The sequence below is a fragment of the Panicum virgatum genome, chromosome 6N (assembly GCF_016808335.1).
Source record: "Panicum virgatum strain AP13 chromosome 6N, P.virgatum_v5, whole genome shotgun sequence".
NCBI lineage: Eukaryota > Viridiplantae > Streptophyta > Magnoliopsida > Poales > Poaceae > Panicum > Panicum virgatum.
Window position 1 is genome coordinate 45,938,092 of NC_053150.1, and position 69,507 is coordinate 46,007,598.

Sequence of the window (69,507 nt, forward strand, 5' to 3'; positions counted from 1 at the left end):
TTATTATTGCAACACGGTGAGGTACAACTTCATGGGTACACAATTATTAGGGCAAAGGTTCTAGCTTGGGGCTACTCCTATCATGGGGACTCTTCCTCGATCCTAAGAGAACGCTTCTTCAGTGGGAGGTACTGATCCATCATGTCATCTTCAGTCTGAGTTCCTTTGTCCCAGTGAGTTTCTTCGGGTTCTTCTTCCTCGGTCTGAGTACCAACATCCCAATGGGTTTCCATGGGTTCTTCTTCTTCGTCTTCCTCTATCCATCCACCTATTCCCCAGCGAGCCTCGTACCTCCGCATCCGAGCTTGGAGAGCGGCTAGTGAGTCCTCGGCGCGTGTGGCTCTCGCCTTTTGCTCTTCCAATTCTTCCTCTTTTTCATCCATTTGGACTTGGAGGGCGGCTAGGGAATACTCGGCATGTACGGTCCTCGACCGTTGTTCATCCAGCTCCTGGGTTGCCTTTTCTGCTCTGCAGACTTGTTGCTTCAGTTGTGCTGCTTGCTCGCGGTAGAGCTCATCCAGGCCGGTGAGATAGATGGACAGGTGAGATACTGTGTCTTCCAGATCTTCTTCTTCCCTCCCGAGTCCTCTCATCCGGGCGATCCAGGTGCGTCCTCTTCCTTCAGTCGGCGGGAAAAATCCCATAGGAGTCCTCTGAAGATGGTGCTTGTAGATCACATGTAACTGTCGCAGAGTTTTACGGGCGGCTTTTCGATAGGTGTCCGGGAAACGGAATCCAGTGGTGGAGATGAACCAAGGGTCCACATCAGGGTAGCGGGTGCTTCTTGCTATGAAGATCATCAGGTCACACCGAAGAGTGCCCTTGGAGTCGTACTCTCGATAAAGAAACTCTGGCGAATCCACAACTCCAATGCATTCCAGGCTGAGTATCAATAACTTAGGAAGGCCGGGCTCTGCGAAACAGATTCCGCCGATCCATCCATTGTCAGCCATCTGGAACAGGGCAAGAACCAAAGGTAAGTGTTTGTGTGAGGGAAGGATTAAAGATAGAAAAGTCCTAAGGTGAAAGGTCCTGAAAACGGGTTTCGCTCCTAGGGTCACGTCCTACGGCCAACCTACGGCTCTGATACCACCTGAAGCGTCCCCTCATAAGAGAGAACTTAAATGTGAAACAAAGCACCAGTCCCAGGAGGCTGATGCCACATTTATTACATCAGATGGTTCAAAACCGTACAAACCTTGGGGGACACTCGATACAGATGATAATAATTATTAACCAAGCTACAACGTAACACCAGACCGCGAACCACATAGGGTCTATCACGGGCTCGGAGTACAACGACAGCGGAGGCATCTTGACAAGGCCGGTACCACAGGCAAGGTTGGGTGTAGAACGGTAACCCTACTCGGCGTCGTCTGGAACGAAGTCTGGGTCTTCTTCTGTAAAAAGTAAGAGTGGGGTGAGTACAAACGTACTCAGCAAGTCCATCCACACCCACGGAGGGGGGTTATAACAGAATAATATGCATAGGTAAATCAAGGTTAAGGTTACGGTTTAATTTGCAGCAAGACGACATTATATGCAGGGGTTTATTTTACGGAAAACCTTTTAGAAATCAGTTTTTTTTTGCAGAAGCACAAAATTCAGGTTTTAAAACTGCTACCGGACTCCCCGTCCGTCGTAGCACACGGCACAACTGCCGGACACATTTTCAAAACAACTCACACCAGCCCATCCCAAAGAAACACTAGTTATGTGACCACACCGTAACTCGCCCAATACCGTGGGCACAGACTATTCGAATAGATTCTTAACTCTGCAGAGGTGTGCAACTTTACCCACAAGTAGGATGCCACAACTCGAGCACCGTCGTGTCGGTGTAGATCCCAACATAGCCATTACCCACCATAGCTAAGCCTGACTAGCCATCACGGGATGCACCAAGGGGTCATTGACCGTTCACTTAGGTATAACCGGGCATAAGTCACTCGGGGCTTATCCCTTTTCCTTAGTCACCCGTTGCTCTCAGCTCTCCTGATGGCTAGCACACCAACTAGTGGGATTTATGCTAAGCCGTTGCCCATACAACGGTCGAGTGGTTTGCACGAAAGTGGAGTTAGGTGAGATGACACACCAACTCGGTCCTTAGACACGACAAGATGGATATCTCCCTCCTTGCTCTGCCACACAGGCACAAGCACACCAATCGGCAAATCACACAAAAATGCCATCCATCTCGTCCATACTCATCTTTCGAAATCCACATTTTATCCCTTCCCACATGCACATATTTTCTTTATCAAATAAATCATATTAAGAGTAAAGTCCTAAGCGTTCTAACATCGATTAACGTCCAAGCAAAATCAGACATTAATCTAGGTGGTCAAGGAATGGTCATCACAAATCAAGGGGTGGCTATCCAACCGTGTTTTCATGCAAGTAAAACATATGCGACTTTATAAAACAGGCCATTGGGTTGCGTTTATAAAAACTAGGACGGAAACATGCATCAAAGGATGGGATTGAACTTGCCGTCTTCGTAGCCTTCGGGAAAGTCCTGTCCTTCGGGCTCGGGGTCGTGGAACTGATCCTCGTTCCCTTACTCGCAGTACTGCTCGCTAGCGGGCTCTCCTTCGTTCACACCATGGTCTACAGCACACACAAACAAGCATTCAATCAATACAAAGATCTATCGTTGAGCTCGAAATGGAAGCACATAAAATATGGAGATAGAAGTAACATCTTTGAGTGGTTTGCTAAAGGTACAGCCCAAAATTATATTATAATTGGTATGGTAAAGTTTGGGGTCGATCGAAGTTGTTTTGGCGCATGAAATAATAGGTTTTATAAAGGTTCATGGGTCGGTTAAGGGGCCAGGGGCCTGGTTGTAAATAATCCGGAGGAGGTAGGGGCCTGGTTGTAATTTTTGAAAACATATGGACTATTCTGAAGGGTTAAGGATACATTTAGAATCATGCTTGTATGTGAAAAAGGGTTTATTTTGAAATAGGGTAAAGGGCAGGGTTTCTTTTGCAAAATGGCAAAGAGTGGGGGGTTTCTTTACTAAATAAAGAGGAGGGGAGGGGGTTATGGGCAAAACGCCCTGTCTCCTTCCTCCCCACGTGCTGGAGAACAGGGGAGGGAGGGGGCTCGCCGGCGGCGGCCTTGGGCCGGTGGTTCAGGGCGCTAGGGTGGCCGGGATTGTGGGGAAAATGGAGGTGGAGGCTTGGGGGTTTGATTCCCCTCTCCAATTTCGGGGCATGGGTCCTGCAGGGGTGGGCGCGGCGGCCATGGTCGCGGCGGAGGTCTGCGGCTATGGGCGGCGCGAGCGGGGGCGGCTCGGGGTGAGCAGGCATGGGGCAAAGGGAGAGAGAGGAGGAAGGGACCCGGTGCGCCCCCTACCTCGGGCCGGGGCGAGACGAGGAGGTGGGGCGACGGGAGCGGTGGCGGCGTGCTGCAGTGCGTGCGTGCGGCGGCGCTACGGGCTAGGAGAGACGAGCTGGAGGCGGCGGAGGCGGTCGGGAGGTGAAAGAGCGGTGCCGGGGTCGCTTTATAGCGGTGGAAAGGCGGTGGGGAGGTCGAGCGCGGTGGTGGCGGGTAGGTGCGTCCGGCGAGCGGCGCGGCGGGCCTTAATGGCACTCGGCCGCGCTCGCGTGTCGTGGAGCGGCGCACGGGCAGCGAGGTTGCACAGGGATGACGGGACGTGAGCGGCAACGGTGAGCACAGGGCGGCGCTGTGCGGCGTGCGCACGTGAGCGTGGGTCGGGGTAGCGGCGAGCGGGACCGGGCGGCCGGCGGGTGGCGCGGCCACGCGTGCGCGTGCACGCCGAGGCGGCGAGCAGCTCAGGGAGAGGTGGCGCTGGCACGGCCGGCGGGTGGCGCGGGCACGCGGGCGTGGCAGCGGCGGGCGTCACGGCAGCGCTCCGGGCACGCGGTCCGCGCGCGCGGACGGGCTCGGCGGGGCGCGCGGCGTGTCGTGGCGCGGGCGGGGTGGTGCGCGAGCGGGCGGCCGTGTCGTGGCGGCGTCGCGGGCAGGAGCGGTGCGCGGGCTGGGAGCGCGCGCGGGCGTTCGGTGGCAGGCCGGGCGGGGCAGGGCGGTGCGGCGTGTGGGGCAGCGGCCGGGAGCGGGGTCCAGGGGGCGTGCGGCCGCGCTCGCGCGTCGAGCGGGGAAGGGAGTCGGCCTGGCGGGGCTCGGGGCGAGCGGGAGCGAGGCAGAGGAGGGAGAAATGGAGAAGGGGGGAAGAGAAAATAGAAAAGAAAAAGAGAAAATGGAAAAGAGAAAAGAAAGAAAAAGGAGGGGAAAAAAAGGAGGGCGGGATTCGCGGCGTCACCGACGCTCGGTCGGCCACGCGCGGCGCCTGGGCGCGCGAGTGCGGCGCGCGGGTCGAGGAAGAAACAGGGTGCTAGGTACGGTGTCGGGTCAGATTCTCCGGGGATCGGGGGATCGGAACAGGAGGGTTTCCGGGAAGTTAGGGTTAAGGTTATTTTCAAGGGGAGTCGAGCTCAACGACGAAAAACAACTTTAGCGCACGATTTATTTTAGTGAATTTTCGGGATGTTACATTATTGAACCAACTTCTCCTAATTGGGCAAGATACTAACTAATATGCTCAAAAGTACTCCTAGTATCTTCCCCACTAAATTTAACAAACTCAAGCAACCTAACACCAGGAGGGTATGCAACCGAATCAAATGAAGTAGGATACGACTTTTGGTATGTGCGGGTTTTGCTTCTAACATCCACTTCAAAACTTTCTCTAAGCAGATTAGCCAAATCATTCTTATAATCAGTAAGCATTTTATCAAAATTACTCGAAGAATTTGGCTGTGTGGATGTAGATACCTCTCACTGGTTTGAAACAAACTGACCGGATGGACCGGTCGGTACGACCGGTCGGACCGGTGGGGGGAGGAGGGAGCCGGTCTGACCGGACTGGTATACCAGTCTGACCAGTCTCTGCCGGTTTTGTCAACGCTGCACATATCGGTCGAACATCTCGTCGGAGATAGGACCGATGTGTGGCACTGAGTTCCTGGAGATTTCTGGTGGTGTGAACTGAACAATCTCGTTTGTTCGGCTAATGTTGGCCGAACCAGGAATACTCATAATGGGGTCAGTGTATGTAGGTGTCACAGTTTGACCACTGAAATAATTTATCGGCATCCCATATTGAGGTTTACTCGTTGGAGATGTTGCCGATGATTGAGGAACATAAAACTCAGAAGTAGAAACAGATGGAGGTTCATCGGCTGTTTCTGGTTTCTTACCAGCCGATTCCCTTTCCTTAGAGCTAAGCCAACTAATCCAATAAGCATCATGCTCAGTTAGTAATTTCTGAATTTGTTCCATAGTAACACCAGAAGATGGAGCAGTTGCAGCAGGTGTTACCTCAGTAGATGCATCTGTGGAGGTAGAAGCGAAGTCAATCTCCTTGATCTTGGTGACTTTGCCGCGTCGATCGACCTTGATGCTTGTAAGTGCCGCCAGTAGATCTTCTTCGTCACGCTTCTTCTTGCGCTCCTCCAGTATCAGGTGGACATCCTCAGGAAGATGCTTGTACGTTGTAGGGATGACGTTGTCCGGGTCGATTTCAGCAGTAGAGCCCATCTTCTTCGGGGTAGATTAGATCGGTTTTGCTAACCAAGATATTTTTTCCCCAGCGGAGTCGCCAAAAAGTATGTTGATGTCTTTTACGGATCAACACACGAACGCACTAGATCGTGCGGCGCAAAAAAGAGCTCGATGCGGCTCTTCCTGCGTGGAGCGGTCAGACCGGTCGCCGGTGAGAATCGGCGACGGCCGACGAACGCTAACCCGGGAGGGACCCCGTTAGGGTAGGCGCATGTAGGGTTGTTCTAGGATCGGCAGGCCACCTAGAACGCCTTCAAACGTCGCGGAGACGAAGGAAGAACAGCAGATGAGGGTTGGAAAAGCTAGAGTTTGAGAAGAAGATAAAAAATAGTAATTGTTTTGTATTTTGATCGATTGGATACCCTCAATCGGCCGTGACCTTTTATATTTATAGGGTGGGGTGGACTTATCCCGCAAGGAATTCTTTTACAGATCTAAATCTAAAAAACTCTAATTGTACTTGGACTCCTCCTAGACCGGTCGGACCTACCGGTCAGACCGGTCGGTCCCTGTCGGACAGGCCACAGTGCCTCGACCGGTCAGACCGGTTGGTGCTAATTTTGGCTGTCAACAGAATGCAATGATTGTTTTTTACTATTGGTCTATTGAGCGACTGTATATTTCCATGTGCACTTTGCAGAGTTTTGGCCACCTATTGGTTTATTAATAGTTTTAACAATGTACAATAGCCGCCAGCATACTTTAAGGCTGGTCTCACCGGATTCTCAAAAAATACAATGCATTCTGGAAAAAGAAATCGTAGAAGGGGGGATGCATGAATCAAATGCCATATAGGATTCCTCTGCAAACAAATGAAAGATATACAAGCATTTCCCTGGTTGATTATTATATGATGAGAACACAACTGCAAACTTAGAAAGTGAACCTATATTAATATATGGAGTTAAAGCCAATTTGGCGTTGAGGGGATTTTTGCAACAAATAAACTATCTATAAACTTATGTTATAGATATGCGCTGATGAATGAGATGAGACCTGTGCATATGTACTTCTTGAAATGCAGGGTGGAGTATGGTGTGTTTAGATCACTTTACATTTTGCATTTTTAGAAGAAAATCTTTAATATTTGAAGTATTAAATGTAGAGTAATCACAAAACTAATTATAGATCTCGTCTGTAAACTACGAGACGAATCTAATGAGCCTAATTAATTCATCATTAGAGCATGTTTACTGTAGTAATTTAGTGTCTAATCACATCATAATTAGGATTATTAGATCCGTCTTGCGATTTAAAGTCTATTTGTGTAATATAATTTATTTTTTGACTAAATTTAGTACATCATGCAAGTGATTTATAAAAATTTTGTATTTTGCGTTTTGGGATCTAAACAAGGCCTACATGACTTTTACCCATGCTTGGATTACTCACTGAAAGTGAACAAAACGTAAAGGTTCGTTTAGTGCTAAACAGTCCCTGCCATGTGTTGCACACAAGCTTTTGACTCAAATTCGAGATTGACGTTGAGTTTAAACCCGAGCCCAGCCCGCTTCAGCAATGAAAACCATCATCTTTGTTTCCTCGAGAGTTGGAAAACCCTAAACTACCCCCCTTTCTCATCACTACTTGGTCAACATGTGAGTCATCCTCCCCCAGGAAATGGCCACGGGAGAATCAAATCTGTCTCCACCTCTGGTCGCAGTCCCTGGCTCCCTGCCACGTCTGCTGTGCAACACGTGCTAGAGAGAGAATCCGTGTGTGCGTACTCCCTCCTCGCGAACATGTTGTTCAATAATTTTAAGTTTGATTATATTTATATAAAAATATTTCAAAAAAATATATTTATATAAAAAATTAATAACATTTATATCTTCAAATAGATTTAGTTTACAACAAATATATTATATAATTAATCTAATAATACTTATTTTGTAATAAAAATATTAATTTATTATATATAAATTTGATCAAATTTGAAATTATTTGATTCATCCGAAAGCAGACGGAGGGAGTAAGCTGCACTATCACTTCTTTATGGGGGGAGAGATGATGGTCTTGTTCAGTGCTTGCCGAGAAGGTACCAGCATTGGATTTGAATGCAAGCGCAGAGGCCAGCGGCCAGAGAGCAGCATGATGTAGCGCAGGCTGCAGTTTGGACGGGTCTACCGCCCCCATCTCCCCCGGGAGCACGGATTTCCAGGCAAAACAAGGCCATGCTGGCTCTGCCCCTCTCACTACTGCTACTGGTATCCAGGTTTTGAAATTTCGGCGAAATTCCGGCGAAATTTTTCGTTTCCGCTCGGTACCGGGAAAAAATATTTCGGTATTTTCGGAAAATTTCGTTTTGAAAATTCAAAATTCAAAAAAATCGGCCGAAATTCGCCGAAATTCACCGAAATTCCGGAACGGAATTCCGTTTCCGCCGATCACCGGGATTTCACCGGAAAACGAAATGGTTAACCCTGCTGGTATCTTGTGTCCTCTTCCGGTCTACCGCTGCCTGCGACCGCGAGATCTCCTAACGCGCGTCGCTGGTGTTTGCCCTAGAAAGACCTGCTCGGTGTCCCAATGGTAGTTTAGGGTTTTACTTACCCAACGGCATGGCATTGCACTAGCCATGTGTTTGGTTGCGGGATCAATGGGCTGGGTTGGATCCAACCCGGATTTTGAGGACGGAGTCGACCCATTTATTATTTGGTTGCACTTCTGATTTTGGGGACGGAGTGAACATATTTCATGTTTGGTTGAAGGAATTGGGAATACGGGTTGGATGACATGATAACACCGTTAATGAGGGGTCCCACTTGCCACCAATGAACCTCACCTGTCAACCTCTCACATTTTTCTCTTCTTTTCTCTCTCTCCTTTTTCTTTTCTTTTCTCTCTCTCCCTTATCTTCTTCCTCAGCCCGAGGGGGGGGGGGCTGCCGCGCAGCTCGTCGCCCCCCCCCCGCCGGACCCTGTCGCCGGCCGGGCTGCGCGGCCCCCGCCGGACCCTTTCTTCTTCCTCGATTCCTCTCCTCCTTGCGCGCCCAGATCCGGTGACCCTTGGCAGCCGGCCGGCGGTGCGCGGGCTTGGCAGGCGATGGCGGTCCGGGCGGCCGCGAGCTAGAGCGGCTCCTCCCATCCCGGCCGCGAGCGACGAACGGAGGCGCGCGCGAGCTGGGTTCGCTTAGTCCGCCACTTTTCGGAGAACGGAGTCAACTCGCATCTGGGCGGAATATTCTTTTCTGGAGCCAACCCAACCCTCCTGTCTTCCATCTAAACAGCCACGAGGACGGGTCCGCTCTGACCCCGGCTCGCTTCGCTCTCCAACCAAACACACGGTAGTATTGCATTGCAGATTCGCATCAGTAGCAGTAGTTTAGTACTGCTCCATTGGCTAAGCTTAGGGTGCCGTAAAGTAAACAGTGGGGAGGCACCACCCCAGAGCACATAAAACAAGGGCCTAATCGGTCAGATGACGGGCATTATTTATCCAATGGCCCCAACCCTACCTTTCCACGCACTGTTCCAGATGAGAATCACAACTGCATCAAGATTCGAAACACAGGGGGTGAGTCATTCGCGGTGAAGCTTGATTTGCAAACAGTTGTTGATCTTCAGAATTGGACGGACAGGATGGTTCTTCCTGGGGCGTGAAGCCACAGCTTTGGCCTAGCTGCATTTGGGCTCTACTGTTGGTGGGTAGATTTTGGCCTTTCCCTGCTTGCTTGCCTCCGTCCATTGGGAATGGTGCTGGTCTTCTCAGCGCGTGACACTGCCCTAGCAGGAACAGGAGAGTGTAGCTTCACATTTCCTTGGCACCTTTTGATGCCACATATTTTTTCTGATAATATTTTAAGGGGGCTGGATGGTGGTCATCTCAAGAGACCTTGAACTGAAGCTGTACTTTGCGTGACATGAATGGGCCTCCACCCTTCACTTGCTCCTACTCCTAGGACAGGGGACGGTCACAGTCGCCCGCAGGAGGATAGTTACGCCCATCCCATTCCAAATCCAGCTCCAGCCTCCAAGCTCTCCTGCCATTTTTATGTTCTTGAAGCATCAGGGAAAACACCGTCGGCTTTGATGTGGCTGGATTCTTGAAGGCTGCATTTGTCTCGGTAAGTTTCCCCCCTTTGACCTGTTTCTTGAAGATTCAGTTTCCTTTGCACATTTTTTTGATTTCTTAGTCAATAGCAGTATCCGCAGATTGCTGCAGATTATTGCTATATTCTTTCGTGGTAGCTTTCTGAATGAGATGCAGTATATTCTTGGTTTTCTTGATTTGATGTTTTTTTTTGTTCTAATGAAACCCTGTTATTTTCTTCCCCTTCTGCGCAATCTTTGATAGGGAAATGAGGTGCGCCAGATCGTGCGGCTCTTTCCAGCAAGCTTCCAGAGCTTTGTGATTTGGTAGCCATGGAGGACGAGCAAAAAGCTGCGAGCTTCCTTGATGTGCCCGAGGATATCCCCATTGCCACCAAGTCCCTCACCATCCGGACCAGCGCCGCCGGATGCGGCGGCGGCTCCGACCGGTCCTGCCCCATCTCGCCGGCCATCTCCATCACGCCGCACCTCTACTCGCCGTCACCGCCGTCGTCCGCGTTCGTGTCCGCGCTGCAGTCCCCGTACATCTCGCCTCGAGTTCTTGAGCCGCCGGCGCCGGCGCCGGCGCCTCAGCCGCGCCAAGAAACCAAGGCCGCCGGCGCCAGTGTTGCCACCACCGCGGCGCCGTCACCGGCGTCATGCTCCAATGGGTCCCACTCGGAGGATATCGACGCGCCTAACGCGCCCAGTGCGCCGCGCACGCCACCGTCGGAGCGCTACGACTCCAGCGGCATCGACGCGGCCAAGATTTCCGACGGCGGCGGCGGGGCCCTTCCCCCACGCGTATCGTTCTCGTTCCCCGTGCCGCGGGTCTCCTTCACCAGGGGCTCCGTGGCATCGCCGTCCTCCAACGCCAAGCTCCGGAGCTGCGACGTGTACATTGGCTACCACGGCAACGGCGGTCTCGGCAGGTTCTGCAAGTGGCTCAAATCAGAACTTGAGCTGCAGGGCATTGCCTCTTTCGTTGCTGACCGTGCAAAGTACTCGGACTCGCAGAACCATGAGGTTGCAGACCGGATTATTTGCTCGGTTGCATTTGGTGTTGTGGTTGTCACCATGTCAAGTTTCCTCAATCCATTTAGCCTTGAGGAGATCAGATTCTTTGCTCAGAAGAAGAACCTGGTGCCTATATTGTTCGATACTGACCCGTCAGAGATTGCGGGGCTTTTTGATGGTAAATTGGAGGATAAGGAGGGGAAGGAAGCATTTGAAGGACTGATGCGGTGCCATGAATTCAAACTCGAGGCGAATGAGAGCAATTCAAGAAGCTGCGTGTTGAGGACAGTTACTCTGCTGCGGTCCAAGCTTGGCCGGAAGAATATAGCTGAAAAGGAGAATGAAGCATCTGAAGGCCTGCCTTTTCCACGCAACCGACATTTTGTTGGAAGGGAGAAGGAACTGAGCGAAATCGAAGGCATGCTCTTTGGGTCGACTGTGGATATCCAAGAAGATTGCCCTAGGGCTTCCAGTACAAATGAGAGATCAAGTGGTGTATCTGATGGATTTGCTGACGAGGATAGTGATACTGCGAGGAAATCTAATGACAGGTACATCAGTCTGGAGATGCGCAAGTGCAAGGAACCAACATTAGAGGCTTGGATTGACCCAGTGATTGAGTTGTCAGCAGGCAAAAGCAGAAGCCTCCAAAAGCAAAGATCAAAGCACAGGAGGTCAAGGTTTCGGTGCAACAGCAAGGGCTATAACATTTCCAATGTAATCTGTATCAATGGTTCTTCAGGCATCGGCAAGACTGAACTGGCGTTGGAGTTTGCTTACAGGTACTCACAGCGGTACAAGATGGTATTGTGGATTGGAGGTGAAGCTCGGTATTTGAGGCAGAATATACTCAATTTATCCATGAATTTGGGATTGGATATTAGTGCTGAGGCTGAGAAGGATAGGGGTAGGATTAGAAGCTTTGAGGAGCAAGAATTTGATGCTTTCCAGCGGGTGAAGCGGGAGCTTTTCCGTGATGTGCCCTATTTGCTTGTAATCGACAACCTTGAGAGTGAAAGGGATTGGTGGGAAGGCAAAGATCTACATGATTTCATCCCAAGGAATACTGGAGCAACGCATGTGATTGTGACCACACGTTTGCCACGTGTGATGAACCTTGAGCCAATGCAGCTACCACAGCTATCGTACATTGATGCAATGGCCTTGATACAGGGGAAGAGGAAGAAGGACTACCCGCCTGAGGAAACTGAAGTTCTCAGGAAGTTTGATGAGCGTTTAGGCAGGCTGAGCTTTGGCCTGTGGGTTGTCGGTTCACTGCTCTCTGAGCTTATGATTGCTCCTTCCACCCTATTTGAGGCTGTTGAGAGAATATCGCTCAGCGAGAATTTGTTCCCCATTGGTGCCAATGACGATGGCTTCTGCCGTAATAATTCTTTCTTGATAAAGGTCTTGGTCTTCTGTTTCGCATTGATGGACCGAGCGAAAGGAGGAAGCCTTACCTCAAGGATGGTAATTGCTGGTTCTTGGTTAGCTCCTGCTCCTGTATCATCCACACTATTAGCTGCAACAGCGAGCAAGGTACCAATGAAAGGCAGTGGTGTGCACCTGTTTGGGGAGTCCCTCAAGACTGCATTTCTATGTGGCACACATTGCTTCCTAGCTCCAAATGGGCGGAAGGCTGAGGTGGAGTCGGCGCTCTTACTTGTTAATCTTGGGTTGGCAAGAAAGGCAAATCGACATCCTGGTTGCTGGATCCAATTCCATCCAATCACACAACTCTTTGGCAAGATCAGGGGAGGTTTGGCGCCTACAACTGCAGCAGTGAATGGAGTGATGAGAGCTGGAAACCCCTCAGTATACTCTGACCACCTGTGGGCTAGTGCATTCCTTGTGTTTGGTTTCAAGTCTGAGCCTCCGGCCGTTCAGCTCAAAGCAGTCGACATGGTCCTCTTCATCAAGAAGACGGCACTGCCCCTGGCAATCGATTCCTTCATGTCATTCTCACGGTGTGGTTCAGCTCTAGAGCTGCTCAAGGTCTGCACCAACGTTCTCGAGGAGGTGGAGAAGTCCTATGCGACGCGGATGCAGGACTGGAACCGCGGGTCGCTGTGCTGGAGGAAGAAGCTGCAGCCGAACCACCGCGTCGACGAGTTTGTCTGGCAGGAGGTGACGCTGCTCAAGGCAACACTGCTGGAGACGAGGGCGAAGCTGCTTCTCCGAGGCGGGCTGTTCGACACCGGCGAGGAGCTGTGCAGGACCTGCATCAGCATCCGGACCGTCATGCTCGGCCACAGCCATGCCCAGACGCTAGCTGCCCAGGAGACACTGGCGAAGCTGGTCAGATACAGGAGTAAGATATGAGATGCTGTCCAAGACACTTGTAAGCTCCTTGTAATGTGACATTCCTCTGTTGTATTATAAAGGGTTCAGAATTTTTTCACGTCCCAGTATTTCTGAATCTGTGACACCAGCTACAATTTTGTTAGCCATCATCCGTATAATAGTCAAGCTCCATGATGCCATGTGTAACTTATTTTAGCGCAGGTGCCATATGTAAGTGGAGGCGTTCTGTACAGTACAGTCCATTTGCTATTTGGTATTTTGGTAGGACTTCATTTTCATCTCATCAGTTACCACTGAGCTTCCCAGTTGACACTTTCAGAACTGAAGATGGCTTTCTTTTTATCATCTTGAAGTACAGTTTTGGTGAACAAAGTGTTTCGTCATACCATGAAGTTGCTGGAAAGTGAATACTTTCTCCCAAGAACTAGCATTTGTGAGCAAATCTGTATGTTAAACAGCGAAATCTCTGTCTTTCTGCAAGATTTTCTTTGTAACTGCACCATCTGATCCGTCCTTGTTATCTGTTGCCTGATGCAAGCTTTTTTGTGTTAACAAGCTCAGCTTTTGAGGCAAGGTTTGTCGGGGAAAATGGCGACGTCTGATCGCGCAACGCCGAGAAGACATTTCACCCAACAATTCTTCCGCCGAAAGCAAATACGAAGGGGAAAGAAAAAGGCGACGGCTTTGACTGAGAAAGCAGAAGCTCTTAGCAACAGGCAATCCTCTTTTGTTCGTCGTCCAAAGGATCTTTCCATGCCTACTGCTTTGCGAGCTTCGACTATAGGGACAAGACGACGTGCCTGCTCTTCACGCACTTCGGCAGTGACGACGACAATGGCTTGTTGCCGTATGCTACGTTGAATTGGCCATCGGCCACTGCGATTCTGACATGTCCTGATTCTGAATTCCATTCTGAATCCCAATCGCATGTGCTGAATGCTAGTGCCTGTCGCTGTATACTCCCAAATCCTAGTGGGCTGTGGTGGAGACCTGCCCAACTAGGGTCAATGGGCCTGTGCGCCTTGTCGGCCCAACCCAACCGGCGACCAGAGCCAGAACCACACAACCGAGGAGGGACATGTATTTGGGAATACGAACATACACGGGGGCCAATCTGCAAAACACGCGCGCACCCAAACATTGCTTTCCTTGTCCGCTTCCTAGTTCCTACCGCTCGCCCACCTCCCCCCCGCCCCGCTCCGCGTCCCTCCCGCCGCCCATCGCCAACCGCCGACGAGATCCGGCGCGGGAAGATACCCCTCAGATCCGCCGCGAGATCGCGGGCTCGGGAGGCCCCGAACCCAGTCTGATGCGATCCCGTTAGCCCGGGCCTCCTCCCCCACCGGGTCCTGTCGCCATGGCGGGGAGCGACCTGGAGCCGCTGCGCGCCGGCGCGGCCGCGCTGCCGTCGTCGTCGGACCCGGACTCGCCCGCGACCCCGCGGCGGAGCCGCATGCGGGACCTCCTGCGGAACCTGGACCGCCGGCTCTCGAACCGGAGCCGCGGCGGCGAGGGCGCCGCGGCCCCGGGGCACAGCGGCGCGGAGGCGGGGGCTTCGCCGAGGAGGGGCGAGGAGGACAGCGACGAGCTTGGGGACGGCGCGCCGCCCGAGTGGGCGCTGCTGCTCGTCGGGTGCCTCCTCGGGCTCGCCACCGGCATCTGCGTCGCGGTGTTCAATCGTGGGGTGAGTACGAGATCCCCATGTGGAATTGCCTTGTTTTTCTTATACGAAATCATCTGGTGCCATACGGGAATTGCCTTTTTTTTACGGTTATAGTATCACGTGGTGCCAATTTTAAGTGAGATATATGAGTATATAAGAAATCCTACTGGTATGGTGTCACTTGTCAGTTAGTTTGCCAGCAGGGTTCGTGAGAATTCGTTATTTATGTGCTGTTTAGGGTGCTTTATTAGAAACTTCAGTGTAGTTTTGTGTCTTCTGAATGTGAAAATTTGATACTATGGGATGGTAGCCTGCTTTTTCAAAATTTTGATCTCTTGGTGAGTGGTGCATTGCTGCATGACCTCTGATGCTAAGAGTTTGCAGGCAGACTTGCATTCTATTTTGGTCTGATGAGTGATTGTTTTGAGCTACTGACTACCTTGTGTCTTCTTGCTGCTGATTTTGGTGAACGGCTTGTGTTTCCTGTGTACTGTCCTTTGCTGTGATGGATCAGATAGATCTTAGTTTTACTGGGTTGATTAGGTGATGCCTGGTTGAAATTAAGCTAACGTTATGGAAAGGTGCCTTGTTATGTTGTTTTATTTACTAGTGAGTGCTACCAGTGTCTTAGTCAACATGATTCTCATTTCTGGGGTCACTTTGTTATTTGGGGTGTTATCTTGATGATACCATTCCATTTTGTGTTGCTTTATTATTTTACAAAAAAAAGGTCATTCTACTCAGTTGTTCACTCTCTTGCTGTGATCTTTGAGCCACTGACAGCCAGCAATTGATTTTCACATCAGCTGCGCTGTGTGTTTTATTTAACTATATCCAAATCAAAAGGGAAATAGTTATTGCATTGCAAGAGCGCATAGTCATTATTGAGAGGAATTAGATCTAGTTTGCCTGTGGATTTTTTAATTAATCCAAAGTTCTTATTTGAACCATTCTGAATGCCTGCCACTCTGTCTCAGAAGTGCCTGCTTGACCTTTTCAGGTACATGTTATACATGAATGGGCATGGGCAGGCACACCCACAGAGGGTGCTGCTTGGCTCCGTCTTCAGAGGCTGGCCGATACTTGGCATAGGATTTTGTTGATTCCAGTGACTGGTGGAGTAGTTGTTGGGATGATGCATGGATTATTGGAGATCTTTGAGCAGATAAAGCAATCATTATCATCTCAAAGGGAAGGTATTGATCCTATGGCCGCAATCTTTCCCACAATCAAGGCCATCCAAGCTGCCATTACTTTAGGAACGGGGTGTTCACTGGGGCCAGAAGGGCCTAGTGTTGATATTGGCAAATCTTGTGCAAATGGATGTGCTGAAATGATGGAGAACAACAGGGAACGGAGGATTGCTCTTGTTGCAGCTGGATCGGCTGCTGGAATTGCTTCAGGTATTTTGATTAATTATCTATTCAATTCGCAATACACATTTGATGAATTGAAAATTGAATGGATGAGTTTTCAGTTTTAGCTCGCGAAGATATTGCCCGATTTATCTGTCAAGAAACATGAAATATTCTTTATGATATTAAATTTTTTCTGTAATGCAGAATAGAACCATAATTTTTGTAACCGTCTGAGTTTCCTGTCTTATATCCTCCCCTGACTTCTGTTACTATGTCTTCCTTTAGGTTTCAATGCAGCAGTTGCTGGATGCTTTTTTGCTATCGAAACAGTATTGAGACCTCTTCGAGCAGAGAACTCACCACCATTTACTACTGCCATGATTATATTGGCATCAGTTATATCATCAACTGTGTCCAATGTTTTGCTAGGGGAAAAGGCAGCGTTTATTGTCCCGACGTATGAACTAAAATCTGCTGCTGGTATTTTACCTTATTCTGATCATTTTTGGTGTTAATAAGGTAGTTGCTTTTTAGTTACTTCCAAAATTTAGGGAAGCATGCTTTGCATTCTGGTTTCACTTGACTTTTTGTTATAATTTCCATCTATATTTTTTGTGATGCACAGCACATACTTCTATGTGTCGCTTTTTTGCTATTTTTTATGAACTCCACCCAAACATACAAAATTTGTTAGTTCTGTCAGTCCATCTGACTGATCTCACATTCAACTCACACCATTGAATAAAAAAAACTCACACTTTTAAGTTTTTTCACAGCTCACAGCTCAACCAAACACACTCTTAGCACACACTCTTAGTTGGAGGTTGCGGACGGGAAGAGGTGAGCGGAGGTGAGCTGTGAGGCTGCAGCACTTGATGGGTACAGTGGTGTCGCCGTGGTTGGGGTCTTGGGGACGAGGGTGTGAAAGGGCTCGAATGCCGGTGGGTGGTGGAGTGGTCGCGGCCTGGCGGGCAGGTAGGATCGGTACCGGTGAAAAAACAATCAGTTTAGGGCAGAAACATCCCCCAACATGTGATTTCTATGTGTCCACACCTCCTCCCACCTCCCTCAACCCTGACAGGTGGGCCCGGCGTGAGGGGTACGGTGGACCCGATTTGAGTAACAAATGTTTACAATTGTTTTCGATCTTTATAGTAATAGATAGATTTCCTTTGTTTAAACTTTAAAGCTGACTAAGACTATATTCTGCAGAGTTGCCACTCTACCTTATTCTAGGCATGCTTTGTGGAGTTGTGAGTGTGGCATTCAGGCAGTTGGTTGTTTGGTTCACCAAGACTTTTGACTTGATAAGGAAAAAGTTTGGCCTTCCTGCTGTAGTATGTCCTGCTTTAGGTGGTCTTGGAGCAGGTTTAATAGCACTAAGGTACCCTGGGATATTATATTGGGGTTTCACTAATGTTGATGAGATTTTACATACTGGTAAAAGTGCTTCTGCCCCTGGAATCTGGCTTTTAGCTCAATTAGCTGCTGCAAAAGTTGTTGCAACTGCACTTTGCAAAGGTTCTGGTCTTGTTGGTGGCCTTTATGCTCCAAGTTTGATGATTGGCGCTGCTGTTGGTGCTGTTTTTGGAGGCTCAGCAGCAGAATTAATAAACTCTGCCATTCCGGGTAACACTGCTGTCGCACATCCTCAAGCTTATGCGCTAGTAAGTTTCCTATTTTTGCCAGACACTTTAAAGTTTGTTAATTCCAAGGGTGTACTAACTTTCAACTCGATTTAGGTGGGAATGGCTGCTACGCTGGCTTCAGTCTGTTCTGTCCCATTGACATCTGTGCTACTGCTCTTTGAATTGACCAAGGATTACAGAATTCTACTTCCTCTGATGGTAGCATCCAATGCATTTTCTTTTTTATATATTGCATATATTTTAATTAACATGTCAATGTAATTGTTGCATTGATTGACAGGGAGCTGTTGGTTTAGCAATATGGGTCCCCTCTGTTGTAAATCAATCTGGTAGCAAAGATAGTGAGGCAACATCTCCTCGACATGGTTACTCTTCACTATTACCTCCTGCTGATAGGAACGAGACAGATTGGAGGCGACAAGATAGGGATGATGTTGAACTTGCAATTCTTGATGTTGATCCCTACAACTATGGTAGTAACAATGAGGAGATGCTTCTAGATGACTTAAAGGTTGATGGTAGTTGAAGTTATTTTTTTTCATGAAAGTTGTTTGTAGAAAGTTAAATGATTAATACATCTGCGATACTCGCAATTTGTTTTTACTGATAATCATCACTCTTCCAGGTATCGCAAGCAATGTCAAAGCATTATGTGAAGGTCACGCCTACATTCACCATCAAGGAGACAACAAGGCTGATGCAAGAGAAGCAGCAAAGTTGTGTTCTTGTTGTAGATAATGAAGATTTTCTGGAGGGAATTGTAACATTAGGTGATATTCGTCGTAAAGGATATGAACCAAGTGAAAATTCTCATAGTACAGGGGAAAATTCATCTACCTTGGATGTATGTACTCTGCTCATATCAAGTCTACAGTCTGAGTCCTACCTGCTATTACTCTCTAAGTTGGTAATATATGCATTTACTTGGCAACTTTGCAGGAAAATTCTTCTCCTGTCTCATCATGCCTCACACGAGGTTTTCAGTTCCATGGCAATGAAAGAGGACTAGTAACCTGCTTTCCTGATACAGACCTGAGCACTGCTAAGGTTCTAATGGAAGTGAAAGGAATTAAGCAACTTCCAGTGGTCAAACGGGGTGCTGGTCGAAGAAATGATGGAAGGCGTAAGGTCCTTGGTCTTCTTCATTATGATTCAATAGGATGGTGCTTGAGGTGAGCCTTTTCCCTACTTATATGTTTCTTCTGAGTACCTGAGTTGCTTCTGTGATGACATCTTCCTTTGAGATCTTATAAGATCTGATTCTTTGGAGAGTTTAGCTAATATGAGTAACTTAACTGCTTTAGGACAATTCCCACAAGAGTACTGTGAGTCCTTTTTCATCTAATACCATCCAGTAACTCACATAGCTCAGATGCCGCCAATACGAGTGCAACGATTTACTTCTCTCAATACTGTTGCACAACATATCGTTATCCATAAAGTGATGATATGGGTCCTTGATACTGTTGCATCATGTTCTTTAGGACATTGTATTTATAGTTCTAATGTGACATTGTATTTATAACCCTAATGTAACTGCTGGTTCAAATCACTTATCACTAGATGCACCAAAATTCTTAGAAATTCTTGCAGTTTGTACTCTTCAAATGCAAAACTTGGATTGAAACTTGACATACAGAAGTTTGAGTTGCTCACGCTCAGTTTTCTATACCCCAAAAGTTCTTAGAAGTCGAGTGTTAACAGTTATCTCGAGCTCTCAAGAGCCTAATTGTAGAAATATTTGACTGTAAATGATGGCTTCTGTCAGAGAGGCGGAACTGAATTTATTGGCATTCTTCCTACCACTGAAGAAAATAGTCTGATGCAAATGTTTGGGCTGTTATCCATTTTCAGGGAAGAGCTTGAGCGGTGGAAGGCAATATACCAGAGAGAGAATTTCCAGCAGACAACAGTGAATGGGCACTGAGCACGTGGAACTGAAGTTTTGATTGTACCTTGTAGCTAAGAAAATACGATACATAATGTGACATTCCAACAAAACTAGGTTTTAACTTAGAAACACTTCCATTACGGAGTCCCCTCGTCAAGTGTAAAGTCTCATGGAGTCTGCCAAGGACATGCTTCTTGTATCAAACACATATAAGAGGCTAAAAGGCGACTCGACATATATATAAGAGGTGGTGTGTGCGGTCTGCTGTTTTCAGCTTGCGTTGTGTGGTGCTGAAGTTCTGACATGTACCGGAACCGCTTTGGTTGTGGTTGCGTTGGAAGAGAACTAGCTAATACCCTTTGTCATGTATATTTTTCTTATATAGCTGCAATTTATTGTGGTTGCACGCGGGTAGCCCCGTGAAATCTATAAAGCCGAAACGGCAAGAAAGCGTGCTGAAGAGCTGTGCGTTCTGAGACATGCCGAGGACCCTGACAGCAAAGAAAGTTGGTATTGCTTGTGCCAGTTAAGAAAGTAGTCAGGGTTTAGAAAATAAAAGAAAATTCCGAGCGTAACACAAACCAAATCAATGTAACAATCGAGCAGTATCTGATGACCTTATTAGACTGTCCTTGAGCTGCCACATTTATAGCAAAAACCTGCACAGTTTAATCTGCCACACTAGCAATTGCTCAGCACTGAACTAAATGGACCTTCATATCACATTCTAGCTAGTTCTATTCATGTCACGGTCGATGGAGAACTTCTCGAGCTAATTCGCATTATAGTCGCATATAAAAGCATGAAACAAGGTGCGATCGCACAAGAGCATAGTCATAGCATAACATTGCGGTTTAAGTCACTGAAATTAAGCTTGATCCAAGTCACGCCGTGGTGATCGAGTCCACAGTGCTCCACCAATGCACGGACAGCTAGGTAAACATATATAATTTAGGGTTGCAACAACACTCCATGCCATGAACAGAAATGAGGATGCTAAGTTAATCTAAGGCACCCAAACACTTGTCACCATCACAGAGCATGCCACATCCCTGCCAAAACATGCCATCATATATAGCATAACTTCAGTCCAGCATTGCTACCTAAACCTGGATCAAACGAGAATTTGGCAGATTATATTAGTACACCTGCATGCATGTTCTGGAAAGGGTACAAGGTAGATAGAGCAACTGGAAATCTGGAATCAAGTATGTGTGGAGAGATGGTCTCACCTAGGGGATTAAACAGGTGCAGAGGGCAAACCTTCAGCTCTCATCCTATGAATGTCTGTCTGGTGTTACCAACCAAGTGGTAATCCCCGGGCATTGGCCAGAATGGTGGTGCTTCAGTTGGTTCAGACAAGCTGATGTCAGTCAACCAATTCCCCGGATCTTCAAGGAAAACCAACCAATGATTGTCAGAACACAGCACAAGCCATTTTGCAGATGTGGATTTCTTGTGCCTCAATCATGATGCTCAGTCATTATATGAATACCCATAATTAACTACACTATGCAAGATATATCTAACTGCTAGCAACATAAAACAAACAAGAGCAAATGTGTAGATGTATTGGCTGTCTAATTAACTAGGATGTTAACTCATATAAGTGAGAATTAAACTTTACTATACTTACATATAAAGCACAATAACATTGCGCATATTCTACACTAACCAAGTCTCAACTTGTATGAGACCATGAAATTAGTCTAGATCAAACATGTGTAGGAACAAGCATTGGCCGTCCAGCTCTATCAGATAATACATACCAATAAGATTTAAAGATTTTAATCACATAGAAAGCACACTGCAAAAGTATGAATATCCTACAAAGTACAAACAATAAATCTCAGCTTGTGGTAAATATCAACAGTAGTATGCTACTCTAACAGCACACCCCAGTGGAGAAAATATACTACTCAGCATCAAAATTTTCAAAAAGAATATGCCACCGATCTGCGTGGGCTCGGGGAGAGCTCTATCACCGACGCGCGCGTCGTGAAGAAGTTCCTCCGGGTTGTGCCGTCACGGTACAATCAAGTCGCTGTCGCGATCGAGATGTTCAGCGACACGAAGACCATGTCGATCGAGGAGCTCGTGGGTCGTCTTCGGGCGGCCGAAAATCGTTTCGAGTCCTCGGTGGAGCAGGTCACCGACCAGGCGGGTCGGCTGCTATTGACGGAGGAGGACTGGGTGGCGAGGAACAAGAGCCGGATGGTGTCAGAGTCGTCATCATCGTCCGGCAACAAGGGTCCTGGCCAGTCTGGGAAGAAGGAGAAGCCGGGTGCACGCAGCGACGCGCTTGACTCTGGGGCTAGGCTCACGTCAATGGGCACGCCGCGCCGGAAGGGGAAGTGCCGCAAGTGTGGCATCAACGGCCACTGGGCCAAGGAGTGCAAGAGGGCTCCGAAAGAAGGGCGGCAGGAGGCGGCTCACCACGTCAACACCGACGTTCAGCAGCCGGCGCTAATGCTGGCTCAGGTCTGCAATGTTGTGCAGACCACGAGCGCCAGGACGCAGCGCGTGTTCCTCAACGAGGAACGCGTGTTCCCGGCCGCCTACAACGAAGATACCTGGGTGCTGGACACCGGAGCAACAAACCACATGACGGGGTGCCGCTCGTCGCTGGCATCACTGGACGAGTCGGTGCGCGGCTTGGTACGCTTCGGTGACGGCTCCAGGGTGGAGATCTGCGGGATCGGCGCAGTGACGATCACCGGGAAGAACCAGGACCATAAGGTACTGTCCGAGGTATACTACATTCCCTCACTGAAATGCAATATCGTCAGTCTTGGTCAGCTGAAAGAAGGAGGCTGTAGGGTTGAGATCGACGATGGCGTGATGCAAGTGTTCGAGCGTCGTCAGGGTCAGAACCAGCCCCGAGTAGTCCTCATCAGGGCTGAAAGAAGGAATCGCCTGTACACGATGAAGGTGAACCTGATGAAGCCGGTGTGTCTGCTGACAAAGATGGAGGAAGAAGCATGGCTCTGGCACGCTCGGTATGGGCATCTGAATTTCAGGTCTCTGCGTGAGCTCGGTGCAAAGGAGATGGTGGAGGGGATGCCGTTGATCCGTCGTGCAGAGCAGGTGTGCGATGGCTGTGCTCTGGGCAAGCAGCATTGCGCACCATTCCCATGAGCCTCGGCGTACAGGGCTGAGAACAGCCTGGAGCTGGTGCATGGTGATCTCTGTGGGCACATCACGCCACCCACGCCAGGAGGGGAATCATTCTTCCTTCTGGTGGTGGATGACTGCAGCCGCTACATGTGGCTCGAGCTGCTAGCGTCCAAGAGTGAGGTGCTGCAGTACTTCAGGAAGATCAAGATGGCTGCCGAAGTGGAGCCGGGACATCGTCTCAAAGCGTTCAGGTCCGACCATGGTGGGGAGTTCAACTCAGGTGCGTTCATTGAATTCTGTGATGAGCACGGGATCAAGCACAACACCACAACTCCATACTCTCCACAGCATAATGGTGTTGTGGAGAGAAGAAACCAGACTGTCGTAGAAATGGCTCGCTGCTTGTTAAAGAGTATGCAGGTGCCTGGCAAGTACTGGGGAGAAGCAGTCAAGGCGGCGGTGTACATCTTGAACCGATCGCCCACCAAGAGTCTGAATGGGAAGACACCATTTGAAGCCTGGTTTGGGAAGAAGCCAGGAGTGAAGCACCTGAGAACCTTTGGTTGCTTGGCTTATGTAAAAAAGGTTGGGCCAGGTGTAACAAAACTATCAGATAGGTCAGTCCCAGGTGTGTTTTTCGGCTATGAGCCGGGAACAAAGGGGTACAGGGTGTATGATCCAGTCAACAACAAGTTAATGGTGACAAGAGATGTGGTATTTGATGAGAAGAGGGGATGGAATTGGGTGGAGAGTAGCAGCAGTCAAGCTAGTGAGCCAGCTCCATTTACTTTCACACTTCAGTATTCAGATGTTGAACTTGAACAAAATCCGACAATAGGCAATGCAGATCTCACTGGTGATTCAGACTCTGAACCCGGTTCTCCTGCTGCAGCAATTCCATCACCAGCCATTGAGGAGGGATCAACACCACCTGCAGCACAAATTCAGTGGGCTACACCACCATCTGGGGCATCTGCAGATTCAGATGAAGCACCAAGGAGGTATAGGACCATAACTAATCTCCTTGACACCACAGAAGAAGTACAAGATTTTGAGTACAGTGGCTTCTGTCTGTCTGCTGTTGGAGAACCAAGGTCTGTAGAAGAAGCCATGACTGAATTGTGCTGGAGACATGCCATGCAGGCAGAGATGCAGGCCATTGAGAATAATAAGACCTGGGATGTAGCAGATTTGCCAGCAAAGCAAAAGGCTATATGTCTGAAATGGGTTTTCAAAGTAAAGAAAGATCCAGAAGGCAACATTGTGAAGCACAAAGCTAGATTAGTAGCAAAGGGTTATGCTCAGCGCCAAGGAGTGGACTTTGATGAAGTATTTGCTCCTGTTGTAAGAATAGAAACAGTGAGGGTGTTGTTGGCTCTAGCAGCACAAGGTGGATGGGAGGTACACCATATGGATGTAAAGTCTGCATTCTTGAATGGTGACTTAACTGAAATTGTATTTGTACAGCAGCCTCCAGGTTTCATTGTTGGCAATGGAGACAAGGTGCTTAAGTTGAGAAAGGCACTATATGGGCTGAAGCAGGCACCTAGGGCCTGGAATTCTAAGCTTGACAAAGAATTGGTTGCACTGGGTTTTGTGAGAAGTAAACTTGAACATGCTGTATACAAGAGAAGCAACAAGAACTCTTTCCTGATTGTGGGGGTGTATGTTGATGATTTGATCATCTCTGGGCCAAATGCTGTTGATATCACTCAGTTCAAGCAAGAGATGAGAAAGAAATTCAGCATGAGTGACCTTGGTCTCTTGAGCTATTACCTGGGAATTGAGGTGAAGCAAGGAGATAGTGGGATCACATTGTGTCAGTCTGCATATGTAGCCAAGATACTGGAGTCTGTTGGGATGAATACTTGCAATCCTTGTGCAACACTCGTGGAGGCTCGACTCAAACTCAGCAAGGGGAAGGGAGATGCTGTTGTGGATCCTTCAGCATATAGAAGTGTGATTGGGAGTCTTAGGTACTTGGTCAATACCAGACCAGACTTAGCCTATTCAGTAGGTGTGGTCAGCCATTACATGGAGACACCAACTAGTGAGCATTGGGCTGCTGTGAAACACATTCTGAGGTACTTGAAAGGCACAATTGAGTTTGGTTGTAAATATGGAAGAAGCACTGAACTGAAAACCTACACTACTCGGGTACAGTGACAGTGACTTTGCAGGTGATTCAGAGGATAGAAAGAGCACCACCGGTGTTGCATACTTCCTTGGCAATAATCTATCACCTGGGCATCACAGAAACAAAAGATTGTGACACTTTTGTCGTGTGAGGCAGAGTATGTTGCAGCAGCTGCAGCTGCCTGTCAAGGGATTTGGCTGAGCCGACTAATTGGAGATCTGATGGGAACAAAAGAGGCGTCAGTGAAGCTGTTCGTGGACAACATGTCTGCAATTTCCCTAAGCAAGAACCCGGTGCATCATGATCGCAGTAAGAACATAGATACCAAGTATCATTTCATCCGTGAGTGCATCGAGGAAGGAAAGGTGGAGGTTGAACACGTTGGCACAGCAAGTCAGCTTGCTGGCATCTTCACCAAGGCGCTAGGGCGGCTGAAGTTCTTGGAACAGAGGGAAGCTCTCGGCGTCATCAAGGTGCAACAAGTTTAGGGGGTGATTTGTTGAGTTAAATTGTTGCACGTTTTGTAATCGTTATTTCAGACTCTGCATTAGCTAGGCTAGGGGAGACGCGTGTCCAGAGGCGTGCTTGGTCACGACGTCGCCCGGGTCATTCGGTGTGTGTGAGCGCCATGGCGGGCATTGCGGCACGCAGCGCACATCGCGGAGAAATGGCGTAGCGCTCGGTGTACGGCATGGCGCGGGGCTCGGCCTGGAGTCCGGGCATGTATCCATGCATTGCATAAGAATAGGTAATCACAACCGAAAAGGCCGCGCCCATTGCAGTGGATATCCTCGTGTTCTCTTTCTCGTGCCTGTGTTCCACCGTGTTCGCGTGCGTTCCGATCGCCGGGCATCGCCGGCGTTCACGTTCCGAGCTGAGCTTTCCAGCTTGGTTCCAACAGCGCGGTCGCTGCCGATGATGGGCAGGAGCTCGGAGACGACGTAGCGGCGGCCGCCGCCGGGGCAGGCGAGGACGCCGAGGAGCGCCTGGTGCTCGACCGGCTCGTCGGGCCCCGGGTCCGGGAGGCGGAGCGCGGACCCCGTGGCGGCGTCCAGGACGAAGTACCGCGGGTCCGAGTCGGCCCAGCGGAGCGACCCGCGGTCGGGGCTCTCGACGCGGGTGAGCGGGGCGTCGAGGATGGCCGAGAGGAGGAGGAGCCCCGAGGCGTCCGCGGCGAGGACGAACGGGAAGTTCCGCGGCGTGGGGCGGTCCGGGAACACCCGCGGGGAGACGGCCAGGCGCGAGACGCGCGGGGGCGCGGCGAGCGCCAGCGACACGTCGCCGGCGCCGCCCTGCGCGACGCGCGGGATGCTACCGAGGATGACCCACGGCGACGTCCGCGGGGTGGTGCTGTGGCGGCGCGTGGGGAGAAAGAGGGCTTTGCTCGGGCTAGCGGTGAGCGCACCTGCAGCGGCGGCGGCGGCGAGGGTTTTGCTGGCGCCTCCGCTGGAGGCAGCGGCATGCCAGCTCCGGCAAGCCGCGGGGAGCGCCATCGAAGCTCCTTGGCGTGGCTGGGGTTCGGTCTGGTTTCGCCAGGGTGCCTGCGGGTTTGGGGGGCTTTGGGGGCCTGGGGCTCCCAGGCTCCCCTCCCCTGGTGGGGGTGGCGGCCAGGTGCGTGGCTTCTCTGCTAGTCACTGATGTGTGGGGTCGGGCCCATGCGTCAGGGACCCAACCGCGGTGGCCTGGTGTGCGTGCTGGGGGCCGCCTGGCCGGTGCCCCCGGTGGGCGCTCTGGCCTCCCCTCCGAGGCTCCGACCTCCGTACAGGTTTGAATTCTTTCCTCTCCCCGTTTGTCGCGCACCGACCGGCTGCTCCCCGTCCTCCGCACCGGCTGCCGTCTGAGCCGGTTCGGCCAGCCTTGGAAGCGTGTCCTCAAATCCTCTCTCGGTCTCTCCTTCCTCCGGCCGGTCTCGTGCGGTGGAGTGGAGGCGCGTGCGCGGACGGCAATGGCCAATGGTTGCAGCTCGCCGGGCGGTGCAGTGTTGGTGAATGGTGATAGCCTATTAGCCTTTGGCCTCCCTGATCACGAGCGGTGCAGTGCTGGTGAATGGTGTTGGCCTCACCTGCGGATCGAAATGCCCATGCACGAGATCGATTCCATTTTGTTTGTTGGAATTGCTTTTGTATACGTGATCTCCAAAGTTTTACTAGCCTGTCGTCGACTTAGTCGGCATACTCTCACAATGTAGCAGCGGCCAGCGGATCAGTAATTCAGTACACACGTTACTACGTTGTCTAGTGTGGAGATTCACATATAACAAGTGACCTATATATACTATACACACACGCATAGTAAGATGTTATGAGGAGATTCACATGTAACAAAGAGACCAATGTTGTCTAGTGTTGAAAGTCTAAAATGGTAACCTACCTCAGTCAATTTTCGTGACATGATATATATTTGAATTGTTACACAATGTTGGTCGATCTTAAGGGGGACAAAAATTAAGATCCTAGCTAGAAAGTCTGCCTTCCCAACAATGGAGCGAAAAGTTGCTTATTTTCTTGATCAGATCAGCGAATAAAATCAATTCTAGTGGTTACCACTTTTTGTTGTACCCCTGGTCTTATCAAGGAGAGGACTCGCTAGATCTTCCGAGGAAAGAGGCAAGTCAGTCTAATCTAATGAGACTTAATTGATTTATCTCGACAATTAACCTCTATTTATGCAACTGATTTTGTAATTAGCCTAATTCTTATCTAAACATTGGATGTGACGAATTAAATCCCACCCTGTTGTAGGGGCTAAAGTTCTTTAATGTGGTCGTGCAAAGATCTTCAATTCCCGATCATTTACTTTTAGTGGGGTAGCAATAAATAAAGGGTACCTCTTGTCAAAGACACTTTTTATTTGTTTCCCTCATTTTATTCCATTCTACAAAACAATCTCGCATGCATAGTATATTAAATGAAGTCTATTTATAAAATCTTTTTAGAAATGAGTGTAATTTTTTGCGACGAATCTAATGACGGTAATTATTCGATGATTTGCTACAGTAACCATCCTCTAATCGCGCGGTCAAAGTCCTCATTAGATTCTTCAGGGTCATTAGCGCGGGGGTTCTGAAGTTGGTTTTGTAAACTAACTTTGTTTGACACCGTAATTAGCGGTCAAAATATCACTATTCACTAGCACAACATAAACTAAACGGAGCCTAGCTCGCTTGCTGCAACTATGCTTGATGGGGGTACAAACCCAGGACCCCTGACGGGTCCGACTCGTGCAACGGGAAGCCTGGCAGATTCGCCGGGCCGAGAACAGGACGGCCTACTAGCCGGTGCAGGAAGCTACCTTCGCTCCTAAGCCAACAAGTCCGGGAGCCCGACCTCCCGGGACACGTGGCGGCCCCTCGACCTGGCGCCCCGGGTCAGAGCCATGTCGATGACCTGGGACTTACGCTCCAAGAACGCCGCGTCCCCTGACAGGCGTGCCGGCCAAGACAGACCCTGCACAGGCTCCCCGACGCCGGCTCTCCTTATCTTGCGGCGAGGGCTTGGGCTACAACGCCCTCTGACAAGGGGACAACGCCACTCGCACGGGCCCCGCGACACAACGGGAGGGGGCGTCAACAGACACTGCCTCCCCCGCCGTAATGATGGTAGCCTCTGCGTACCATCTCATTACGCCAGCGAGCTTGACCGGACGCCCCGGGTCAGACCTCGGTAAGACACCCCTCACCGGGTGTGCCGTCCGGTGACAGGGGCTATGCAAGAGAGGCACGCAATAGTCCCACAGACAAGGAACATAGACTCTGGTGGACAAGACCGGAGGTGACCCCCGAGCGATCATCCAAGTGGCCGCGCCGCCTCGACTGAGCCAAGATGGGACAGCACCAGGGGAACACACTGCCCAAGAAAATCGCCAGGATCGAGCTTGCCCACTCCCGACCGACCGAGTGGGCCCCGACGACTGACAAGGACGAAGCGCACCCCGACGGTGCCAAGACACAGCGCTAGATATTTATAAATGAGGGGCCTACCTTGGATTATAAAAGGGAAAGCCCCCACGTAAGAAAGGGTTGGATTCCCACGGATTCGACACTGCTTGACCAACTTGTAAGCTCCCCTCTGAACTTTGAGCACCCGGGCTCGAGAGCAATAGAACAAAAACACCACCCCCATACTGGACGTAGGGCATATTCGGCCTGAACCAGTCTAAATCATCGAGTCTTTGCGTGCTAGACCATATCCGATCAAGCGCACAACAAACGAGCAATCAAGTAGTTTATTAGTCGCCTATTTCCCGCAGCGACAATACTGCAAAGTGCGACTTTGTATGGACTTATGTACCTTTGTTCCCAATACATAACCATGTTTGCAATTTTATGAATTTAATAGAATTAAACTTAAATCCCTGAACATAATCAAGTGCAAAGGGTAACATCGACATTCTGCAGGTGCGCAGGCCCGAGCCCGGCCAGCACCAGGCTCCCTGCAACACAGAGCCTGTTTGGCTTGAGTAGCATGAGTAACTGTAGCAAACTTTGATCATTAATTAAGGATATTAAATAAAGTTAGTTTGCAAAACTAACTTTAAAATTTCTGAACTACTTCGCGAGACGAGTCTAATGAAGTCTTTGATCTGCACGATTAGAAGATGATTACAGTAGTATTACTGTAGCAAATTATGAATTAATTATCATTATTAAATTCGTCGCGTAAATTTATAAATAAATTTTATTTAACACTTTATGGATGTAAGATTTTTTTTTAACATGAGTAATCAATCAAACAGGGCCGGCGAGGCGCGGCCATTGGCCATTGGGATCTCCGGATCATTTGCCCGGCCGCGCCGCAACGGACCCACCCCACCAGCACTCGAGGAAGGAGAGCAGACCAGAGGCCCCGTTTGGCTCTTTGTTCTGGCGCAGCTCTCCGACCGACGCGTGCCCACCCGTGGCCCGTGGGTGCACGACAGCACGAGCAGACCGCCCGGCCCCCGGTGGACGCTGCCGCGAACCGGCAACAACGGTTCGGAGACTGGCACCTGGCGGTATAGTTGGCCATGCAGCCCGTGACCCGGTGGCCCGCCCGGAAGCCCGTTTTTTTTGGCCCGGCCCAAACCCGGCCCGGCCCGGTCCATTTCGTGCCCGGGCTGGCACGGCCCGTTTCTCGTGCCCGTGCTTGGGCCGGCACCCCCGCCCGTGGGCCGGCACGGCCCGGCACGGAGTTACCAGGCCGGCCCGGTAGTGGCCCGGTAACTCCAGCCGGCGTCCGGCCGGCCCAGCCCAGCTGGCCAGGGGAGGGGGCACCGGGGCAGGGAGTATATTACTCACCCGCCCGCGGCTCCCCCCGCCCGTAACCCTAGCCCCCATCCCCAATTCCCCATTCCATTCCCTCGCGGCCTCGCCTCGCGCCCCAGTCGCCTGGATCCCGCCGCCGCTCCGCTCCCCGCCCGTAACCCTAGCCCCCATTCCGGCCGGCGAGCGGCGACCCGCACGGCCGCACCCGCTTCCCCCGCCGGCTTCTCGTCTTCCCTTCCGTCTCCTGTGAGTAGATCTCTGGTTCCGTCGCTCCGGTGAGCAGATCTCGCGCTCCTACGCACCTAGCTGGCTCGCTCCAATACTGGCCGGAGTTCGCAGTAGTCTTTGCCGTCTAGCCGTCGTTGTCTCTCCTCTCTACGGCTCCGGGCTCCGGCTGCGCAGGTACTCCGTAACCCTAACCCTAACCCTCGTTTTCCATCTCCATTCTTTTCCCTACCCCTAACCCTCATCTTTCATCTCTGTCTTGTCTCTTGTGCAGGTCTCGTGCACTCGGGGCCGCCGGCCGTTGAGGAACGGAGCCGCCGAGGGTTGATGCGAAGTTGGGCTGCACCCTGAGGTCGTCGTGATGGACGACATGGAGGAGTACACCATCAACGATGACCTCAGGGCGTGTGGCCTGCCCGCGGACAACGACGACGACCTGACTGCCGGCGCTGAGGCATTGTTCGGTAGCAGTGTTGCTCCGATCAATGTCGATGCCCCTGATGCCGGCGCTGGTGCTGGAGGTGATGGCGTCGGCGCGTCGGCGACTCAGACGCCGTCCTCGACGCCTACTGCTTCTACTGCCAACAACATCGTGCTGAAGCGTGCCAGGTCTGGTGCCTGGAACGACTTCGAGCCGATCTTTGAGACCTTGCCCTCTGGCAAGCAGGTACGAATCGCTGCCAAGTGCCGCCACTGTAATCATGTTTTGTCTGCTCGATCTTCTTCTGGTACTGGACATCTGCTCCGTCACCAGACGCAATGCGTCAAGAAAGCTAAGCATGCTGCTTTAGTGCTGTCCCGCATCCAATTCAATGGTGATGGTTCAGTCACTGGTTGGCAATACAAACCTGATGTTGCTCAGAGAGAGCTGTGCCGGTTGATTTCTAGACTTGATTTGCCTCTTGGTTTTGGTTATGAAGAAGCATTTGAGGAGTACATTCGGCGTGCTCACAATCCTTGTTTTTCTAGAGTCTCTAGACAGACCACTACTAGAGATTTGGAAAAATACTTTCTTGAGCGTCGTACTTCTCTAATTGATAGCTTGCGTTCTGTTACATCTGTTTGCCTCACTTCTGACATTTGGTCGGGCAATGCTAAGGAAGACTATCTTAGTGTGGTTGCTCATTTTGTTTCTGCTGATTGGGAGTTAGAGAAGAGAGTCATTGGGCTTAGGCTCATTGATTGCTCACATAATGGTGTTAACATTGCTGAACGTGTTGAATCTGTTGTTCATGAGTTTGGTTTGACATATAAAATATTTGCTGTGACCCTTGATAATGCTTCTTCTAATTCCAGAGCTATGTCAAAGCTCATTCCTAAGTTTGTTGGTTATCTTGGTCCTGATCCTGCACCACTTGACAATGTTAATAGAGAACATGACAATGCATTGCGTGGACTCTTGCACCAGCGATGCGCATGTCACATTATAAATCTCATTGTCAAATCTGGTTTGAAAAGGATCAAGTCTTATCTTGAGGCTTTTAGAACTGCAATATCTTATTTGAACTCTTCTAACCAACGCATTGGTGAATTTCATAACTATTGCATTGTTAAGGGGGTTAAACCTCGCAAGTTTGGTTTGGATATGGATGTGAGATGGAACTCTACCTATCTCATGCTTAAGCATCTCATACCATACAAGGGCACTTTCTCGACCTTTATTGCTGCTAATTATGGTTTGGTTAATGGTGAGCCACTACTCAGTGAAGGTCATTGGGCTGTTGCTGAGAAAATCATGGAGTTTCTTGGAATTTTTTATGAATCAACTGTTGCTTTGTCTGGTGTTTATTATCCAACTAGTCCTCTGATGCTGCATCATATCCTTGAAATTGCTTGTCATTTGCATGCCAGAGAGACTGATCCTTTGCTCATGAGCATTTTGACTCCTATGAAACTGAAGTTCCTCAAGTATTGGCAAAACATCCCTCTTTTGTATTCCTTTGCTTTTGTTTTGGATCCAAGGGCCAAGATGAGAGGATTTCATAATGTTCTCCAGCTTCTTTCTCAGTCTGTTGGTGTTGATTATTCTAATTACTTCACTGAGGTAAGAGCTGAACTGTACAAACTGTATAACAAGTATGAAAACAAGTATGGTGCAGTTAGGTTGCAGAGGCCCTCCAACATAACAGGATCATCTGGTAAGAAAAAAAATGCTTGGGGTAAGATATATGGAGCTGCTGCTGGTACAAGTCCCTCTTCTCCTGCTCTTGCATCTACAACTTCTGCTGCTGTATCTGTACCTCTTGTTTCAGAGTTGGCTTCCTACTTGGACAGCGACACTGTCACATGCTTTGATGATGATTTTGACATATTAATTTGGTGGCATGAGCACAAACTGACATATCCCATTCTGTCCATACTAGCAAAAGATGTTATGTCTGTTCCAGTTTCTACTGTCTCTTCGGAATCTTGCTTTAGTCTCACTGGCAGGGTGATCGAGGAGCGTCGACGACGCTTGGCGCCTCATAATGTGGAGTACTTGACCTGCGTCAAGGACTGGGAAGCTGCTGATGCAAGGACGCAGCATGATGTCGAGAAGTTGACGCAAGATTTGGAGTTAAAGTTTGGCATCAAGGACAATGCTGAAGGGCAGGCTACTGGAAATGAGTAAGTGCTTCACAAATCACAAGTAATCATTGATTATGTACAGTTTCATAAATCAACTTCATTGATTCTTCTCTTGTCTGCCTTTGCTAGGTCTGTCCCTGCCAATGGCTAGTCATGAGAAGGCAACTGGGAAGGCTGGGCCTAGGCAAGAGGCCAGCAGCATCACCAACACCAAGTCAGCAGTGCTAATGATTCACTGTTTTGCAATTTGATCTTCTGTTTGTAATGTGCTAATGAGTCTGCTGAACTTGAACAATGTAATGTAATTTTGAACAATTATAGAGTTGGGCTGTACTCTTTTTCCCTTCCTAGAGTTTCTCACAAGGGTGAGTTTTACCTAGGAAGGTTTTTAATGAGGCAGCAACACTTGATCACATAGATCAAGTGTTAAAACAGCTCTATAATTGTGTTATCACTTACCAGTTAAGTGATATTTTGCTATATGTCTCTGTGTATGCCTAGCTGTGATCTGTGATTTATTTTGAATTAGATTGCTTTAGATTACTTGTTAAATTTGGAGTAGGGTGAGATGTATTTTGAATTATGGGCTTCGGGCGGCCCGGTCGGCACTATAGTGCCGGGTTCCAGCGGGCTGGCCCGGCACGAAACAGGCCCGCGGGCCCGTGCTTGGGCCGCTGGTAGAGCCCGTGGGCTGGCACGGCACGGCCCGACTTGAGATTGGGCCGGGCCAGGCACGGCACGGCTAAGAGCGGGCCAGGCCGGGCTCGTGCTAGGGCCGAGCCGGGCGGCCCGAATGGCCATCTATACCTGGCGGCTGGTGCGGAGCAGCCCGCCCGAGGAATTCGTACCTGCACGGCAGCACGGGCAGACAGCGTCCGCGGCTGACTCCCCTCCCGGAGCCCTGGCGTTTGGGAAGCCCCTCCCCCAACCACCGACCGAAGCGAACGAAACCCGAGGGATCCGATGAGATCCCCCGCTCGCTGCGCTTGGCTCGCCGCCGCTGCCGGAGGCGCGGCGCTCTACTCGTCGTCGGCACCGCTCCCTGCTACAGTGCTACCCGCCCAAAACCCTCTTCCGCGCCACCGCCACCGCCACGGAGCATCCCCAGATGGCGCCCGCCGCCGCCGGCCCCGGCCCCGGCCCCGGCCCCGCCCCCGCCCCGCCGGCGTCGCTGTGGGTAATCCTCGGCAGCATCCCGCGCGTCGCGCTCGCGCAGGGCGGCAAGGCCGACGTGTCCCTGGCGCTCGCCGCGCCGCAGCGCGTGTCGCGCTCAAGGAAAAAAAATTCGAACGGTAAATCCGGTTTACCGGAAAATTTACCGCTACCGGTGGTGTCCGAGAAACGAATTTCGGTGTGATTTCACATTTACCGGTTTTAAATTTGAAAAATTCAAAAAAATAAAATAAAATAGGATAAAAATCTGATAAAAAACTAGACATTTTTATGAGCATTTTGGACTAATATTTTTTTTGAAATGTAACCTCATATGTTGTGTAAAAAAAAAGAAACTGAGCTTTTACTGTTGAAGCACTCACCTTATCCATTCGCACGCCCCGAGCAGCCGGCCATCCTCCCCATTTCTCCTCCTCCAGTCCTCCCACACCCGAGCTGCTCCCTCCTTGTCTCCTGGCGATTTCCGACCGGATCCCATCGGTTTCCGCGCTCGTGGAGGCGGTTTCCGACCGGCAGAAGCGGTTTCCGGGCGAGCGCGGGCGCCGGCGCCCCTGCCAGCCGCTCCCGCCATTTCCCGACCGGAAATCGGGGTGTTTCGGCCGGATTTCGTCGCCGGTCGCGCGTAGCTTCCGCCTGCTCCGGTTTTTGCGGTTTTCCGGACGTTCCGGCCGGTAAACCTCTGATTCCAACCGGTTTTTTCTCCCTCCCGACCGGATCCGGCTGCTGTGGGTAAGGCTTTTTTTTGTTTGAATTTTTTTATGGTAGCAAGTAGTGTAATATAAGTATTAGTAGAAGTATACAATGTTTTTATGGATTCGAAAACGAGAATGTGCATGTATTTGTTATTCATGTTTTGTTATGTATGTGTATGAGACTATGAGTACAAATGTGAAAATTAATATGCATGTGTATGACAAATTGAGAATGTGCATGTATTTTTGGTATGTGAATATGCATGTGTATGTGTATGAATGTTGCACCGTTGCAGGTAAATGGTTGACCCTGTTTGGGAGCATGGAGAAAAAAGGGGAGCGGGTTTCAAGTGCAAGTATTGTGGCACATCAAAGAGCGGTGGAGGGGCAACACGGTTCAAGGACCACTTGGCACATAGAGGTCATGATGTTATTGATTGCCCTTCAGTTCCCCCCGCGGTGAAGAACTTTTTCATTAGCGAGTTGGACAAGATAAAGGCGAAGAAGTATGAAAGACAGCAAGATAGGCGTAGGAGAGATGCTGCAGCTCGAAGTACTCAATATGTTGACTTGGAAGGTGAGGAAGAAGAAGAAGAGCAGGATGATGAGTTGCAGCAAGCTTTGAGACATTCACGGGAAGAGTATGAGTTTAGGCAAAGGGCTGGTCCAAGGTATGAGAGGGGTGGTGGTTCTGGATCAGGCCAGGCACGGGATCCAGGTGGTGGCTCTAGACAAATTGGGAGGTTGTTTTCTAGGAGTCGGTCACATATCCCCGAGCGGGCAAGGGACTATAACCTTGCTACCGCTTCCGGACCGAGGCAGCAGAGGATTGATACGGGGCCTTGGACGTCTAAGGGGAAGACTGCGAGAGAGATGCTGGGTAGGGCGTGGTCAAAGGCTTGCCACTCCGTTGGTATTCCTGGACGGAAGGTAGATGACCCTTACTTTAGGGCGGCCATCATAGAGACACAGAAACAAGGTAAATAATCATTTATTATTGCATGCCAATTTGTATTCTACATCCCGGATCATATGTGATTATTGCATGCAGGTACTGGGGTCACGATCCGAACTGGGAGGGACATTGATGGAAAATATCTTTCAGAGAACGTGGAGGAGATAAAGAAGGAGATCAACAAGTGGAAGCAAGAGTTCCCTGAGTATGGTGCCACTATCATATGTGATTCATGGACCGGTATTTCTCGCAATAGCGTAATCAACTTCTTGGTATATTGCAATGGAATGATGAACTTCTGGAAGTCTACTGATGTAACTGGAAAAATACAAGATCATCAGCTCATACTTAAGGTAACCATTTGTATTTTTCTAATGGATCATGACATTTGCAAGAATTTGTAGTTTTCTAATGGATTTCAACAACTTGCAGGGCTATGTTTGGTTCAGAAACACCACATCTTTAGATAGCAACTAAGCGACTACTCTCTCAATGCGCATCATCAAGTGGATGTGAAAGGAATTGGAGTTCCTTTGCCTTTATTCACACAAAGCTTCGTAACAGGTTAAGCAGCATGAAGCTCCATAATTTGGTATATGTGCACTACAACCTTCGGCTTCGTATTCAGCGTGCAACAGCTACGGTTGAGGCAAGTGAATTCGATCCTGCTACTAGCTTCATGGATCTCTCATTGTATCGGCAGACCAGACCAATTGAAGAATGGATGCAGCATGGTAGATCAAATAGAGCACCAACCTTAGATGAAGATTCTGATTTTGCCGACCCTCCTGTGCCTGCTCAGATCTTGACTGACCTCGCACGTAGGGCGGGTGAGCCAGTAAATGTTGATGATTGGGCCAGAGAGAATATTGGTGACACCCACCTGGGGAAAAGAAAGACCAAAATTCCTCCAAGTCAGTCTAAACGAAAAAAACAAAGAAAGGGTGACGTTGAGGAGGAAAGCATTGGCACTGACGATAGCACACCAGAGCCTAGTGATGATGGACATGGTGTAGTGGTGGTGATGATGATGACGACGACGACGACGACATGATGATGGCAATGAGGGTGGTGATGACAATGACGATGATGATGGGGATGATCGTGGCGGTGCTTCTACTAGTGGTGTTGTTACTGGTGCTATGAGATTTACGGGAGAGACTGCCTTCACCCATGCCACACAAGATCAAGATCATGGAGCACCCAGCTCTCAACATCGCACAAGAAGCAATACTCGTCCATTAGGCCCGTACGACGGTGAGGATGATGGTAGCTCTACCTCTGTCAGTTCCACCTACGGCTACCCGTCGGCACCCTCCTTTGTGTGGCCACCACAACCACATCCGATGGCTGTCCCTCCGCGTCCTCTATATGGATATCCCCATATGTACTATCAAGGATACCTCCCATATGAAAATCCTGACATGTACTATAAGGAATATCCCTCAGAGCAAGATCCCTCCGAATGAGTACTTAAGTATGTAGGTAACACATCTTATTTTCTCACTTGCATTCATTTCTTTTACATCTTCTCATCCATTTTATTTATTCTTTTTTATAGGATTCGACGTTACAATGGGAGTCATCAACAATTTCCGGTCGGTCGTAAGGTTTTCCTATGGAAAAACACCGAAATAAAAATTTTAGAGTATATTTTGTGTTAACTATTTGAGACTTGTATTATTTGAACCTATATTTTATTTGAACCTATAAATTGTGTTAACAAGTTGCACCTATATTTTATTGCATTTGGATTGTGGTTTGTATTGATAATTTGATATACATATGTTTTACGTCAATTCTATTAATATTTGCTTTGTAAGAAAATCATTATGCATATTGAACTATTATATATAACAATTAGATATAATTCTCTGAAAATATTACACTTCTCTTAACACAATTTGTTATTTTCTATCGTGGTCAGCATTTTTCAGTACTTACTCAGAGAATACCACCGAAATTACAACGAAAACCGGTCGAAAAATACGAAATTCGGTGGTTTCAAATTTGAATTGGTTTACCGAACGGTAAATCTAGTAAACCGGCGGTCTTCGGCGTTACCGGTAACGTCCGGTAAATGATTTACCGCCGGTAAGTTTTTCCTTGGTCACGCCTGACCGTCTCCGGGCGCGTCTTCCCGGGGCGCACCACGCCGCAGAGCTTCCCGTTCGTGCTCGCCGCGGACCGCTCCGGCCTGCTCCTCCTCTCGGCCATCCTCGCCACCCCGCTGCGGCGGGTCGTTGTCGACCGCCCGGGCCGGCCGCAGTCGGTCCACTGGGAGGACACCGACCCGCGCTACTACGTCCTCGACGCCGCCACGGGCAACGCGTTCCGCCTCCCGGACCCCAGCCCGGAGGAGCCCATCATGCACCAGGCGCTCGTCGGCTTGATCCCCACCCCAGGAGGCGGCGGAGGCTTCATGGTCGCCGAGCTCCTGCCGATCATCGGCAGCGACACGGCCCACCTCCGATGCTACTCCTCCGACATCGGCGAGTGGGTCGACAAGCGCGTGCGCTACCCGCTCCCGCCGCGGTTCCTGGCGCCGCTCTGCACCATCTCCCACCAGAGCAGACTCTGGTGGGCCGACTACTCCTGGGGCATCATCACCGCCGACCCCTTCGCCGACCACCCCGTGCTCTGCTTCGTCCCGCTCCCCCGGGCCTGCGTGCTCAAGAGCAGGGAGGCCTGGGGCGGTGGGGCCTGCTCGACCAGTTCCGCTACGTCGGGGTCAGCGCCGGCAAGCTGCGCTTCGTCGACACCTACCGCCGCGGACACGCCCCGGACAAGGTCACCGTCTGGACCCTGCCGGACCGCGACGCCCCGGAGTGGACGCTGGAGTACGAGGCCACCTTCGCCGACATCTGGGCCGACGACTCCTACAAGGCCACCGGCCTCCCCAAGAAGGCCCCTGTGCTCGCGCTCATCCACCCCCACAACCCCGCCGTCGTCTACTTCTTCCTGGAGGGCCATCTCTTCGCCGTCGACGTGCCCGCCCGCAAGGTTGTCGAGTGCGACCGCTACCATCTGGTGGCACCTCCCCCCGACTACGGCATCGCCAACCGATTCGTCCGCGCTTGGGAGCTGCCGCCATCGATCTCCTCTGGTACGTATCAGTACCGTGCCAAGTTCATAGCTTGATCGATGCAGTCGTCAGTTGTTGAAGCTTCATGGTTACAATTCAGTTGTCTGAAAAAATTCTCTTTCTATTCATGCGTGTGGAAGTTCAGGTGTGCACTTGATCGTTCTCTAGCCTTGACAGTCTCACTGCTACTGCATTCACTTATGACCTGAGATATATTGTTCTACTGCATGGCTTTATTGATGCCCTCGCCAGTTTCGTTGTAGATGTTTCATACTTACATGTCTTCAAAATCATCTGCTTAAGTATGAACCAATGTGGCTCAAAGTGACGCACATATGATTATCATTGATACCAATTACTCTCTTCGTTCTTAATATGGCGCTAAAATATGATGTTCATTCTTTAGCTAATTAGCTTGTGATAAACGCCATATATCGAAGTACGCAGGTGAACATGTCGATTTGCTGTACTGCCTTGTATGGTTTTTGTGTATAAACTGTGCTGACACATTTTCTTTCAAAATTTGATGCTGAGTAGTATACTTTACTCGGGTGTGCTATTAGAGCACTAGTCCATTACTGATTTACTGTTGATGTTTGCACAAGTTGAGACTGAGACTGGTTGTATGTAGGGTATGCATACTTCAATGTGTACTTTGTATGTGAAAAAAAATGTTTACATCATAGTGGTATAATATATCGTCTGATCAAGTTGGACGGTCAATGCTTGTTCCTTCCTACACATATTTGATCTAGACTAATTTCTGTCGCAAGATGAGACTTGGTTAGTCTAGAATATGTGTATTCTCACTGTGCTTTCTGCTTTGTATGTAAATGTTTTAATGTTTAATTCCTAAATTTAGGAGTTAACATCCTAGTTAATTAGACAGCCAATGCGTCTTCTTATGCACATTTGCTCTGAAGTCTGAACTTATTGTTTGTTGCTAGCAGTTATATATCTTGCACATGCAAAGTAGTTAATCATGCTACCCATTTTGTTTTGAAGAAAAAATCATGGCTATCCATATAGTGATTAACTATTATGATTGACGCACCAGAAACCCAGATCTGTAAAATGAGGCTTGTGTTGTGTACTTGTGTTTTGACAATTATTGCTTGATTTTCCTTGAAGAGCTGGGGCAGATGTCGATTACTCGATTTGTTGTGTTGCCCTGTATTGTGCTGGCATATTTTCTTTCAAAATTTGATGCTTAGTATATTTTCTGCACTGGGGTGTGCGGTGTGCTATATATTAGAGTAGTAGCATATTATTGTTGATCCATGTTTACCATCCCCAAGTTGAGACTAGTTGTTTGTAGGATATGCATACTACTTTCACTGGGTGCTCTGCATGTGAAGAAAATGTTTACATCTTAGTGATTTATATTGTCTGATGAGTGTTGGACAGTCAATACTTGTTCCTACACATATTTGATCTAGACTAATTTCTTGGTCACAAGTTGAGACTTGGTTAGTGTAGAATACATGTACATGTGCTATGTATGTAAATATAATAATGTTTAACACCTGCTTTTTATAAGTTAACATTCTAGTTAATTAGACAGCCAATGCACCTTCCTACACACATTTGCTCTCCTCTAGTCCTCTGGTACGTACCAGTAACATGCCTAATCTCATCTCGAGCTCTCCTGCTTCAGAATTGTTATGGGATGTCCTGCCATGCATACAGCCTCTTCTACTGCATGGCTTGATTGATGCCCTGCCAGTTGTAGAGGTTTCATACTTACATGGATTCAAAATACTCATTCATGTGCATAAGTTCTTGATCTGCCCTGATACTTTGGCAAGATGGTGTCAAAGTGACGCATATGATCATATTTGACACGAATTCTATGTGGATTTTTTTTACATTGTATATCTTGCATGGTTTTTACGGCGGTAAGGCGAGGCGAGGCGACTCGCCCCCTTCCAGACGCCTAGGCGAGTATGGCGTGCGGCGAGGCGACGCCATACACATACCTTAACCTAGATGGAGTGATAGAAACATACCTTGTTGCTGCAAGTTTTGGAGCCCATGTAGCAGACATCCTCCCACTTCCAGTTGCCCTTGTTCCTTGTAACAGCAAGTTAAATATTTTTGTAATATGATTAATTGAATAAATATGGATGTGGATCAACCGAAATACCTTTTTGATGGCCTGAGCCTGACTTCTCTTTTCTTCTTGTCCCAAGCAGCAAGCTACATGAGTTCAAAAAACAGAGCACTGAGCAGAGCACATTGCACTAGCACATAGCAAGCAGCCAGCAGCAAGTAGCATGAACGAAAAGCAAAGAAGGGGGGGAAGACATACCTCTGGCTGACGTGAAGGAAGGGCGTTGGCAGAGAGGCAGAGCAGAGGAAGGAAGCAGCCACGAATCGATGGAGGCGTCAATCTGCAGGTGGAGGCTTCAATCGGCAGCCGGGCGGAGCGCAGGACGGGCTCAGGAGCAGCAGCAGAGGATGGAGAGGCATGGAGTAACAGCAGAGGATGGAGAGGCATGGAGTAACAGCAGAGGATGGTGGCGCGGGAGCCGATCTGCAGCGTCAATCGGCGGAAGGGGCGACGGGCGGAGCAGATCGGGCTCGGGCTTCAATCCGTAGACTGGCGGACGGCCGGAGCAGAGGGGGACGGCCAGAGCAGAGGCGGACGTGCGGACGGCCGGAGCAGAATCGGCGGACGGGCGGACGGCGAGCTGGATGCCGGCGGCACGCCGCCGAATTCCAGGTTCGCCCTGTTCTCTCCCCCTCCCCTCTCTTCTCTCTTTCCTCCGCTCTCTCTCCCTTCCCGCGCTGAAGCGATGTGGCAGCCCGCGCGGGAGTATAGGCACGCGATTTCCCGCGCGCGCCCGCTCTGCTCCTTTTCCCCTGCGCGCGCAAGGCGCCGACGCGTTTTTTTCAACCTTTTTCCCTCGTGCGCAACCGCCTTACCCTCCGTGTGGCGTCCTCCCGACGCCTTAGCGACGCCTTGGCGTGCGAGGCGACGCCATACGAACGACGGGCGTGGCGGAGGAGACGCCCCAATCTGAAGCTCGCCTGGACGCCAAGGCGACGCTTAGGCGACGCCGTGAAAACCATGATATCTTAGTATGGTTTGTGTGTATAATCTGTGCTGGCATATTCTTTTTGAAAATTTTGATGCTGTGTAGTATATTTTCTCTACTGGGGTGTGCTATTATAGTGGCATATAATATAACTGTTGATTTTTGCCGCAAGCTGAGATTAGTTGTTTGTAGGGTATGCATACTTTCGCACTGTGCTTTCTATGTGAATAAAATCTTTACATCTCAGTGGTATGTATTATCTTCCTACACTTGTTTGATCTAGACTAATTTCATGGTCACATACAAGTTAAGACTTGGTTAGTGTAGAATATGTGCAATGTTACTGTGTTTTGTATTACGTATAGTAAAGTTTAATTCTCACTTATATGAGTTAGCATCCTTGTTAATTAGACAGCCAATGCATAGTGTAGAATTTGCTCTGAACTTCTTGTTTTCTGCTTGTAGTAGTTATATATATCTTTCAAAGTGTAGTTAATTATATATGGGTGTTCTTATAATGATTGAGCACTATGATTGACGCACAAGAAATCCACGTCTGCAAAATGGCTCGTGCTGTGTTCTGACAATTGTCGGTCGATTTTCCTTGAAGATCCGGGGAATTGGTCGACTGACATCAGCTCGTCCGAAACTGAAGCACCACCATCCCAGCCAAGGCCTGGGGATGAGAGCTGAGGGGCAAAAGTTTGCCCTTTGCAGCTGTTTAATCCCCTAGGTGAAACCATCTCTCCACACAAAACTTGATTCGAGATTTCCAGTTGCTTTATATATACCCTGTACCCTTTCCAGAACATGCATGCAGGTCTACTAATTCAATCTGTCAAATTCTCGTTTGATCCAGGTTTAGGTAGCAATGCTGGACTCGACTTATGCTATATATGATGGCATGTTTAGGCTGGGATGTGGCATACTCTGTGCTGGTGACATGTGTTTGGGTGCCTCGTTGCAGATTAACCTAGCACATCCTCGTTTCTGCTCATCGCATGGCGTGCTGTTGCAGCCCTAAATTATGTTTACCTAGCTGTATGCCTGTATGGCACCGTCGGTCACTGGACTCGACCACCAGGGCGTGACTTGGATCATGCTTCATTTCAGTGACTTAAACCGCAATGCTATGCTATAATCTAAAAAAAAAACGCAATGCTATGCTATGGATTGTGCTCTTGGTCGATTGCACCTTGTTGTTTCATGTTGTTATATGTTTTTGCGCTAGCTAGAATGTGATACGCGGGTCCATTCATATTCAGTGCTGAGCAATTGCTAGTGTGTGATGATCCATGTGGGAAATGGTGCTTAGTTGTGTTCAGATCCCAAAATTTTACATAAAAAAACATCACATCAAAAAAATTGAAGCTTCACTTGGGCACTTCCTAGTTCCTCCTTAAGGCTAAGAAATTGAACCGGTTGTCTTGCTGGATCCACTTCGTACTATTTTTTCTCTTGGGCGGTAGTGCTGTGATTGTCTGGTGCCTCGTCAACGAATCAAAATTCCTTTGCAATGAATTATGTCGAATTTTTTAAAAAAATGTAATTTCAGAAAAAAAAAACAAAATGAAAAAGTAAAGAAATGGAAGAGGTGGAGAAGTTCATGCGAGTACATCCCGGAGACCCGGACCCAAGGGCCAAGACCAAGAGCCTACTGTAGTTTGTTGGCACGCAGGAGCAGGATGGGTTCGTTTTGCTTTTGCACGATGGCTTCAGAGGCTGCCCTGCCCAGCTGCCCTGAGCTGCAGCCTGGCCCTGCCAACCGGACAGAGTCGCAGAGAGAGGGCAGACGTCTGGGCGACAGGCTGATCCACCGATTGGCACTGTTTGGCCGTGTTTGGATGAATCCATACAAATTTTTGCACTAAAAGACGAATGCCCGCATGCATTATTAAATGAAGTCTATTTGCAAAACCTTTTTAAGAATGGGTGTAACTTTTCGAGACGAATCTAATGAGCCAAGTTCCATCATGATTGGCTACAGTGATGCTACAGTAACCACGCTCAATCATCCTCCGATCGTGCGGTCAAATGCCTCATTAGCTAGAGCAACTGCTACAGTACCATAGTTGTGGAGGTAATTTTGTAATTAGACTGTATTTAATACTCCTAATTAGTGGTCAAAACATCGTTTCTCTCTCATCAAAACATTTTCACTACACATCCAAACATGGCCTTTGGTTTAGTAGCACAAGCTACTCTAAGTATTTATTTAGTTGCAAAATTTTTTAGAATTTTGATAATGTAGCACTTTTGTTTGTATTTAATAATTATTATCCGATCATGTGTTAACTAGATTCAAAAGATTCGTCTCGCAAATTACAAACAAACTGTGTAATTAGTTATTTTATTTAAAACATTTAATACTTCATGTATGCGGTCAAAGATTCGATGTGATGGGAATCTTGTAAAGTTTTAGAATTTTGGATGCAACTAAGCAAGGCCTAAACAACTTTGATCATTAATTAGTAGTATTAAGTATTAATTAAAGGCGGTTTACGAAACTAACCCCACAACCCCTGCGCTACTTCGCGAGACGAATTTATTGAGGTCTTTGACTGCATGATTAGAAAACGGTTACTGTAGCATTACTGTAGCCAATTATGATAAATTAAGCTCATTAGATTCGTCTCGAAAAGTTACATCCATCTGTAAAAAGATTTTACAAATAAATTTCATTTATTACTTCATGCATGCAAGATTCTTTTTGTAGCGCAAGTTGCGCTAGTCATCCAAACAGAGCCGCCGGCGCTAGTCATTTATTACATCATGCATGCAAGATTCCCTCTCCTCCACCGGCGCCGCCGCGTTGGGCCGCTCGCCGAAGAGCCCAAGAGCGCCGCCGCCGCCGGCGAGGCGTGGTGTCTGCCATGGTTTGGGCTTCGTCCCGGATAAAATCATCTAGGCTCCTAATTCGAGTTTTGGTAATTAATGACAACGGTTTGTGGATTAATAATTTTATTTGAGATAATGAGTATAGGTTGATCCACGGATGAAATGGATTTGATTGTGATCGTATGAAGTTTTGGAAATGATGTGCAAAGCTTGGGCTCAAGACAAAGGTATCGAATAGGGCTCTTGCATTTTACCGGACATAAGATGATTAGTGGATGAGAAATGACCAGATTTATTGGATAGATAGCCGTACTATCAAGAGGGGTCGTGTACTCGTGCTTGACGGGTCTTTAGTGCCATTTTGCTTAAAATTTCTAGATGCATGTATGAGGACTAACGACATTTTGAAAAACTTGAAAAAAGAGAACAAGTTTGAGTGCTGACAGCCTAAGGGCGGACAGTCCGGCCCAGAGGGGCGGACAGTCCGCCATACACTTGAAAATTGTATCAGAGAGGTTGTTGGTCTCTGGTGGGCTCGATTTTTATAGGGCGGACAGTCCGGCCCAGGTGGGCAGACGGTCCGCCCCTCTAACTAATTTGTACCAGAGACGTTGCATCTCTGGTTGAGCTGATGGTCTGAACGGCGGACGGTCCGCCCCTGGGACGCGGACGGTCCGCCGGTCATTTAGTATTTGTACCAGAGACATTTTGGTCTCTGGTGGTTTTCAAGGTTGAACGGCGGACGGTTCGCCCATGTGGCGCGGACGGTCCGCCGGTCATTTTCAAAAGTGACCAAAGACGTTTTTCGTCTCTGGTGGTTTGGAACATTTAACCGCGGACAGTCCGCCAGGACTCACCAACAGCTAGTTATGACACACAATCATTACACTCTGACTCACTAGTTTATAAGGGCGGACAATTCGGTTTTTGAACCGCGGACGGTCCGCGATTACGCAGAAAAGAGTGTAACGGCTAGTTTTTGAGGGGATGTCTATATATACCCAATGACTGGCCATTGGGAGGCTCTCTTGGCCATTTGGACTACATTCTTGACACATTAGAGCTAAGCCATCCCTCTTTCATACACACGTGCTTAGAGATTACATTTTTGATAGTGTGAGAGCATCCTAGTGCATTGCATCAAGTGTTTGAACTTTGTGGCACTAGGAAAACTTCAAGTAAGTGTCATCGACTTGTTACTCTTGGGAGTTGCCACTCCCTAGACGGCTTGGAGAAGTGGATTTCGTGGAGCACCTCCAAAGAGATTGTTGAGGAGTCCCGATTTCAGTTGTGAGAGGTCTTGTGCTCACCTCACCGGAGTGGTGAAGAGCAACTCTAGTGGAATCGAGGTGTGGAGTGGTTCCTTGATTCAAGCCGGTTCAAGATTAAGAGAGTTCTTGATAGAGGAGCGGTTGATTCTTGGAATCCACCTCAACGTGGATTAGGGGTGACCGGCAAGTCATCAACACCACGTGATAAATTCTTGTGTCAAGCTCAGTGTAGGGTCGAGATGGCGGACTAGAGGGAGGGTGAATAGTCCTTTCTAAAACTTAAAATGTTGCCGGCTAACCGAACAAGTGCGGAAATAAACTAATCGGTCTAGCAAAGCCTACACTCCTCTATCTATAACTTGTAGCTTACAAAAGGATCCTAATAATAGAGCAACTAAGGTGCGGGCTAAGTAGAGCTCACCTACACAATTCTAGTTTGCAAGGTCACACAAGCCTATGCAACTAGTACTCAAACAACCGGGGAGCTCCTACACATACTAGTATGCAAAGTTTACAAAATCTAAGCACAACTAGTAGTTCTCAAAAGCAAGGCTACACAAGCCAAACTAGAGAGCTCAAAATTACTTAGCTACACAAACTAAGCAAAGTGACTAACAAAACTACTCAAGCCAATTAGTCACACAAGAGTGCTACTTCTATGCCTCACAAGCAAGGAAGGACACTAGCAAGCTAACTAATTAAAAGAGCAACTACACAAGCACAAGATATATATGAATGTAAATGCAAGGCTTGTGATTTGGAGAATGCAAACCACCGAGAAGAGTAGACAAAGTTGACACGATAATTTTTATCCTGAGGTTCACTTGGTTGCCACCAAACTAATCCCTGTTGAGACAAGCTCCAAGGTTGCCGCCGATCCTTTTTGCTAGTGGTGACTCTCAAGTCACACTCTCCCACGTGGAGTGCTCACACCGAGCTCTAACACATGATCCGGCTGGACCACTTGTTGCTCTTCGCGTCTCGCTCAACTAGAGTTGCTCTTCGCGGCTCCCGCGGGGTGAGCACAATACCCCCTCACAATCTCTTCTCCGGAGCACCGCACAATCTTCTTGCGGGCTTCACGACGGAGACACACCACCAAGCCGTCTAGGAGGTGGCAACCTCCAAGAGTAACAAGCACCACCGGCTTGCAACTCGATCACCTAGTGCCAAACTATTGCAATCTCTCAATGCAATGCACTAGAATCACTCTCTCACAATCGGATCACACTCTTTGCAAGCACAAGTGAGTTAGAGGGCTCTCAAGCACTCTCACACAAGGACACCAAGTCCCCAAGGTGCTCAACCTCTCAAATGGCCGGCCACCACCTCTATTTATAGTGGGAGGCCCCAAACTAGCCGTTACACTCAAATCCCATGAAAACAGAGTTTTCGCGGACTGTCCGCCCCACAGGGCCCAGACGGTCCACCATTTCAAATCCAATGGCTATATCCTCAATAAATGCTTCTCGGAGTCGACCGTTACAGCCCGGGCAGACGGTCCGTAGTTCATTTGGACACCTCATACAGAAAGACCAAGTTGCTGCGCCCATTTCCGTTTTTAAAGGCGGACCGTCCGCCCCCATGGACCGGACGGTCCGTAGTTCATTTTGGAACACCATCCAGAGCCAAGAACGGTTCTGTTCGAGCTCAAACGAGACAATGGCGGACTGTCCGCCCCCCAGAAGCGGACCGTCCGCAGGTAAATTTCCAACAGAAACAAACCTCGGTAAAACGGTCATAACTCTTAGCTCCGATGTCCAAATTAGGTGATCTTGGACTCTATGGAAAGCTTATTCAAAGGACTATACAACCCAACTGAATATTTGATCCAAAACACAATGGATCAAAGCAAGATCCAAGATCCAACCAAGTTTCTGTAGAACACCGAAAAACATTTTTTGCTTCTCCAAGTTGATCAACATCAACTCCAACACCTTCTCCTTTGCAAATGTGCCAACAACATCAAGTGAACAACACCATGTGCATGTATGTTAGCATTTTCACAATTATTTTTAAAGGATTTTTACTTGATCTCACCACGCCACTCGATCCTAGCAACATCGCAATGTTAGATCGCTCAAGTGGCACTAGATGATCGATATGCAAACAAATTTGCCTCTCTTGATAGTACAGACATCTATCCTAAATCCGGTCAAGCATTTCTCTACTCAACCTTAGACCGGTGAAATGAAATGTCCTACAAGTCATACATTTGTCTTGCGCATTTCCATTTTATCTTTTCAAATTGTTGATGCCACACAAGCACCAATTTCCATCAAGTCTTTTGATCATCATCATGAGTTAACACTTGACTTGATCTTCCTTGAATGATATGATCCACTCCATATCATCACATGACCTCTTTGGTCCATCGATTTTGACCTTGCTCGGTTTTCACCGTCGCCTCGGTCCATTGGCACCAAGTCTTGCCCAAGCTTCACCGCCTCGCGGTCCCTCGCTTCAATGCCTTGACTTGCCCTTCACCATTGCAACCGGTCCATCAATCCAAGTCTTGTCTTGACCTTCTCCACTTTGGTCACATGACTCCATGTCATGTCTCATATGCAATGAGTTCCTTCATCACACTATATCAGCATAGCTTCAACACTTAGTCATTTCTCCTCCATGGCACATGTTGCTCATACTAGTGTCTTTGTGTGGACTAATCACGTGTGTATCTCAACATAAATATTTATTAGTCCACCTAAGTTGTCACTCAATTATCAAAACCAAACAAGGGCCTTTCACTCGGTTATTTCTCTTGCTTTCTTTAATTCTTGTATTTACTTTGAGCAATTTACTTTACTAGAGCTTGTGTTGTATCTTGTCACCCTAGGTTGCAAATCCAAACTAGAGATAGTAGTAGCATGACATAGGGCTTTCTTTTATTACTAATTAAATTTCACTAGTGTTGGTGTTTTTAGTTTTAAACCGCATATTCACCCCCCTCTAGTCGGTGTTCTTTATCCTACACCAGAAATAATGCAGACATGCACAAGAACAATGCACACCGTCCGCACAATTTCTTTGACGGCTGGTGGCACAGATTGGTGTGGTATCGTGTGCCACAGCCCGCAGATGAGAATTGAGATGGCGTCCTAGCACAAATCGCTTCAGAGTTCAGACAGATTCCTACTGGCCGGCTTTCAGTTCAGTTGATCTAGATATGTGCTAATTGGTTTTTCTCTACCTTTCGTCATCGATATCTAGAACTTATACAGGGCGCATAAAAAGTATTTTTGAAATATGTAACTCTCAACATTCTTTAATTTTTTCTATGTTCAGAGAAAAAGAGGTGTATCTTTTTGCGACTTGGTGATTTCATTCACTGATCAATTTGGATTGCAATCTGAAGCTAGCAGGTGATGTACACAGGTTGCGGCTAACTACCATTCACTCAGCCTATTATCACCTGACACTTGTTTAGCTGTGATGAAGACCATGCTGACATCCTAGTATTATGTTTGTGACCTAAAAAGTTAGTGTACAATCTCAAAACATCTGTATTGCTTGTTGACTAGTTTGAAAAAAAAAAGTTGAGCAAAAAATTTATACAGAAGCTAACCAAACAAATTAGGTTATTCCATGCAGTAAGAAACACCAGCTTTTCACATGACTCCCAAGCCGTGATAGGGATTCAACCTCTGTACGGATAGGCTCAATGTTCCCACTTCCCCGGCCACCACTTCACTGCACGCTCGCTTTCGAGATATTTTTGGCTCTATTCGGCTATTCCCAGCAGCAAAAGCCTCGCCGCGAGCGCCGCGGCTCTCCCCCTCTTTCCACTCGCGGCTAGCCGGCTAGCCCCAACCAAAACCCTCTTCCTCCTCGCGCGACACCACAACACAAGCAGCAGCAGCACCACCGCTGCCGCAGATCGTCCTCAGATGACGTCGGCGCCGAGCTCCTCCACCTCCGAGGGCCCCGCCGCCGATGTCATCGTGGGTCATCCTCGGCAACATCCCGCATGTCGTCTAGGGCGGCGGCGGCGCCGACCTGTCGTTGGCGCTCGCCGCGCCCCCTCGCGTGTCGCGCCTGACCGTCTCCAAGCGCGTCTTCCCGGAGAGCCCCACGTCGCACAACTTCCCGTTCCTCCTCACCACCGACAGCTCGGGCCTGCTCCTCCTCTCCGCCATCCTCGCCGCCCCGCGCACCCACGTCGACATCAACCGCCCGGGCCTCCAGTCCATCAGCTGGCGAGACTCCAACCCGCGCTACTTCGTCCTCGACGCCACCACGGGCTCCGCGTTCCGCCTCCCGGACCCCAGCCCGGAGGAGTCCATCATGCACCAGGCGCTCGTCGGCGTGGTCGCCTCTCCCAGCGGCGGCGGACGCTACATGGTCGCCGAGCTCGTGCCATTCTTCGGCAGCAAGACGGCTGACCTCCGCTGCTTCTCCTCCGACATCGGCGAGTGGGTCATCAAGCGCGTGCACTACCCGCTGCCACCGCGGATCGTGTCGCCGCTCTGCACGCTCGCCCCCCACGGCAGGCTCTGGTGGGCCGACTACTCCTGGGGCATAATCACCGCCGACCCCTTCACCGACGACCCCGTGCTCGGCTTCATCCCGCTGCCCCGGCCTTGCGTGCTCGAGTGGAGGGAGGCCCACGGGGTGCTCGACAAGTTCCGCTAAGTCGGGGTCAGCGCCGGCAGCCTGCGCTTCGTCGACACCTACCGCCGCGGAGGCGCCCCCAACAAGGTGACCGTCTGGACCCTGCCCAACCCCGACGCCACAGAGTGGACGCTGGAGCACGAGGCCACCTTCGTCGACATCTGGGCCGACGACACCTACAAGGCCACTGGCCTCGCCAAGAAGGTCCCCGTGCTCGCGCTCATCCACCCCCACAACCCCGCCGTAGTCTACTTCTTCCTGGAGGACCACCTCTTCGGCGTCGACGTGCGTGCCCGCAAGGTTGTCGAGTGCGACCGCTACCATCTGGTGGCGCCTCCCCGCGCCTACCCCATCGCCAATCGATTCATCCGCGCTTGGGAGCCGCCGCGTGCTGTCTCCTCAGGTACGTGTCACAGTACCATGCCTCAATGCCTCTTCTTATCTGGCTCTGCTGCTTCAGAATTATAACCGGATATCCATGCCCTGCTTAAATGTGTTGGCTTGATTGATATTATCAATCAATAATCTTCAAGTTCATGCATGGATGGATCCTTGCTCTCAGGTAGTTGTAGATGCCATCGTTAGAACTTACATGTCTGCGAAATTCTCTTTTAATTTGTGCTTAGTTCAGTACCTGTTACATGTCAATTATTGTACTGTATGCTTCTCATGGTTGGTGTGTATAGGTTGTGCTGACACATTTTCTTTCAAGAATTGGTGCTGAGATATTGGTATTCCCCTCGCTGTTGTACTATTAGACTAGTTTATCTTGCAGATATTTATTTACAAATGTTGAGACTTGATATTTGTAGGACAAGAATTTTTTTGCTTTGGGCTTCATACAATCATACCTGATTAAAATGTTTACTCCAATGTGATCACATATATTTGGTGCGGTCAAGTTCCACCACCAATGCCTTTTCCTGGACATGTCTTGGGATAACTATAGTTATTTGTAGAATATTTTATCTCACTGTACTCAATTCAGATGTGACTATTGTAATGGTAACTTCTTTCTTATATCATTTAAGTGTGTTGAGTTTTGATTGAACCTCTGCATGCCGCCTTCACTGAGCTGTAGATGTTTCATAAGTATAACCCATATCTGTGAAATTCTCTTTCATGTGCTCTTGTTCAGGATCTGTGCTAATGTCTTGACAGGGATCCGAAAGACTGAAAGTGTTGCACTAGATGGTCGATAATACTCATTATATGTTGGTTTGTTGTACTTTACAACCTGTATGGTTGGAGTATATATGCTGTGGTGACCATTCTTTCAAATATTGATGCTGAGATACTAGAACTCTCCAGTTGGGTGTGCTTTTAGACTAGTTTCATAGTGTTGATGTCTACACAAGCTGAGACAAGTTATTGTTGAACGTGGACTTTTGCTTTGTGCTTCCTATATATGACTAAAATGTTTAATGTTTATAATGGATCATGGTCCTAGTAGTCTCTTCACAATTCAACTTGGCCCTTATATATTTTTAGCTTAAAATTGTATAAGATTAGAACCCGGTCCTTTTAAGGCCGGCTCTTAGATTATGTAGGCTAAATTGTAAGACCCTTTACCATCCCTATTTATACCACAGTCGTATATATGGTCATGGTCAATGGTGTATGCTTTTCCCTAAATATCTTATCTAAACCATGCATGATCTAAACTAATTTCAGGATCACAAGTTGATATCACTAGTTATTTGTAGAATATACTTACACTCACTGTGCTTAATTGGAATGTGATTATTGTAATGTTTAATTCTTACTTGTAGCACTGAGCATCTTAATTAGTGAGGCAGCCATTACATCTTCCTGCACACATTTGCTTTTAACCTTTTCCCTGTCTCCAGCAGATATATACCTTGCACAAATAATAGTTAATCAGGGCTATCCAAATAATGATTTATGAAATATACACACCAGAAATCCAGATTTGCATGATGCAATGTTGTGTCCTGACAAGTAATGACTGATTTTCCTTGAAGGGCTGGGGAATTGGTCGAGTGACATCAGCTCTCCTGAACCAACTGCAGCACCACCTTACCGGCCAATGCCTGGAGATTACCACTTGTTTGGTATTTCCAGTATGATGGCATGCAAAGAATGAGCTGAGGAGCAACCGTATGCAGCTGTTTAATTTCCTAGGTAAACTCATCTCTCCATACATAAGTGATCTCAGTTGCCCTTTGTACCCTCCCACATCATGTATGGAGGAGTACTACTGTACCAACCAATGCCAACTCTCCTGAACCAACTAATATAGTGTTGTTCTTTGATCCAGGTTTAGCTAGCAGTGCTGAACTCAAGTTATGGCATGATGACGTGTTTTGGGGTGGGATATTACAATCTTTTGAAGGACTATATGTTACTTAGCTGTATGGTATGATGGATCGCTGCTATGGACCTATGGTAGAGCGCTGTACTCGATCATCAGGGTGCATGTGAGCTGGATCATGCTTGATTTCAGTGACTTGAACCGCAATGTATGCTATATATATATGCTCTTGACCGACTCACTGGTCCACGGACTATTACTGTTCCATGCTTTTATATTGATCTTGTGGTGTGAGCTAGCTCGAAAAAGTTCATTGTTGATCGTGGCCAGTGAGCCTGATGGAACTAGTTAGAATCTGGGGATGAAGTCCATTCATTTGGGTGTTCGGTGCCGAGCAAACTGTCAGTCTGCAATGATCCATGTGGCGAGTGGTGCTTGGTTTCTTGCTGACAAGATTGATGCTTGCCGGGATTCACCGGTTGTGGTTGGCCATTTGCTGCTCAAAATGAGGACTGGTTGTGTTTGCTGGAGCCTAGCCGTCTGCCTCTTCCAAATATTTACACAAAACACCCTCGATTGAATCGTGATTATTAATCACGATCTGATTATTTGCATAATACCCCTAAAATTGATCGATTATTTGCATAAAACCCCTCTCGTCCTTGTCCTCCTCCTCATCCCCTTGCCGTCAGGCGATGACGACGGCGAGACCTGCCTCTTCCTCGCGCATGGATTGCAGGTCTTCCTCCGCCTTGCCTCTTGATTTTCGCCACGATCCTCCATTCAGTTCCGCCTCCAACTCAAACAGGAGAGCGAGGTCAGTGGGAGGACGACGAGCAGGAAACTAGGAAAGGGATGCGAACTGAACTTCGGCGGCAGGCGGGACGGTGCCGCTGGATACACAGCCTTACCGTCGCCGCCTATCAGTCAGGAGATATTGGATTCGCGGACTCTTCCACGGTCACGGCAGCGGCTGAATTGCGGACGCGCGTCCAATGAATTTTTTTGCAAACATTTAGCTGCTTATACTTGATTTGATCTTCTTTTGCAGAGATGGTTCGCCGTCAGCGTTGATGGAAGCGGCGGAATCGATGCTGGAGCAGCTTTTGGCTTTGTTGCTTGCTCGCGAGTAGAAACTCCAATTAGCAGCTCAAGGTAATTTCGCTCTTGTGTTGATGATTAGAGAGTCTTGACGAAAGTGAATTGTGATAGTTTACTTTTGACTGTTTACTTGTCGCTTGATGAATTAGCAGCTCAAATTGAGATGTCTGTTTGCTGGGAAATGGAAACAACGAAATCATATCTGGTAGTAGAATTAAGATGGCAAGCTTATGTATTCTGAGGTGCCCATGTACCTAGATCTGAGCTCTGAAGTCTGAACTATGAACTAACAAACAAATTCAGGATTCAGAAAAGAAAGGGAAAATCACATAACAGAAATTTTCTTTTCAAAGCTAAAAATAATAAACCTGTCAGAAAAAACTCTGGCCAGAGTCTGGGCTGACCTCAATCTTTGGACAGTTAGTCAGTTACAACACTACCAGAACACAGATATTGTGGACCTGTCTGAATAATTTGATTAATATAACAGCAAGGTTTGCTCACCCAAGTTCAGATGTTGCTTCCTTCCCCCTTTTCCTCTTTGTGCTTACTACTACTATCAGAATCATCACTAAAGGCAAAGCAAATATTCGACAAAAAAAACGCCGAAAGCAAACGAAGGAACTACAAAAGAAGAAACCACAGAACATTCACATCGTCTATGTACAGAAGAAGAAACACACCTATCTCACCATCTTTGTTATTTACATCTGAGGTCCCTGAGGCAATCTGCCCATGAACTGCTGGTAAGCTGCCATGGCATTCCCGTTTGTCACTTGCAATTGGGACTGCTCCTCTGGGTTCACCTTCACCTCACCTCTTGGCAGGACAAGCCCTGCACAACCCTGCATTTTTGGAGGTTGGCCAGGTACAGATGCTGGCATGAAGGTTCTCAGAGATGGTACTGGTACCGCCATGCCAGGCGGGAGCATTCCGAAGGAGAAACCGCCTGAAGCTGCGCTAAGTTGCGATGGGAGACAAAGTGAGCCGTAGGCAGCAGCAGCACTCAACTGTGGGATGCTGGGTTGTGCCGGTTCTGGCCTCTGGTGAAGGTTGCTACCCTGTGGCGCAGCACTGGAACTGGAGTTCGGTTGCCCACTGCTGTTTCTGGCAGCTGGAACTTCATGGTTGTGCTTGCCCTCATAGGTGGTGATCACGGACTTGAGATCATTTGAGGCTCTCTCCACATGCTTGCGCACGGAGCAGCCTGCGTAAGTGCATTTATAGTAGCTCCTGCAGACACATAGATTTCTTTGTTAATGGTGAACTATTGAAAAGCTAAGATCTCCATATTTTTTTGAAAAGTAATTTTTTTCCTTTCAAAGGTTAAGGTTTCCAATCGATTTGGTTTCCTAATAAACTAAGGAAGAGATGGAAATGACACTACATAGCTGACCTCGGGTTTGGATTTCCTTTGACAACTTTCTGCCCATACTTGCGCCAGCGGTAACCATCATCAAGGATGTCAACCTCACTTGTGGTCTGCACAACAATCTGAGGTTCCCGGACAGCTCTTGATGCCATAGTTGCCATGTCAAAGGCATTGGTGGTAGCGTTAGTAGTGGCAGAAACCTCCATCTTCCTGAAAGAAGTTCAAAGGAACACATGAGCATTGGTTTAACGGGATTGCATGCTCATATTATATAGTTGGTCACAAGACCCAACCTTCTTTTAGATTCAGTCTCATCTTCATCCCTACCATAGGTTAAGGGAATGGTACCATGGGTTGCCCTGTCATCTTTTTCATTGGATGAGACTGTTGGTGAGACATCTACAGCTTCTTGGGACTCCATAACACATGTATCAGCAATCTCTGTTGTGGTAAGAGAACCAGACAGATTTCTTTCAAGACCTACACTGTGCACATCTTGGAAGTGGTCATTTGGAGCCATTTCCCGTGAAGTTTCTGTGTTATGACCAGGTTTGGAACGAAAGTTCTCAGAGCCATCAGCTTGCAAATCAATGACGTGTGATGACAGGACACTTGGCCGGCGGTTGGGAGGCGGCAAAGGGTGACTGTGGGAACCTTTGTAGACTATCTCCGTTATATGACCCTCTTGAGAACGCTCCACCTTTTTCTTGACCGGGCAATTTGGGTGAGTGCATTTGTAGTAGCTCCTTGGGTGCTCACTATTCTTCACTTGCTTCTGTCCATATTTTCTCCAGTTATATCCATCCTCATCAGGCGCAATAACTGAAACGGAAGCATCTTCTCCATTTTGGTTTTCCTCACTCTCTACCTGTTCATCAGCAGGGGATGGATGATCGTTGTCTAACATGGAATCACATGTGCTAGGTTTAACAAGATTTTCCTCAGTTTCATCCTTGGTTGCAGTTGTGCTAACCTGGAGACTTAATTCCTGCTGACTATCATTTAAGGACTGGTTTTGGTGAAATGCACCTAAACCCTGGAAAGTGCAAACTTTGTCAGGCCAGTGCGTTACAAACAACTAGATGTGTTTGTACATGTCAAATTTACAAGACAAAGAAAATGCAGTAGTAAGGAAGGGAAGCAGCAGAGTGTAGGTGATGGGGACAATAACATTTCAGCAAGCATACCTTGTCCACAGTTGAAAAACTTGGGGGCTTAGACCTCAAAATAGTCTGGAAGGAAAATGCACAATCATCATGCGACTGATCTTCAACCTTCTTGGGTACCGAGGATATCATTGATTTAAAGTTATTAGGCATCAGAAAAGGCAACTTGCCGGTCGTAGGAGAAGGTTGCGCCTACAGAGATCATAAACAATTACAGGTTCTCATCACAAACAGTATAAGGAAACTAGGAAGAAGGGACCATCCTCTCTATTTTATCCATGTCTTTAAAATTTCACTTGTGCATTAATAATTTCGGAAGTTGTAAAAGAACTTAATGTCCTGGTGGTTAGAAGATAGTCAAAAGATGCTTTGATCTAAAAAAGGGAAATAGTCCTAGAAGTTGAACTTTGTAACTGACTTCACCAAGAGCGACAATCATGTTGATAGGTATTACATAGATACTTACAATGGCATTGGGTAGAAAAACTGGTGACTCCAGAAGCTCCCTTGGACTCACACCTGGTGGTATTGTCACAGGAGACCGAATTGGCGCAGAAGAACTGACATGGGATGTGTCAATTTTCAGGACTCCAAAACCGGCCCTGGCAGCCATCCTCTCTGCAAGACTTCCATGTGAGGTTGATTTCTGATTTGTGCTAAAAAGGTTTGATTCAAGCTGCAGAGGGGCTTTTGTATCTTGAACAGTTTCTTCAACGCTTAGATCAACCAAAGTTTTGGTCTTCTCAATTCCATCCTGTGGTTTGTTACTGCTGTTGTCACCAAAGATGCTGGAGAATGGACCAGAGCTGAATTCTTCGTTCAAGAAGCTTGACATCAGTGTTCTTGGGCTGGGTGAAGGAAGCATCCAATCCTCCATCAATGCTCTGCGGTTGTCGGTCCCGGCCATGCTGGTGGTAATTCTAATTCAGACTGAAACTTTTAAAGCAAAGTAGCAAACCCATTATTTTTAGTTGAAACACTTAACAGTCTTGTTAATAAAATCAAACAGGTGCAATATTTCTTATCAGCTGTGCAAAGGAAAAGCAGATTGCTAGACATGGAACATGATTGCATAGCTGGAAACACAAACATACTCAACTGAAGATCCTAGCACTCATTTAACATATAGAAATATGAACTCAGGATTCGAACAGGTGCAGATATGACTGAGGAAATGGGGCAACTTTTGCACATAAATACTCTACAACAACAGTAAAGACACAATGAAAGAGGAATTCACTGCTTAACCCAGGACATTATAAGATGGTGTGGATTTCATACTCACCATATTACAGAATGCATAGAAACACACTAAAGATCCCATGTAGATGTTCTTTTATGCCTACAGAAGAATTCATAGTCCTAGGTGCAAACAAATGACAACCAAACGAGCTGAACTCGCCGCAAGCATTTGAACTGAATCCAAGCACAACACTGCAAGGACAGTTTGATGAGATGGATAGACTCTAGCAGCCAAATAACCACTAATGCAGAAATCACAGGTCATGCCTTGAATTCTGGCAAAATGACTCACAGGCATAATGTTCTGACACAACCTACAGTCTGCAGGTAATCCCCAGCTGAATTCTGCAAACTACCAACCAAGCCTCAAACTTCATACACAATTACACAAGGACCCACAAAGCCTCTGCTTTGATGAGCAAGGAGCCGCCTTTACCGAAAGAACTCATCAAAACATGGCGAAATTAAACGCAGTAAGGCATTCAAAAAGGCACCTGAAGCGGCCGGGCGGTCGGCAGCAACGATACGCCGCCTCCTTCAGAAAGCAAAGCAGCCTTTCTATGGGCGCCTGAAGGATGTGCAAATGGTCTGCGGCGGAGACGACAAGTTGGTCAAATCCTGCGCCCGTGGGGATAACAACAATCGAGCCTCTGAGGCTCTGACTATGGACAAAAATCTCTGTCTTTCCACGCTCTTCCTTTTTCTTTTTGTTCCTTTTCCTCTCGTAATTCTCTCTCACCGGAACAGGAGCCTATCAACTATGGCGGCAAAAACCTTGCAAGCAGCAGTGGAAATCAGATTCTTGCTCCACGAAGAAGAATCTGTTCCAAGACGACTGAATTGGATTCACCTCTCTCTCTCTCTCTCTCTCTCTCTCTCTCGCTCGCTCGCTCGTTCCTTGATATTTATGGGGGAGCTGGTTTTTGCGAGGTGGTGGAAGAGGGGGAGAGAAGGGCGGTTGGCCGAGAGGAGGGAGGCGAAGGGAACGGCGGCAGAGAAGCTGGAGGCGATTTGATGCAGTTGCAGGCGATATGCTCCTACTAATTTTGAGCACCGAGATGCAGAGCTGTCGCCTTCCCCGCTCACTTTGCCCCCTCTTTTATGGAAGCGGTTGCTCTTTAACCGTCTGACGGTTTTACCTTTAACCATCTTTACATGCATCATTATCTGCACTATTTCATCAAAATGGTGCCCCTTTTTTACAGCAAAGAAAATCATGGTACTTACTATACTATGCACTAGAGTAGTTAAAAGCACAAATTCAGCATCCACTAACATCACATCTATTTTTAGCAGATTTTAAAAACAAAAACCATGTCATGCCAAGTTGGACATGTCAAAGATAATTTACTAGTATTTCTTTGGGACTATTTATTTCGCTGTTCCAAGGATCTTCGTACAGATCAAGGCAGTGTTTGGTTAGGGGGTGTAAAAGTTTTCATGAAAATTTTTCGTCCCTTTGACCACTAATTAGAGGTATTATATGAAGTCTAACAATGATATAATCTTCACAATTATGATACTGTAGTATGTGTTGTAGCTAATAAGGTCTTTGACCGCATGATTAGAGGATGATTTGGAGGTGGTTACTGTAGCATTATTGTAGCCAATCATAGTGGAACTTGGCTCATTAGATTTGTCTCGAAAAGTTACGCCCATCCATGAAAAAATTTCGCAAATAAACTCTGTTTAGTACTCCATACATACATTTGTCTTTTTATGTAAAGTTTTACCAAACACGGGCAAAGTACTCCAGTAAAGAGGACGGAGATGCCGCGAGCATGCAAGTTGCAGCTGAGACTGACTTCAAAAGGAGAAGGCAAATGCATTTTGCCTCTCCACGGTCTACATTGCATTCCCTCTCCTCGAAGGCATCTGCTCCGCCCCGCCGCGAAGCGCGCTGCTCTGCCTCACAGGCTGCGCGTTGCTTCGCCTCGCCGCGTCGCGCGCCACCGGATCTCGCCGCCCGCGGCGACGGAGATGAAGCGCCGCCACCTCCCCCCGGTCCTCGTCCTCCTCGCGCTCTCGCTCCTTGTCCTCCCCTACCGCCGCCTCGGGCGGAGGACGCCCCGGACAGCGGCCATGCCCGGCCGGCAGAGGAGGAGGCGGCAGACCAGAGGAGGAGGAGGCGAGGTGCGGCCGCGGGCAGAGGAGGCCCTCCGCCTCGCCTTGGACGCCGCCGTGCGAGCTCGCCGCAGATCGGCCGCCGCGCGCCGTGCCGTCCGCCGCGCGCCTCCCGCGGCCCAGACCTCGAGCAGCCAAATCGAGGGTCGCGCCGCGTCGCCCCTCTGCCTCCGACGCCGCGCCGCGCGGGCCTCTGCCACCGTGCCCGCGGTCGGCCGCCGTGGCTCGCAGTGGCCGCGCAGGCCTCCTTCGCCGCCGCCGCCGCCGCGAGGGAGGAGGGCCGCGGATCCGGCCGCCGGCGCCGACAGAGCGACGCAGGAGGAGGACGGCGTGGTGGGGAGGAAGTGGCGGGCCGGAGCAGGAAGGGGAAAGGGAGAGGAAGGGGGCGGGGCGGAGCAGGAAGGGGAGAAGGGGCGAGGCGGAGCTCGCTGCGGCGCCGCACCCGCATGCGCGCCATGGCCGCCGCGAGGGAGGGGCGGAGGGCCAGCGCTAGTTGGAGCAGAGCTCCAAGGCCGGCGGCCGCGAGCTCTAGGGGGCCGGGGCGGCCGCGAGCTCCTGCGTCGGATGCGCGGCTGATGGAGGGGAGGGAAGGGGCGGGCGGCGGCTACAGGAGAGGGAAGGGGCATCGCCGGTGGTAGCTTGATTTGCATCCGCTTTGTTGGAGACGAGATTTTTTGATCGCGCGATGCAAATACTGTAGACGAGGCAAAACGTGGATTGCCTCTCCTATTTTGCGTTGTGTTGTTGAAGTCAGCCTGAGCTGACAGCAAGCACCACTCCTTGGGCTCTAGCAGCAAGTGGCGCCGTACTGAAACACTGAACAGAGGTCTTGTGCTGTGACAGTCTGACAAGAGTGGTGAGGTTCATCTTCTCTTCTCAAGCTCGGTGGTCTCATCCCATGGCAAAGCGACGGACCACCAGTTTTGGCACCATGCAAGTGCAACGCATCAGGCTTTCGCGCTCCTTGCCCCATGGGATGGTCCAATGGGTGCTTTTTTTTTTAATAAATGTCCAATGGGTGCTTTCAGGTGGCTCGCCAAGCCCCATGTAAAACAAGCACAGCTGCTATGAACAGAAGCATCTGAATTCTGAATCAGCGAACTGAACTCTGTGTCAGACTAGAACCGGGGGATTTGTGCACTGTTGCCATGAACTAATCAACAGCAACGGCAACTGAATTACTGAACCAGACTGCATAGAACTGTGGGCTGCTTGCTTGAGCACCTGCGGTCAGTGAACGCAGCACAGAACCGACAGGTGCACGCACACATGCACTATGCAACAAGATTGCTGAGATCGTGTGGCTTCAGAGGCTCTGTTTACATCTTTAACTGTAAACTCATAAACGCAAAAAAAACATCACATCAAATATAGATGGGCTGTAAATAGCGAGACGAATCTAATGAGCCTACTTAATCCATGATTTGCAACAATGCTGCTACAGTAATTATCTGCTAATTATGAATTAATCATGGATTAATTAGCATCATTAGATTCATTTCGCGATTTACAACTCATCTGTGCAAAAAAATTTATAAATAGACTTCATTTAATACTTCAAATTAGCAAGATTGCAATGAAAAAAGATTTTACGCTTCATCTAAACACGGCCTCAAATGCAAAGACATTGTGAACTTGTGATCGGTGGAATGGAGCCGATCGTCCGTCAGAGCTGACGTTTTTTTTCGCGACAGTAATTAAGCACGTTTTCATTAAAAGAGAAAAGAAGAAGCCACCGGGTACAGACACTAGTTTTGGAGCACAAGCCCCAAGCTCAAAAATAACTGAAAAAATTACATAGGAACTAAAAAGCAACCAAATGATCTACCGAGGGCGACAACAAAAAAAAATTGAGCTGTGATCAGATAGGCCCCAAGTGACAGTCTCATCCTCAAGGCCCGAGGTGATCTCCAACGCAGACACGTTCTTCTATTGCGCACAAGCCAGATTGTCCACGAGGTGAGGAGAACCAATGAGTGAAGCACTTGCGATCGTCTTTCTGTAGATTTTTCCGTGAGGAAGACCACCAGTCAGAGCCAGAGCTGACGTCTGACTGGAAACATGCTTGTGTGACTCTTCTTATGCAATTCGTACTAACTTTTAGTGACTGATCAAGGAACCGTTATAAACTCTAGGCAAATTTGGTTACTGATCTACAACTTTGAACAGAGATGACCTGCTTGGCACATCGAAAATCAATCAGCAGCGCCTAATAACATGATTGTCTTCTTAAACCATGTTTCTTACTGAACTAGATAACCTGCATGGTCGGTCCAACTATGGATCTCCGCGTGGCGATGATAACGGGAGAAAAAAAAAGCTTACAAACCTTATTTCCAAAAAAAATGAAAAAAAGACTAACATTGCAACATGATTGAACGATGCGATTCAGTTGCAACTTGTACGACAGTTTTCAGTTCTACAACAGTTAGAGCTGCTTGCAACCTCGGAGCAAATCCATAAACAGCATGACCGGCATCCTCACCTTTGTGACAGAATCGCCAAGTTAAACGGCTTAATTAAGTGTAATCTGACAGTCTGTTTTCAACCCACAGGCCGATCGAAGCATCACCAGTAGTCTCGCACGACAGCGAGCGCAGACGGTACCAGCATGATAAAATTTTACAAAGTAGATAACAACATAAATATTTATCAAAAACAACTTGAAATTTAGAATTTACATAAAATAAATGACAGCAGCGGAAGAGAATATAATATGATAGAAGAAAATTTGATTGAGAACCAATAAAACAAAACGATAACTATGAACACGTGAGGACGTCACATCGAGCCCACCGATGCGAATTCTGGTTAGCTTCTATACCTGAAACATGGTAAATAACAAACCCTAAGTATACTAATACTCAGCAAGACTTACCCGACTAAGGGTATACTTAGCCCATTATCTAAACATGCAAGGCTTTTGGCTGGTGGATTTGTTTTGCCAAAAAGCATCTAAGAGTGGATCCTTACTTTCTCCATTTTAGCTCAAAATTCTATATAGATTAACCATAATCTAATATTTGCATAAGCTAACTAAAGAAAACATGGTAAAGTATTATATCACAACTCAAAGTATCCATCATCATATATAATCATTATTCCATATCATATCACTACGATGTGACCAAGAGATCAAGGCTCTCATATCCTTGAGACACGGCGAATCGATCCGATTTAATCTTGCAAGGTGGACATAACCAACACGGCACGTATTAGCCCCGTCGGACCATACGGACCAACCATTCCCCTCTCCGCCTCGAACTACAGAACCGCCCCACCATCATATGGTCAGTCGAGCCCCACAGAGACCACCAAAAAAAATACATGCATCCATGTTTCTCTGCGACCATTCGACTACCCCTGGAGGTGAGTTGAAGTCCTGTACTTTCGAAAAGAGGTAGTACTAGGCTTACCGGTTTCTACTACCTCCTACTCCCGGCATGCGGTTAGTACAGTTCAATCCCCGATCACACAGCCAATAATGGTACGGTACTTAATCGACATAGACGGTGCTAAGACACCCAGGAACCCTGTCCTGTTGCCATACCTACATCTCATCAACATTTCCCCGTCCGGTCTCCAATTTCCTTCATTCCATATTGCATTCCATATCTCATATACTGAAATATAAAAACATCGATATCTCGCGAGAAATTACTCGACTTCTACCCTATAGCTTACGAGTGACAGAAAATTACTCGACTTTTACCGAGACCTATTAAGCATAGCAGTGCTATCGACCTACACATACTAGTATAAGACCAAGGGAACCTAGAAATCATGCAACTAAGGTTTCAGACAATTCCTAAAATATAGTGCACAAGTAATAAATATATAATAATTCATAATTTAAAATAGTAGGTTATGCACCGGGGCTTTCCTGGGGTAACACTCAGTCAGTGTTAATGCTATCAAGGTCTTGGACCCTTCCGATCTTGGGCCGGATCTTCACGAGTTCCTTCCCAATCCTGCTTCTGCTTCGCCGATCCTGGGCTTCACGATCCATTCGTACATGATGCTCTCACCACGGGTTCTATATGAATGCATATGAAATGCTGATCAATGCAATGCACACTTTAAGTCATACAAGACAACTATTGATCGAATATAAATGCTAACAATTTACCTAACTTACACCTATCAGCCTTAGTACTACCGGTCGGCTATGACCGGTTAGACCAGTCCCTACATCGGTGAGACCGGCCGACCAAGCCATGTTCTAGGTTTACAGATCGCCAGCTACAACTATGAAATTCCTTCCTTAACTATACTCGGACTCTAAGTGAATTTAAAGAAAAAATACACTAGCATGGGAATAATTGATTAACACACTATATGACCTAGCATGAACCCTAGCAACATGTTTCTAATATATGCTAACTAACTTCAACTTGAGCAAATTAAATTCACCAAAGTAGATCATGAGTACATTCTAGTGATGAACAAAATCTAATATGATGTAGCTACTGGTACAGTGTTCTAGCTTAATCGACAAGATTCTTCTCAAATACAAACTATTCCTTAACTCATAGATATACTAACATATGGAGAAACCAACAAACATATCAAACTATGTTTTCAGGATATGAAACTTTAATAGTGTACTACACATGCCTAAATTAAACTACTGCCAAAGTTTCATAATTCTTGGACTAATAAATTTGCAGAAACTAGTTAAATGAGTCTAAGCACAATTTAGATTTTAACAGGGCAAAAAGATCATTTCACAAGAATTAATATTTTCCCCCGGAGATTTAAATCTAAACATTCAAACAAAACTGATCTTGTATTTTTAGGATTTTTCTTTGATTTGTTATGCAACCAACAAGTTTCGTCAAACGAATAAAAGGGCCCCTACCGGTCAGACCAGTTATCACAACCTGTTAGACCGGCTCCAGCCGAGCCATGGCGCAGGGCCATGGCCGGCGGCGTCCCGGGCGGCTCAGCGCCGGAATCCATAGGGGAAGAGGCTGAGAAGGATGAGGAGCTCACCACGAACCCATTTTGGGGCTTTATTTGGGCGGAGGATGACCGGAGAGGCGGATCGGCACGAAGGGGTGGAGCTCGGGCGGCGCTCCCATGGCGGCTGGCGATGGAGGGCCGATTCCGGCCAGGGAACTGCCGGACTAGCTCGAGTAAGCGGTGGGAAAGATGGAGGGGGTAGTGAGGATGCTCGGGCGCGAGGAATCGAGGTGCGACGGGGTGTGGCCGCCGGATTTGGCCGGGATCCAGAGCTTGGTCCAGCTCCGCTCGAGGAAGAAGAAAAGAAACAGGGAGGGGAAGCAAGAAGTAATTTGGTGTGTCGTGGGAGGATAGGGGAAGCAAGAAGTAATTTGGTGTGTCGTGGGAGGATGAGGCTGTGGGGCACGACGAAGGGACGGCGGCGTTGACGCCAAGGATAGCTGGCACGTGGGCACACTCGCCGGCGATGCGCGGCACGTCGCGATGCGTGCTGCCTGGTGCGCTACCGGTCTGATCGGCCGGTTATACCGGTCGGACCGGTCCAGGCGGACCCAACTCAAATTTTGGCAATAGTGGTTCTAAATTGTGGTGGTGTGGCAAACCACAGCCGGGTGGCGGAACGCACCCGCCTAAGCCCAGAGGGTGTGTACTCGGGGGTTAGCTAGCGACCAGTTCGATCTCGCTCATGAACACGATGAACACCAAGGGTTTAGAGTGGTTCGGGCCACCGGAGCGTAATACCCTACGTCCACTATGTGTTGTATTGCCTTGTCTCGAGAGAGTCTGCGAGAGCTTGGGCGAGCCAGAGTGTGTGATCTCGGGAGCTTGTCCTGTACAGCGAGCGCTTCCCTTTTTATATCTCAAGGGAGGCGCGTACATGGCTGCTGGGTCCCCGACAGGTGGGCCCAACGATGTAGTATAAAATAACGCATTGTTCATACACTATGTATTGCAGGCAAAGGAGATCTCTCTCCTGGATTCCCTTGCCTACTCCTGGAGTCCCCCGTTCAGCATGCCCAGGCGTTGTCTTGTCGGAACGGCGCCAGACGTAGCTTGCGGCGTCGCCTGCCACGTAGCTGAACGGGCCGTGTAGCTTGCGGCGTAGGCGGCATGATGGAAAAGTGCCGTGCCGTCGTATCTAATTAATGCAGCAGACGGCTCTGCGCGGGTGCGGCACAGGCGGCTGCACTGTGTACCTTGGTAATACGCGGTGCACAGTGAGGCCTGACAAAGGCTGTCCCGCGTACCGCGGCGACAGAGCACGCCTCAACCATCCCCATTAAATGCGGTGGGTGGGCGAGTCTTCCAGCAGAAGACTCGCGCACGAGCCCGCGCCCGTGCCTCCGGGGCACGTGGCGGCTCCGGACCCCCCGGCAGTACGTTGGTTCTTCCGCGGGGGAGGTCCGGATGGACGCGGGAGGTCCCGGACCCCTATAGGGGGTCCGTGGCCTTGGCTGTCAGCTTCGGAGCTTCCCTTCCTCTGGGACACAAAGCGTCTCCGGACCCGTCCCCAAGCGGGAAGCGGGTCCGGGCCGTTGGCCCAAGGAGGTAAGGGCCTGTCCCATGGGGTCCGGTTGCTCTGCTCTTTGGGATTAGTTATGGATAACTACGGGGGTCCTGCCTTGCCGCAGCAAGAGTGGGTATCCCTGCTACAGGGTACCGACAGTGGCCCCCGGGCCCACCTTGGGGGAGGTACGAACCCGCAGGTGGGGCCACTACTGCGATTTGGCTCTGCACAGCTTGAAGCCTCTTACTGCAGGTGTCTTAACCGGCTTTGACCATCCATCGGGTTGTTTGCTGCCTCATCACCTCGCAACGGCTTACTGACTCAGGATCCCCACGCACAGTGGTTCACCTAGTCATGCGCGCGACGCTCGGCATTGTTGCGGCCGGAGTAACCGGAACATTTACCACCGGCGCAGTTCCCGAAAAGCTCGGCCACGCCAGCGCTTAGTACGCGCACGTCAGCTCAGCTTCAGCCTCGCTTCGCGCGCGGGCGATGGTTCAGATCCCGCCTTTTCACACCTTTGTTGGTTACCCGCTCTCCCTGACAGGTGGGCCTGGGCCCCCTTGTCATGGACTGGGCGGCTAACACCAGGTGCGGGCGTCGCTTGGGTTCCAGCGACGGTTCCGGGGCGCGCCGATTGATTCAGGCTTTATAATGGGGCGAACCGCATACCGCGGTTACTTTCCTGCATTCGCCTTCTTCTTTCCAACCTTTGCGCCCCTTTGCCTTCGAGCTTTCCTTGCCCCTCGCTCCCCCACACAGATTGCTCCTTGCCTCCACAGAGAGATGGCATCCCTTGTTCATCCCCGCCGTTTCCAGTCCGAGGAAGAGTTGAACACGGTGCGCCGCCTGCTTGGGTGGAGTGCACAGGAGACCGGCTGGGGGGTCCGTGCAGGCTCGGTTCCCCTCGTCAACCTTCACGCCGGGGAATTTGTGCTATTCACCTCGCACATTTCCACCGGCGTGGGCTGCCGATCTCTTCGTTCCTGCTGTTGCTGCTGGAAGACTTCGGCCTCCAACTTCAGCACCTGACGCCCCACTCCCTCCTCCTGACGTCCATCTTCGTGCACTTGTGCGAGATGTTCGTGGGAGTGCGGCCCTGCATCATCCTCTTCCGCTACTTCTTCATACTGGTGAAGTCCGGGACGGTGAAGGACGAGGTAGGGGCGTATTATTTCCAGACAAGGTGCGACCCGCAGACGCCTTACATTCCCGGCCTTACTGGCGGAAAGTGGGAGGAGTGGCGCAAGGATTGGGTAATCGCCACCACCGAAGCCAACGAGCGCCTCGCCTTGCCAACCGAGGGACCCACCACCGACCGAGCATCCTGGAGGGCCAAGCCATCCCTACAGCCGGAGTTCGACTCTGTGCTGGACAAAATCAGGTCACTGGCGGAGAGCGGCCTCACCTCGTGGCACGTGCTCGGAGATTTCCTGCAGCCCCGGATCGCCCCCCTGAAGCAGCGGCCGCGCCCTGCTTGGAGCTTCACCGGCCCCAACGACTGCAGCAGGACCCACCGCGGAGAGGGGAGTGACCTGACGCAGGAAGCCTTGGAGGTCCTGGTGCGGGCGGTGACGGGGGACGCCTTCGTCCCGGAGAACCTGATCCTCCCCCAGGGCATTGTCCCCCTCTGCGAGGAACCGTGGGCTCCAGATCCCTGGCGCGTCCGGAGGTCAAGCTATTCCAAGCGCTGCGGGGTCCGGCCCCACTACGAAGGGCAAGCAGGCCGTGGCTGGGAGCACCGCCATCAGCGGTCCTAGCCAGACCCGAAGCAGTTCTGGCACGTCGTCGGGGGAGACGGGCCGGCGCAGGTTGCAGCGGGGCGACGGGACCCTAGTTGGGGAGCCCGCCGTGAAGTGCCAGAGGTCCGCCGAGGACGCGGGTCAGAGCAGCTCCTGGGCCTCCGGCCATCGCGGGACCTCGGGGGTGGACGCGCCACCTCCATCACCGCCGAGAGACACCTCCCTCCGGCAGCAACAGCAGCAGCGGCAGCCACGGGAGCAACATCATCAGCAGCAGCAGCAGGAGCAGCCACAGGAGCAACGGCAGCAGCAGAAGCATTCGTCGGGCCTCCGTGGACGCTGGAAACCCATAGCCTCAGGGTTAGTGTTATTCCGGCCACACCCCTTATTCTTGGTGCTCCGCTTTGTGCTGAAGGCTCCTTTTCTTTGTCGCCAGGACTCCTTGCCCAAGCATCTCTTCTACCATTGCCGGCTCGTCGGCTGGTGCGCAGGCGACCGGGGCCTCGGCGCAGCCGCGGCGAGCACAACAGCTACTGAGGCTCCGATGTCTGCACCGGAAGCCCTGACCTCTAGCTCCGGTCCTGTTGCAGAGGAGGAGTTGGAGGTGGTCTTTGGCAGGCAGCTCCTGCAGCTCCAACCCCCGGAGGAGGAAGCGACTCCCCTTCCCCAGGTGCTGGTCCAGGTCCGGCGGTCGATAGTGGAGGCAACCTCCTCCGCCGAGGCGGCCTTCCGGCGGGAGTGGGCTGCCCTAGAGAGCGAGCGCCAGCGCCTCTCCGACTGGCACACCCGCCTGGAAGTGCACACGAAGGCTGAAGCCTCCCATGCTGCGGAAGCTCGGTCGAAACTCAAGGCCGACCAAGAGGCCTACCGAGTCAACCTTCGGAAGGTGTTTGACCGGGAGTTCGCAGTGTCGAATTGGGAGAAAAACCTGGCACAGCGGGAGGAGTCTTTTGCCCTGGAGGTGGTTGGCTTCGCGGCTCAGCGGTCCGATCTCGAGACTCGGCTCACTGCCCAGCAGTCCGAGCTTGAGACCCGCAGCCAGGGTCTCGAGATCCGCAAGCAGGAGCTGGACGAGCTCTCTGGGACCCTGGTTGGATGGCAGAAGTAGCTGGAGGAGAGAGCCAGCAAGCTGGCTGTTACCGAGGCGGAGCTGGAGGAGGACCGGAAGTCCCTCTATAAGCGGGAGTCCCACGCCACCCGCCCTCAAGAAGCTGAAGGAGCGGGCGGAAAAGAGGAAGGCCGAGCTCGAGGAGAGGTCCCACGAGGTGGAGGTAGCCAAGGCGGCTCTGGACACCCGGGTACAGAAGGCGGTCCAGGACGCGGTCTGGAAGTACCAGGAGGACCAGCGCGTCGGGGCCCAGCAGATCGCTGACTGGATGACCGAAGCGAGCCTAGCACTGGTGCCATTTGGAATGAGCCCAATCCAAGTGGCGGAGCCGCCAGCTTCGATAGCTGACGCCCTCCCAGTGCTGAACTCTGCTTCAGATAGGCTCCGGTGTCTGGAGCCGGTCCTTGCTGGCCAGCTCGAAGACGAGGGCCGCGAGCTGATC

General features: G+C 49.3%; 4 protein-coding genes, 2 long non-coding RNA genes and 2 pseudogenes across 10 annotated transcripts; 5 read left to right on the forward strand and 3 right to left on the reverse strand.

Moving 5' to 3' along the window:
- The first annotated feature begins 9,375 nt into the window (after positions 1–9,375).
- LOC120679236 lies at positions 9,376–13,227 on the forward strand. Its single transcript, XM_039960780.1, has 2 exons — positions 9,376–9,658; positions 9,889–13,227. The coding sequence occupies exon 2, from the start codon at positions 9,957–9,959 to the stop codon at positions 12,960–12,962; it is 3,006 nt and encodes a 1,001-aa protein (XP_039816714.1). The 5' UTR covers positions 9,376–9,658; positions 9,889–9,956; the 3' UTR covers positions 12,963–13,227.
- Positions 13,228–14,097: 870 nt separating this feature from the next.
- LOC120678431 (chloride channel protein CLC-f-like) lies at positions 14,098–19,908 on the forward strand. The gene is made up of 9 exons (XM_039959617.1): positions 14,098–14,628; positions 15,608–16,010; positions 16,251–16,445; positions 17,178–17,632; positions 17,708–17,812; positions 17,895–18,125; positions 18,240–18,458; positions 18,554–18,786; positions 19,469–19,908. Exons 1-9 carry the CDS (start codon positions 14,302–14,304, stop codon positions 19,539–19,541), a joined length of 2,241 nt encoding a protein of 746 aa, XP_039815551.1. The 5' UTR covers positions 14,098–14,301; the 3' UTR covers positions 19,542–19,908.
- A 400-nt stretch (positions 19,909–20,308) lies between these two features.
- On the reverse strand, positions 20,309–21,432 carry LOC120679324. The gene is made up of 2 exons (XR_005677130.1): positions 20,738–21,432; positions 20,309–20,614 (listed from the first exon to the last, which is right to left on the reverse strand). It is a non-coding gene; the product is annotated as an uncharacterized LOC120679324 (long non-coding RNA).
- A 12,503-nt stretch (positions 21,433–33,935) lies between these two features.
- Positions 33,936–39,525, forward strand: LOC120678222 (annotated as a pseudogene).
- A 1,066-nt stretch (positions 39,526–40,591) lies between these two features.
- LOC120678223 lies at positions 40,592–41,199 on the reverse strand. The gene is made up of 3 exons (XM_039959369.1): positions 41,011–41,199; positions 40,846–40,898; positions 40,592–40,772 (listed from the first exon to the last, which is right to left on the reverse strand). The coding sequence occupies exons 1-3, from the start codon at positions 41,197–41,199 to the stop codon at positions 40,685–40,687; spliced, it is 330 nt and encodes a 109-aa protein (XP_039815303.1). The 3' UTR covers positions 40,592–40,684.
- An 8,540-nt stretch (positions 41,200–49,739) lies between these two features.
- Positions 49,740–52,982, forward strand: LOC120678224 (annotated as a pseudogene).
- A 325-nt stretch (positions 52,983–53,307) lies between these two features.
- Positions 53,308–57,401, forward strand: LOC120678903. Of its 3 annotated transcripts, none has more exons than XR_005676876.1 (3): positions 53,308–53,893; positions 53,992–54,585; positions 54,667–55,609. It is a non-coding gene; the product is annotated as an uncharacterized LOC120678903 (long non-coding RNA). The 3 variants fall into 3 exon arrangements; XR_005676875.1 differs by lacking the exons at positions 53,992–54,585; positions 54,667–55,609 and adding an exon at positions 56,915–57,401 and having other exon boundaries at positions 53,329–53,477; positions 53,547–53,893; XR_005676874.1 differs by lacking the exons at positions 53,992–54,585; positions 54,667–55,609 and adding an exon at positions 56,915–57,401 and having other exon boundaries at positions 53,309–53,893.
- Positions 54,291–58,679, reverse strand: LOC120678902 (probable WRKY transcription factor 2). 3 transcript variants are annotated; one of them, XM_039960347.1, is made up of 6 exons: positions 58,114–58,359; positions 56,844–57,307; positions 56,399–56,569; positions 55,505–56,247; positions 55,236–55,421; positions 54,544–55,072 (listed from the first exon to the last, which is right to left on the reverse strand). In XM_039960347.1, exons 2-6 carry the CDS (start codon positions 57,282–57,284, stop codon positions 54,544–54,546), a joined length of 2,070 nt encoding a protein of 689 aa, XP_039816281.1. In that variant the 5' UTR covers positions 57,285–57,307; positions 58,114–58,359. The 3 variants fall into 3 exon arrangements, with proteins under 3 accessions (XP_039816280.1, XP_039816281.1, XP_039816282.1); XM_039960348.1 differs by having other exon boundaries at positions 56,844–57,285; positions 58,114–58,245; XM_039960346.1 differs by having other exon boundaries at positions 54,291–55,072; positions 56,844–58,679.
- Between the last annotated feature and the right edge of the window lie 10,828 nt (positions 58,680–69,507).

Coding starts and splice junctions, on each gene's coding strand:
- LOC120679236 (XM_039960780.1), top strand. CDS start 9,957: ATGGAGGACGAGCAAAAAGCTGCGAGCTTCCTTGATGTGCCCGAGGAT.
- LOC120678431 (XM_039959617.1), top strand. CDS start 14,302: ATGGCGGGGAGCGACCTGGAGCCGCTGCGCGCCGGCGCGGCCGCGCTG. Junction 18,126..18,239: donor TGCTTCTAGATGACTTAAAG/GTTGATGGTAGT, acceptor TCACTCTTCCAG/GTATCGCAAGCAATGTCAAA. Junction 18,459..18,553: donor AAAATTCATCTACCTTGGAT/GTATGTACTCTG, acceptor GCAACTTTGCAG/GAAAATTCTTCTCCTGTCTC.
- LOC120678223 (XM_039959369.1), bottom strand. CDS start 41,199: ATGCCTCTCCATCCTCTGCTGTTACTCCATGCCTCTCCATCCTCTGCT. Junction 40,899..41,010: donor TTCCTTCACGTCAGCCAGAG/GTATGTCTTCCC, acceptor GAACTCATGTAG/CTTGCTGCTTGGGACAAGAA. Junction 40,773..40,845: donor AGGCTCAGGCCATCAAAAAG/GTATTTCGGTTG, acceptor TGCTGTTACAAG/GAACAAGGGCAACTGGAAGT.
- LOC120678902 (XM_039960346.1), bottom strand. CDS start 57,284: ATGGCCGGGACCGACAACCGCAGAGCATTGATGGAGGATTGGATGCTT. Junction 56,248..56,398: donor GTTTTTCAACTGTGGACAAG/GTATGCTTGCTG, acceptor TGCACTTTCCAG/GGTTTAGGTGCATTTCACCA. Junction 55,073..55,235: donor AAAGGAAATCCAAACCCGAG/GTCAGCTATGTA, acceptor ATGTGTCTGCAG/GAGCTACTATAAATGCACTT.